Source organism: Echiichthys vipera (assembly GCF_963691815.1).
Source record: "Echiichthys vipera genome assembly, chromosome: 17".
In the NCBI taxonomy this organism is placed as follows: Eukaryota; Metazoa; Chordata; class Actinopteri; order Perciformes; family Trachinidae; genus Echiichthys; species Echiichthys vipera.
This window is the reverse complement of record NC_139842.1, coordinates 5,385,851-5,457,939: the sequence shown is the minus strand read 5'-3', so window position 1 is coordinate 5,457,939 and position 72,089 is coordinate 5,385,851. Positions and strand designations below refer to the sequence as shown.

At 43.3% G+C, this 72,089-nt stretch overlaps 2 protein-coding genes across 2 annotated transcripts; both read right to left on the bottom strand.

The window, feature by feature from the left end:
• Positions 1 to 19,589: 19,589 nt before the first annotated feature.
• Positions 19,590 to 22,444, bottom strand: hoxb2a (homeobox B2a; the record flags this gene model as incomplete). Its single annotated transcript, XM_083931465.1, has 2 exons — positions 19,590 to 20,422; positions 21,961 to 22,444. The coding sequence occupies 2 exons, from the start codon at positions 22,442 to 22,444 to the stop codon at positions 19,590 to 19,592; spliced, it is 1,317 nt and encodes a 438-aa protein (XP_083787591.1).
• An 8,660-nt stretch (positions 22,445 to 31,104) lies between these two features.
• On the bottom strand, positions 31,105 to 37,318 carry hoxb3a (homeobox B3a; the record flags this gene model as incomplete). The annotated part of the gene is made up of 2 exons (XM_083930529.1): positions 31,105 to 31,976; positions 36,730 to 37,318. 2 exons carry the CDS (start codon positions 37,316 to 37,318, stop codon positions 31,105 to 31,107), a joined length of 1,461 nt encoding a protein of 486 aa, XP_083786655.1.
• Between the last annotated feature and the right edge of the window lie 34,771 nt (positions 37,319 to 72,089).

Here is a 72,089-nt window from a genome sequence, read left to right as displayed (position 1 = left end):
GTGTGTGTGTGTGTGTGTGTGTGTGTGTGTGTGTGTGTGTGTGTGTGTGTGTGTGTGTGTGTGTGTGTGTGAGTGTGGAACAATGGCTGGCAATCGTGCGCACATGATTAAGTTTGTGTGTGTGTGTGTGTGTGTTTGTTTAATTGTATTCTTTGGATGTATTTGTTCATCCTTTATCCTTAAATTGCTTCAGCGTGAGGACATTTCAAATCTTCTCTCTTAGATTTCTTATCTTTCCGGAATTCCGTACCAGTGGCAGCAACAGTTGCTGAATTGACGTTGGCATTTTTTATTGGATTTTCACCTTATCGATATCTTAAGCTTCTATTTTTGCACACTGCCTACTTTGTATTGCAACTGCTGCGCAGCAATTTCCCCCCGTTTAAATACAATGTAATCTTATCTAATATCTTCATGTCCATACACCAAATATTTGCTCATGAAGTGTCTGTTCCACAGTTTGCACACCTTCTCATTACTGATTATCCTCCCATTATAACTGCCTCCAATGAACCCCTCATCCATTTCTCCCCTCCGGAGCCTCTGTGAAGGACTTGACAGCAGACGCACCGCCGTCCCACCGCCAGTACGAAATCAGGACGAGCAGCGTGGGTGTGCGACAAGGAGGGAGGTTAATGATCAGTGAGGAGCTGAAAGGAGAGAGGGAGAGCGAGTGGGCAGGAAGTCTGCAGGAACAGACCAGGACAAGAAGAAGATTAAATGACGCCCACGCGGCTGTCTGCTGGGTGGTAAGGAGACTTCAGGAGGGAGAGAGAGAGAGAAAGTTAGAGAGGCCGAGTGGTCAGAGCTCCTATGTGTGTACGTTTTTTTTAAATTAATGTAGGGATTCAGTAACATGTGGTCTGCATCTGCTATTTTTAGGGTACCAAATATTTCAAGCACAACTGTTACACCCTCACCCCGAATGTTTTGGTTCTCCAAAAGACCAAGGCTACATTCACATCGTCTCAGGCGCTTCTGCAATTTGCTGCAGGGTTGCGCAGCCTGCCACTAAGGGCGTACTCGCACTTGGCCCAGATGATCTGAGCCGTGCTTTAGCGTGATTGTCCCCCCCTCCCTCCTCCCCTGCAGATCAGGCCCGGCGTGCACTCTCATTACTTGAAATGATCCGGGCCACAGCACATTTGCTTCTTGCTGATACGTCATCACCCCTTGGAGATTTAGTTTTGTCTGAATTTTTGAATATTTCCATCTGATTAAATCTGCAGTAAACATTTCACCTCCACATCAGATCAACGCAAACCCTTCGGCGGCATCTTTTTAAATGTCCCTCGCGGGGAAAAGTCGTATATAAATAGTCTCAGGACTGCCATCAATGCTCATGCTCGTGCTCGTACATGTGTAATCGTGCTTTACTAAGGCCCACCTCTCTCAACCGGGCTGCGGCCGGGAAGTGTTGTACTCAGGGCGCACTCACACTGGTCAAACTAACTAGACTTTAGCCGTGAATCGCGCCCGAGCACGGTATGAATGGTAAGTGTGAGTAGGCCCCTAGATGGTCCATTTGTGTTATGCCCTGCTGTGTATTTAATCCCCGAATGTAGCACAAGACTCTTTCACAATTGTTGTTTTCTAACAGGGCATTTTTAGGATCTCGACATTTCTGTTCACACCTGAAGGCAGCTTCACTTCATGAACATAGACAAAAAGAAACAGAGTGACTGAGCTTTGTGCTGGAGCTTGTTGGAGGAGACAACCACCTGTTAAACAATCTCTGTTAAGTGGTTGTGTCTTTTTTTCTACCCTCATAGTTTTTTGAGAACTTTCTTCTCACACCACCCTTAAACAGACTGACAAGTCTGATCTCCTGTTACATGATTGGCCACAGCATTGGCGTGGGGTTGCATGTCTCCAAAAGTTTTTTTGGCACCCCCCTGTGGCCCCCACCACCACAGCCTTAACCCTCTACCCCCATTCAAATGAATGAGTACACTTGCTTTTTCCCTTACTTGCTACATTCACCAGCTGCATGCAGCCTAACAATACACATAACAACAAACACATGAATGGTCATTCAGTGTTAACCTACTTTTTTATCATTGCTTTAAATAATTTCAATCTTCACTCTCTGGGGATAAATGTCAAGGGAAAAATGTACAAAAATATTCACCACAGTTAGAGGGTCGAGAAGGATGAGGCAAGCTTAATATTACGGGGACTTAGTCTCACTTTGCCAGTCATATTGCACAGCTGGCTGCGAAAGTAATCCTTTTGCATTTCTTTAAATCAATGACAATCGTCCTGGGTGGAGCGATGCAGTGATGGTGCCTTTGTAAAATAGATAGCGGAGATAACGGAAGGGGGGGGGGGGTGCCAGCTGGAATAGACGACCAATGGTAGGCTTTTTCCCAACAGTCTAAACTAGGGGTACTGGCTAAACATGGTACTTTCAAGATTAAGTGAAGCAACGCTGTTGTATGGGCTCTCTTTTAGGACTGCAAGTCATTTTATTTTGGATAAGTTAAGTAGTAAATTGACAGACACGGGGAGAACACGCAAACTCCACACAGAAGGGCCCCAGTCGGGATTCAAACCAGGAACCCTCTCGCTGTAAGGCGACAGTGCTGACCACCACACCACAGACTATTATAATTAAGACTATTTTACCATATGAAACTAATCCCATCCGAACAGGGCTTTAGTGTGATTCCTCAGTGCTGCCTGCAGTGACACATCAGTGTTGTTATATACGGGGGCTTTAACATCAGGGATCCATGCCTGGACCTGAGCACTTGACCCCAAAGTCCAATTTGTTTGATTAGTGTGTGAACACTATGTACTGTATCTAGGGACTGAAACTGACAAATGTTACCAACTGGCCACTGTGTCAGAATTAATCAGTTCAGAGCTACAGGTATTCTAGTGAAGTCTTTCTGTACTTTTCTGGACTCTGCTTCTTGACAGACTGAGCTTCATACCTCCAGTGGGGTCATGACCTCCCGGCTGGCTCTGCCTGGTTTCTGTCTCCTGTGTCGGTCAGGAGAGGAATTTAAGAATCAGCTACACCTCTAACTATCTGTGAGTGTTTCTGACTTCTGGTTCGCATATTTGGGACATCGGTTTAAGATATCACAGTCTCCAACAGGGTTAATCAAGCAGTGTGATGGGAAAGCAGAGAAAGACTAGTGAACAGAACCTGTAACCGTTAAAAACACATCGAGAAATGCAGCAATCTTATTGGACGAATACGATTCACGTCCTTCTGTTGTCTCTGCATGTCTGTCTCCTCTAACAGTCCTATCAGACAGGTCAAATGACTCCAGAACCAGGAAGTTATGCTCCAGTATTCCTGGAAAAGAGTGGGGATGTGCGTGTGTGTGTGTGCGTGTGTGATATGAGGGGCTTTTTGAAAATCATGAAAGATGATACAGGAGAGAGTGAAAGGGAGGCATGACTGAGTGGAATAAAGAGAGGAGTTGTGCATTCAGACTGCTGACATTGTTGCATTAGCTGTGAAACCTGAGCCACTGATGCAGACACATAACAGCATTTATTAACCGTCATTAATAACATTTACACACTCACACACGTACACACACATCTCAGCAGAGACTCTACTTTAGAAAAAAAAACTTTCAGCTTCCATTGAATAAATCTCATAATAAAATCATACTTCATGCAGCCATTATGGTCGGCCATAGTGCTGCAGACTTTTGAACAGTTTGAAGGTGTTATGTGATCACAAATAGGTGGACGAGTATCTACTAGTTGGTTCTCTTTAGTTCCTTTCACACACTGGACATTGACAGTATATCACAACTTTACCCCGCCAACTTCCTAGAACAAAGTCTGGGTAATGTCCGATTCAGCCCATGTGTGAATAGAGCAGCTCGTTGTCGGGAGAATTCACAGTGAACGAGTGGGCGTGTTGATGACGTTTCTGTCACGCGACTGGTGCAAAATTGGAAGAAATCAAATATGCGAGGGTGAAGAAGAAGATGAAGGGTGAAGAAGAAGGGTGACTTGCACAAAGGCACAAACAGAAATGTCTAACTGGAGAGACGACAAGATTCACAAAATTGCTACACAAAGTCAAGTAATGGCAAGAGACTAGCTACGTGACCACAGTGTGATCTGGGTCACGTCCTGCCTCTTGTGTAAGTAAGTAAGTGAGAATGTGTCCGGACAGTCTCCTGTTGTGTGCTACATGTGTGAAAGAGAAACTTCAGATGATGTACTAACCTGATTCTCCGGTCTTTGTCCAGAGGTCAGAGAGCAGCTTTTGTTTTGAGTTTCATTTCATAAAGCTTCACTGAAGTCACATGGTTACTCATTCCCTTGCAAGTACTGTGTGAAAGCTGTTTTTGGGAAGGCGTCCTGTCATTTTTAACCTCCAAACTGACCTGATGACCACAGCGTCTGCACTGTATGGATAGATGGAGAATGGTCCGTGGATGTACAGGAAAGCTACACCTAATTACCATTTGAGATTTATTTTTGTAGCTTTTCCGTTGGTTCCATCAGTTATGACAAAGCTCCCAAAGTCGTTAATAGTTACCAAAACAGTTGCTCAAAAAACATCAGAGGTACCAACACACGGCTCTGGCTCAACATTTGGCCCAACATTTGTCGGAGCACAACATCATCCGGCACGACGCTGCATTGCAAGTGCACATTCCTGGTACATTTCTCTGTGAGATGTATTTGAAGAGCTCTTTTCCAAAACGAGATAAAAGCCAAATTTAAAAAAAAATGAGTTTGAGCCACTTTGCTGTATACAGAACCTTTTCACTGCTTCATCAATGTTTCTGCCAAATCTCTATATTTCCTTGTTTTAAATGGTCCGCAAGATGCAGTTCCTTTCCAAACCGCGATTAGCACCAAACCTATTTTTAGCCTAAATGCGATACGTCCTCTCGACCAATCAGAATTCAGTGAGCGTTCTGTGCGATCCGACATGGCGGCGCTCTGAAGCAGGAGAGTTTTTTGTTTTGTCCGTCCGTTCAACATGTTCAGACTGAGCCATAAAAAACATTTTGACAAGATACACTGAATATTAACCAAATGTGTGGGTCTGGGTAAAAAATGTAATTTTCCTGAAAACTATTAAAATGGATTTATAGCGTTTTGGAAAAGAGCTCCTCATTTCTACTGTAAGTTGTAAAGTCCTGTCCCTGCATATCTGTGTAGTGTTTTGACATCTGATGAAATGCAGTAATCTGTTAGTCCAACTGGACTTCCTGCAGATTACATTGTCTCACCGGTACCTGAAGCAACATGCCTCCACCAATTGTTTTATCAGGGCAGCTTTTGGTCTGTACTCCCAGTCTGCCAGCTGCTTGAGGAAGCGCTGCATTCATTCCTCAACATCCATATCATACTACCCACAAGCCCCTTTGTTTTGAGTTTTTTCTTCTTTTTCTTGTGGACAATGTCATTGCCTCTTGGTCAGTTCACATGCCTAGTAAGTGTGTCCCACGCCTGGAAAATGCTTTACTTATCCTCACTCCCTTTCAGAGCACTATTGAGACCTATGTGTATGCCACAGTTCATTATAATGTGCAATAGCAGTCCAGTTGTGGGCCGTAAACAACCTATGAACTGGGTTTAGAACTGACTGGAATCACACAACTGCAGATGCAGAATACTTCGCTCTCAAAATGACCATTTGTATATACATGTCTTATGTGTTTAAACCGTGAGAATAGAATAGAATATAATAGAATAGAATGATCACGTGTAACAGTCACGTTTAAAATATCCACCCTGCAACCACTCGGCAATGTAAACGGTCGTCTGTCATTGGCAAACATTCTAGTCTGCCGATTAGATATATGCACATGTTGTTATTTCCAATAAAGCCTTGTGATTGATTTTATTTCATTGGATTCCTGACATATTTTAACCATGAAAGCACTTTGTGTTTTGAAAAGTGCTGTAAGTTCATTATTATGAGGAGAGAAAGAAGAGAAATGAGAGCTTGAGGAGATTTTCCTGCAGGCTAGCTGCTATCAGCTGTCTGATAAGACGCTGTCAGCTCGGTCGCTCTTATCTACACAACACATTTACACCCAGGCTACGGCAGAGAAGAAGGGCCACGAAGGACAACAACTGCCTCCAGCCAACAGCCCTTTCATGTTTTTGCATGGACTGGAATGTCATAATGTGAAATGAGACATTCTGTGAGACCTGGAGATACTGTATATTGAGTGTTTCTCTAAGGCAGATCCAGACTGTGTAAAATTAAAGTTGGCTTAAAGTTTGGCATAGTTTTCTTAATATTAACTAATAATATTCCCATGAAAATACTCAAACCCACTTATCTGTCAACATGTATTTGTGTCTGTATCTCAGTCTGATATAGTTTCTTCCTCTTTGCCATAGAGTTCCATTGTTGTTAAAAACATATCATGTTGTTGAATTAAGCACTGAAACTACCATATTCTGGGTAAATGAATTGAGTCATAATATCAGTTAAATGAATGTAATTCTGACTTTGTGTTTCTAATGCAATGTTTTTCCCCATTAATGTCATCACATGTACTTTTTTTTGGAGCTGACCTCCAGTGGTGAGTATGAGGAACTGCAGCTCAGGGCGCACTAGCTTTAAGTCTACAGTCATGATAACGCTGCTTAACCGAAAACCAATGGGTATTGTGAGGGGACTGCTGTCAAATTTGGGGCTATTGGACAAGCAAGTATGTTAACATGGGCTCTTTGAACTTGATTTTTTTTTTGGACATGTTAAAGACTTAATTATGAATTGATTAACAGAGATAATAATCAGAAAATTTAAAGTGTAATTCCGGTGTCGTAGCACCCCATGGTCTTTTTTTAATAAGCAATCGAGACAATTATTTTCATTGTTCAACTATTAACGGAGAAATCGTGGAGGGACGCTACCAGCCAGACATGGCTAACACTGACTAGCTCAGGACAGTGAAACACTAAGCCCCAAGCTAATCAGTGTTGGCCACAAAGAGTCTTGATTGCGCATTTAATGTATATTCATGCCGAAAAAGACCATGGGGTGACTAAAAATAAAAATAATTACAGTCCTTGGTGTAGTTTGATCAATCCAATATTTGGAGCACTATGTGGCAGAACATGTTCTCACCAATGGGTTTGTATGATATCTCACAAATACACATGCACAGCAATTCATATGATATCTTACTGAATATAGTGTTCTGTGCAAAGCTGTGAAACAGCAACACGGACATGACCGTGGCGGTTAAGTTTAGGGAACAAGATTTTAGCACTATCATACTAAGTCACCTAATTTCCTTCTTCGCTCCAGACATAATCCGTACTGTTGCGTGTGGCCATGAAAGATCTCCTCCATGTGCCTTAACCTGTTTTCCCTTTTCTCAGCAGGCTGGCAATCAGGCTGACACAGCTGCAGCCGATCAACTCCCTGATTGCCAACCTGCTATATAAAGCCAGCAAGACCATTCCCTCAGGAGACACAGACCCACCAGCACCTTTGGTCCCACATTATGATTTTTTAAAAGCTTTGGTTTAGTAGTTGTTTTATTTTTGAACTGGAGATGGCCGGCGGCCTTCTTTCTTTGTTTGGTTTTTAGTTTATAATTTGGTTTTGTTAGGTAGGGAGGGGAGCCAGCTCCGACGTCCCTATAAGGGGAGGCCTGGCCCCCCCTCCGTTTTTGCTTAGTTTGGCCAGCATCTCCAGGTCCCATTTTGGGTTTGCTGATTTCTTTTTTGGTAAGATCTTTATTTGTATTTTGCTAGTTGTCCTTCAGGAATGTTTGTTTCCTGTTGGGAGAAGTTGTTTGATTAAAAGTTCTTTCTTCTTTGGTGTCCTTCTTTTATGTTTCGGTCTCCAGTTTGAGCCACTAGTCAATTTCTTCAATTGTTTGGAGGCCGTAACAGTACAGTAAAACATACATTGATTACTTACAAATAACAGTGCATTACTTTTGTAGGTATATGTATGAACACTAAATGAGGACAGCCTGAACAGCAATACTGAACACTTCACTTGCAGCTCAAAGCTCATTTATTCACCACTTTGGAGAACAGTGAGCCCACACTGTGTTCAAATTTAGTCCCTTCATCAATAAGTACTCCCATTTTGTCAGCAAACATGTCAGCAGGCGCTGCAACAACAGAAGCCAAATACTTTCTCTGTTAGTCGTAGCAGTCAAGGCTTCCGTGTGGTTTGAAGATGTTAGATGCGTTTCATCAGCCTTTAACTGTTTGGAAGCAATTTGTGTTTATTAACATCAGGATCTTTTGATGACTCCAGCGAGTTTTAGCTCTTAAAAACTTTGAATACTCTATGTTCTCACAATGGTCCAACATATGTTAGAAAAGCCTTTTATTTACAACCATGTAACACCAACATCACATGACGGTTAGTACTATGAAACCTACCTGTGGGCAGTGACTATGCTAGTGTGACAATGTTAAGGTAAAAAGTAATATCCTCACAAGCTTTTCTACTTTCTCTTATATCTTATTAAGCATTGTGAGTAAATGATGTCATATTTGCAAAGCAATATGGCCCTGACCAACCCGGTATCACGCCAAAGCATGAAATAGATACGTCACGTTTTGCCTGACCAAAGCGTGAAGAGTACATGCTTTCTAACGGAGTCAGCTGCGAAAAACTGCCAACCCAGAAGTGCAGCAACTCACAAAAAAGCAATGACTTTAGCCAATACAAGGTGACAGTTAGGGTTAGGCATGAAAAACACTTGGTCAGAATCAGAAAAAAGGCTGTGGATTAGTTTACTACGGATGAGAATTGAACCTGCCTCCTTAAGCGTAGGAAGCAAAGTGTACTCTTCACGCTTCGGTCGGGCAAAATGTGACACTAATGCTTTGCAAGGTGGACAAACATATCTATTTCACGCTTTGGCGTAATACCGGGCTGCCCTGACACACCAGGCTGAGGGTCGGCCATCAGTCAATTTTGGGTGGACGGTGAATGTCTGTCACCCTAGTTATTGTGGTGTGTACCGCACCGTTGCCACTAGTTGACCCTTGTCAGTGCTCGTCGGCAGCTATTTGGTTAGTCAGCATGTTCAATTGGCGGCAGCTCTGTTCAGCTTAAGTGAATCAGTGCACGAGAAGAGAAACAGAAGGGAGGAAAATGAACAAATTGTTAAAGTCAAGAGGCTGTGAGGTTGAAAACGAACTTGTATCAGGTAACAAAAAAAAGTGTTTAGCCATTGAGCCCTTTAGCAGAAACTGTGCAAAATTGTTTGTGTTATTGTTCACTTGCACGTGGTAAATATAAGTTGATCTTTCAACATCAGGTTGTGTTGTTAGTGTGCTAACTGGCTAACCAGCATCTTAAATCCAGTTTCCCCTTTTGGATGACAAATACAGACTGCTGCTTCCTGCTGGTATGGAGAGTATTTTCCTCTCACACAGGTGCAGAACATACATGCTAGTTGGCCATTGGCTGTAGTTTTCAAGTACAGGGTAGCTTCAGTGTAGACCGCCTTACCTATTACCTATCCACATCCAACATGCTGAAGACAGATTGTCAATCAGTGTTTGCTTCTTCCGCATGAGTTGACATCATCCAGCCCAGTATCCCCAGGAATTACATTCATATTGGACAATTCAGCATCTCATGATTTACAGTGCAAATCACAACATAGTGTGACCTTTATGTAGTGAGGCAGACAGTAAGGGTGTGGTGGATGTAGCATGTCTGATTTTTATGCACAAGACTGGAATTTGACAGACCTTCAGTTAATGTTTGCCTTTTTAATGACTGTACAACCCTTTTCCAAGTGTTTAGGGGTCACCTGCATACCCTTATTTCAGTTTATTTATTAACAATGAGGAGATTCAACCTGAAGCCATACGAGCCACCGTGTAACTCATTGATTGGACAGTTTTTGGTGTTGTCAGTAGTTCGTTTTTGGTTGCTGGTTAGCAGTCTGAGGTGACCACTCAGCACTCTATTTACTGGCTGTTAATTGGTGGAGTTGGATTGACTGACAATTGTCTGTGCTGGTCCCTTGGTAAATACCACTAAATCCTGTGGAATGGCTCTTTATTGACCTATAAGAGATACCGCAGCGCCAACACACACATACACTGAGTGATTTGTGTTTGGCGTGTATCCTCCAAGGTTCCTACCTTACAACTCAATATGTGTGTGTGTGTGTGTGTGTGTGTGTGTGTGTGTGTGTGTGTGTGTGTGTGTGTGTGTGTGTGTGTGTGTGTGTGTGTGTGTGTGTGTGTGTGTGTGTGTGTGTGTGTGTGTGTGTGTGTGTGTGTGTGTGTGTGTGTGTGTGTGTGTGTGTGTGTGTGTGGGGGGGGGGGGGGGGGTGATGGGGCCCTCAGAGGCAGAGGCATTGATCATCTGCTTCTGACTCACTTAAAGAACGGATGGTAACTTAACTTGGTGGATGCAAATGATCACATTCACACACATAGAAACAGATGTATGAAAATAATTGCCTGTCCGTGGTTGTGCATTTGACAGACACACACAGCATGTACAAGTGGTTGACTGTTATTTCAGCCATGACCCTGCCCTGATCTACAAAATCCTCTCTTTAAACCTGATCCCTCTCACACCAGGCAGCCATTTTGGCTCATAGTAAACGACAGGGGGAGGGTAAAGGCGCCTCGACAAATTGTTCATGACCCAAAACAACTGAAAGAAGTTATTCTTGTAAATGATGAAGCAAATTGATTTACCTTACTGAATGGAGTTTTTTGGGGAGGTTTACAGTATATCTGGTAGATTGTACTTTTCACAACATTAAAAACAAACCTTAACTAGGAGGTCAAAGGTCAGGTATTCCTGTGATCTTTGAATAATTATAGATGAGGGTGGACTGGTCACAAGGCAAAAAGAAACAGATATAGTAAAATTTTATAATTGTATGCTATAGTAATGCTTTTATCCAAGGCTGTGAATGAGACTCTTACCGTCCACTTCAGAATACAATCCATAGGCTTCAAGAGGTCAAAGGTCAGGGCCTTGGAAACATTCAATGTGATGTCAGATGTCTTGTGGCTACTCCAAGGACGTATTACCATGACGGTTTAATATAAAATCATACTCCTTTAACAACACCCGTTGTTGGAAAAAATACATTTTGTTTTCAAACTTTCAGACTGGTACTGGACCGCTGATGAAAGTATCAGGCAGACCTCATCATTGAAGGCGTCTCTCATATAACTGAAACATGTTCTACTTCCATTAAAGCAGAGTGTAAACCAGGCATCTGTGTAGCTTGTCAATCACACTGCCAGGGTGATTGAATTGGTCAGAATGATTTTCTCTGGCAGGCAGAATTTTTAATTTCTCTTTTAATGTGACATTCAGTGGCCTATTTCACACATGCACTTCAAAGCTGCAATTATCCAGACATTATACCCGGAGTGGTGACATATGAGAATTCAAATGTCTGAATCAGTTGGATCGGACATTAAACCCGGTCCGGTTCCAGAACAAAATGACTCATCTGAAATTAGTGGAGGATGCGCTAGTATTTGTATTTGTAGGCCTATGAATTATTTTCCTCGCAAAATCCCTATGTTGCAGTGAGCATCACGTGCTGCAACCAGAGCCAGTCCTGACCTCCACAAGGCACGTGTGAGCCATGACAACCGGTGCTCCCGCGACAAGCATCCCTCCCTTGAATCAGTCTGCTCCATTTGGAGGTCTAACAATAAATAGACCTACAGAACAGAAGGAGACATTTATTGAATAGACATTTCTAGTGAATCTGAAGATAAGTGAATATTTACATTAACATAAAACGTAGAAAGTAATCAAATGTAAAACTGAGCCCTGTTGCCTGGCTCACAATATTATCAGTGTTGACTCCATATAAACATTAGCCTACAGGATGTTGCTGCAGCTTTATGTCTCACAATAGTCCAATAACCTTTACAGCTCTGAGCTCCCTCACGTTTCCTTTTTATACATTTCCAAATATAAAATACTATCCATACTAGGCTGTGCTGAAGACTTGATGGTTATTATTCAATAAAAGCTGTGCATTCATATTTCCCAGTATGCCCAACCCAGTCACATTTTAAATTGACCATTGATTAAATATTAATCAGTAGTCAGTGTCAATCCATTGCTTTCCATCCTGCATAAGTCCAGAGTTGTAACTCAATCTTTACTGAGAAACTAGATAATCAGTTTGTTTTAGAACCATGTGCATCACATCACACCATGTCTTGTCTGGAGTAGACGGTCCCCACAGAGGCTTCTGCTGGAAAGCACTGTTTCATTTGTTGTCCACTCGTGAAGTGGTAATCTTTTTTGAGCTGCCGTTTATAAACACCGTTATCTTTTAGTGTAATAATAATAACAGTACTTTACTGTAACTAACTTACTTCAGTCAGAAAGGCTGCTACACTTCACTGTACTTTACTGTCACTTAGTTCTGTAGGAAGTGCTGCTACATTGTTAACACTGTTATCACTTATCGCTCCTTATCACTTATTTAGTTTGTACTTATTTTATTTCAACTTGCTGCTAAACTGCTCAGTGCGTATTGTTGTATATTGTATAAACCTACGCTTAACCACAATGTCTGTTGCACTCTGTCACACTTTGTTATTGTTTGATTTATTTTATGTTAGCTTTATTTTGATTTGATTTATGTTTTTATGCTTATTGTTACTCTGATCCTTTCCCACCTTTGTATTGAAACTGTTGCACAATAATTTCCCTCGGGATAAATAAAGATTCTTGAATCTTGAATCTTGAATCTTGAATCTTGAAACTAAATCTACAAACGTTATAAATAGTTGTATTTCACTCTCACTTTTGTTAGAAAGTCACAGAACACAACGCTGAGAGTTGCAACGCACGTCCACTAAAAGTCCCCCTTCCCCTCAAAAATCTGTTTTTCATCTGTTTCCTCCTGTTGGATGTTTGAGCTTCACTGTGCAGAATGATGTATGTGCAGAGTTTAACACGAGAAGACTGGTTTCACATTCATCTGCTGGAAGTTGAAAGCTTCTCTGTGCTCATTGAAAATCCAATTTGAATGGGCGGGCCTCTGAGCACGATTTGTGACATCACAAATAGTTCGGAAGTCAATTCTGGTCCAATTTGCAACTTATACAAGTGTGATGTAGAAACTTAAAGTGAAGTAAGAGTCATATTGTGTCCAGAAGAAAAAACTTTAGAAATGAACAAAATGTGTATATTCATAGATTATGGAATTGTTAAAGAGGCGGAAGGAGTACGTGCCTTTTTAAAGCATTTTAATTTGGAAATTATTATTTTTTGCTAAACAGACATCAGACACAAATGATTCTTCCAAGCAGACTATTTGAATATGTCTCAATACATGTCCTGATGAGATCTTTAATGTAACTGTGATTCATTTGCTGAAATCAAACAAAGCAAGTTTTGCTGATTGTTGTTCCTGAAATTCACTCTCATTGTGTTTTGTTTTTCTCTTTTTTCATGATAGTTCCCGCTTCATCCTCTAATGAAGGTTGTAAACATCGACAAAGGTGGAGAGTGGAGCCCATGCCACTGGTGAATGTGTTGGGCTGTTCAGCTCTGGCTACAATAACCGATTAATGCTGCACAGAAAACATGAATAGTTGCGTAAAGAATAAATTCAGACACCTTGAGAGACAAGTTCAAGGGTTTCTAACTCCATTAGATAACACGCAACACATTTTAAGCATACTGACGCATTTTTACTCCCTGAAGGCAAGTCACAAGGGACTGTGTTTGATGAGACAGAACTGTGTTACACTTAACAAGAAACACTGAGAAGGGTTTATAAGTTCTTACTATAATGGCTTTATTTGTATTTGAAGACCCCCTCCAGACATGTTTTAGGACGTATGGATATACCCAGCTCTGAGAAAGAAGCAGTCTGATTTACAATTCACTTAGTTTAATTACCTCATTAAACATCCTTAAAAATACATTGTACTCCTTCTCCCTCATTTGAAAATCCAGAATCTATGAATATGTAGATATCGCTTATGTTTAAAGTTTAATTGTTGGACACAGGTCCATTCTCAGTCAGTGCGTTTACATAGTCATTCCCAGGTTAAGGGAATAATCAGATTAAGTTCCCCTAGCATACATGAGTGAGGTTGAATGGGAAGACGATTGGAGAAACTTGACCTCCAGTACAGCAGGTGGCGCTCCGCCAACATACAGCTGCTCAACAATACGGTTTTCTTCAAGTTCACCTTTGTCAAAATCCCAAGCCGACAACTTTTGGACAGAATTATGACAGAAACGGGTTTTCTTGGTAGTAATGTTACATGCCGTGGCAAAGTCCTCCCTCGGTTTAATGGTAACGCTCTATTAGTGTTGTTTTATTCACCTTGTTTTTGGTGCCGTTGCTTCCTGGTTTATTCTATTTCCGCGTTCCGGGTTTTCTTTATAAAGAAATACAAAGAATTCATCAAATTTGCAGTTGCACATGTTTAGAAGTATTTAGTAATTAATTTTAGAGTCAAAAATATTTTTCTTATCATGGTGCATAACTAATCAACCTCTTATGCAGGGTGTCTTATTAGACAGTGGAGCCGTAGTTTGCAGTCTTTTGGAAACTATCTTGAACGTACAGTACTGGGCTGAGGCAAAACAGACCTCCCATGAAGTCACAGATCTTCCTTTTCGATATAATCCCATCACTTTGACTTGCAGGTTGCAACGTGTGCCTGCAGCAAACGTCTGTGTGTAAAGTTTCCTCTTGACGGGCGGGATGATAAAAATCCACTGCTCACATATTTCACCAGGTGCTGTTAAGTGGGTGATCTATCACGTCTGAGTTATGCAATATCGTACACACACACACACACACACACACACACACACACACACACACATACACACACACACACACACAGAAGAGGTAGAAATCATAACTGTGATGGTGACGGTGATGCAAAAGATAAAGGAGCAGTCCACGTATTACAGCATGGCAGCAGCCTGACAGGTGGTGACAGCCAGGAGAGAGGGAGATTACTGGAACACACACACACACACACACACACACACACACACACACACACACACACACACACACACACACACACACACACACACACATATACAAGCACTCAGAAGGTGAGATATGTCTCCCAGCATAGAGATGTACTCTGCTGTAATCTCTTTGTCTACAAGATACACTTAGATGGATGGTTACAGGAGAGAGTGTGTTGCAGTGTATGCCCTGCGTCCCACTCTTGAGTCTGGTGAACCGAGTGTCATATTTAAAAACACCTTTTAAAAAAAAAAAAATGAGCCTAATACATAGTCGATATGTTTGTTTTAAACAATATTTTCGGGTTTGAACATAGTTATACAGGATAGTTTGCATTTCCTTTAAGTCTTTCTTAATACAATACTCACCTGCCATATATAGCTAAATAAGAAGACCTACTGTTTTTTGGGATCATGCATCCTCTCCTTACTGACGGGATTACACTGTAACGTAATACGATATCTGCTTTCTTAATTTGTATCACTATGGACTGGGTGTCTATGGCGACGTTCACAGGAAAAATCGCAAGTGTACAGTTAGCGACATCACCGTTTTCCATCACCCCCCAGCAGCGGTTGGTCTACCAGAGAGGGAACACAGAGCTAAGATTCCTCAAACTCACCTGTGTCTGTACTGTTTGAATCTTTGGGAAGGGAGACCCAAAAGCACACCCGCAATTACCGCTTAGTGTCACAGCTGCCGCCAAAGACATCATCGAGATCGTAACTTAAAGCAGTCTGAATTTACCAAAGAAAGTGGGTATTTTCATGCTAGGATATGTTTAATCTGTTGGGGTTATTTTTTGTCCTGGCAACAATGGAGCTAGCTACCAACACAGTTTATTCTCCTCAACGTGTTGGTAGGATATCGTACGAAAAATAATGCACAAAAATGTGCATGAAATAGGAAATATGATCTTCTATTTGATGCTGGAAGCAACAACCGGAAGTGGATCGCGATGGTTATGTTTCATTACGTTTAGGAAACAAAAGATAACGATCAGGGTTAGGCATCAAACTGATATGGTTAGGATTAGAAAAAAAGGTTGTGGCTAGGTTTAGTACTACCAGGGAAAGAACACTGGTCCCCCGGCTGAAAGTCTTGTGTTTTGGGACCCATCCACCAACCTGACGTTACGTTCCCCCCTATGCGGAGATCAGCAGTCTTATTGATTTTAATACTTGGAATACGCACAAGTCGCAGTGCATTCATTTCTAGCTATGAAATTGAAACACACACAAAACAAATACGTGGAGTACACACCAATTTTCGTCTTTTACTTTCGGTACGATATTATACGAACATGAATGAGAACAGCCTCACCAGCAGGTATCCCTTAGCTGTGGCTCTGCGAAGGAAAACGATTCGGGGGAAAAAAACAATAAATGCTATACTGAAAAGTTGGTAATTTTGGAAGACACCCATTTGATTTTAGTGTTGAATGCTAAAGCAGTCCCATCGCTAAAGGGAAAGCAGCATGAACGTTTCAGCTTTAACTGTAAACCCATCCGCGGTAATGTTCCTCATTTCTTATTTGCTATTTTGGGAATTTCTTGATACGTTTTATTTATTATTGTTAAATCAATTTTGCAGTTTGTTATGGTGTCAGGACAAATGTTATAGTTAGCATTTAAATACCTGATGAATAAAATGGTGGAAACAGGAAGAGTCAACACCAGGTCAGGGTTGTTTATGGATTAAGAGTTGATAGTCAAATTTTCTATAAAGCACTTTACAGTTGCTTCGTATTAGTAGTGGTACTTATTCTCTGTTGCGTATTTTTGACATTTACAGAATTATTTCAATATGTGAAATCCCATGTGCTGCTCAGATGGGATTAGGCAGATTAGCTGGAGGTCTACACACTTTAGACGTGTGCTCACATGGACCTCACAGGAGTTTTCTATGTTCTATTATAACCACACAGAGGGAGCGATGTTGTTCTGCAGACTGTTAGGATGCGTTGATCAAACATTAGCATGAAGGCTAATCAGTCAAATATGTGTCTCTGAATTACTAAGTTATGTGATGTTTGATTGGGACCCGGATAAAAGGGAGCCATCCACTTAAAGAGAAAATCACAGAGCACCAATGGGAGTTCAGCTTCTTCAGTCTTTCTCTTATGGTTCTGTTGTTTTCAGCTAAAGTTCTTAATTTAGTTTGAACACAGCGTTTTATTTTTTACGACATTTGAAGGCACCACGGCAGTATAAAGAGCAAAAAGAAGTGATGTTTTATCCAAACTGAATATTTTGTCCTAATTTCTTTCTCAATTGAGTTTATTTAGCAGGGCACATTACACTATGTGTTACTTGGGTGTTTCTGGATCATCGGAGAAAGTATTTTTTTTCAGATTTCTATTAGAAGAGTCAGTTAATTGTCCATATTGACAACAAAACTGCAATATAACAACACCAATGCATATAGTTAAGTGGTTGTATTGCCAACATCAACCTATCCCTATTTTCTCTGGTTCAGTAGGTCTGCAGATTGCAATTCAAATGAAAATACAATTTGATATTGTCTAATATGTTTACATCCTAAATACAATTTCATATTGATACTAAATTAATAATTGGGTTATTATTAAAATTATAATAATTATTATTATTTTTATACAAAATAAAACAATCAGATATAAACCTGTCTTCAATCTGTAGAAGAATAAAACAAGGCATGCTTCCTTCTTTTTGACTCTAACTATTACACACACACACACACACACACACACACACACACACACACACACACACACACACACACACACACACACACACGCACTGCCTGTCACACTGAGCCAGTCATCCTGTAATGGCTGCCACTGCTCATTGTTCACATCCTGCTTTGTCTTCAGCGCCATTTTGACTCTGTGGGAGGAGGAGGAGCAGCTAGTTAGCATCACACACACACACACACACACACACACACACACACACACACACACACACACACACACACACACACACACACACACTAATGGCAGGGAGTTAGCCACTCAAGGCTAACTCAAGGCTTGCTCCATGTTTACCCTACCAGCTGAACAGTGGGAGAGAGAATGCAATGCCAAGCTCCAGTTAGCTCCCATGCTCATAAGCTGCAGAGGAGCCGTGGTCAGCTCTGGGTCTCAGTCAAAGGCTGCAGTGTAGTTTCTCTGCTGCTCTCACATGGTGAAAGGGCCATGCTATGCTAACCATTAGCTCCTACTCAGGGGGCTACCCATGCTAAGCTAAAGTGTGATGGAGGAAAACAATGACCCTGCTGTGGCCTCAGACTGTTTCTCCCTCTTTTTTTATCTGCTCTGGAAAATATCTCATTCTTCAGGGTTATCACTGTGTAAACACATGAGCTGAACCACACTAGGCCATACCAGGCTATATCAGTATAGGATAGCAGTATGCATGGTGTAGGCCACAGTGTGGGAAATGTTTTACTGAGCCATGCATCTAAATGTGAAATCTGCACTCAGACCAAATTCTGGGTCTAAATATAAATATAATATATATATATAATAATATAAAATATTTCATTATGAGGACAAATCCTACCTTAAGAATTAGAAAACATCATCAACAACAAAAACGTGAGAGTTATAAACGTATGCTTAATTGCACTGCACTAAATGCATTATGGAAATTATATAAAGGCTATTATGAAACAGATTTAAAATAAATTATTAAAACAAATAAACATCGCCCACTATAAGCTACAACCGATAAAAAACAAATATACTCGACTGCGGTCTATACTAATATGCTGTTGAATGCTCATTTTTATTATTTTTTTAGTTAGAGTATTAAAATCGCAGTGAATTATTAGTGTTAACTTCATAAAAATAGATCCACTGCATGCCCCTTATGTCTTCACAGAATTATCACACAGGTAGTCAGCACTCCTTGAATCAGAACAAAACAACATGGGCCACATCGTAAATGTTTGTGTGTTTTTATTATTATTGTTATTCCACTATGAAAATATATGTACAATAAATAATTTGGATTTTCACTATTAAAGAATCTCAATAAATAAACTAGGGTCTAAAACTCGGGTCGTCAGCAGGGCTTCTCTCGTCTCGTCTCGTCTCGTGCAGAGAGAGAGCGAGCGCGAATTCATTCTTCCGTTGAGATTTCTTTTCTAAAAGCAGTCCAGCTATCTGCACCTAGACTCCGTGAGCAGTTCCTGAGAAGTTATTAAGGATCCACGAAGCTGCACCAGAATGCACTCGAGGAAACAAATCCACGCATACCGATAAGGGTTAATCATTGAAACGGAAACGATCAAAAGCAAGAAAGGCAATAAATACCTGAACAGGGGGGAGGGAATAATATCCACAACGTTTCGATCGTGAAACAAAAATAAAACAATGTCCCTTCGATGTTAAAAAGTAAAAAAATCAAATTAACTGCATCTCTCTTAAACTAGGCAACATTATAGCCGAAAAATAAAACCAACAAAATATTTAAAAAACATCATTTTCATTCAGAATTGTTTCAGGAATGTTGCCGAGAAGCTTGTATGCTTTTTTAAAACAGCCTCGCCAAGTGCTGCGTCCTCCGCTCGATTGTTCACCCATCACAGGCCTGTCCGTCCACTCGCTTTTATTTATTTTTGTTATTATTATTTCATATTTAAACGTTGCAGCTGGCCTCAGAAGTTGAGGTGCTGCAGGTCTATGGTGCACAGCGTGCTTGTGAACAGGTCGAAGTCCTCTTCGGAGAAATCCACCGGACTATCCAGGGAGCTCTGAAGGCTGGGTGACAGGCAGGCGTCCCCGGCAAAGAAGGTCAAGTCGGGGAGCGCTGATGAGGAGGAGGTTGAGGTGATGGAGGAGTCCCGCAGCTCCGAGAATGACGGCTCGGAGGCTGCGGCTGCTGCTGCTGCGGGCCCGGCCTTGCTGAGCTGCATCAGGCCCGGGTTATCGGCGGAGTTCGTCGTGGTGAACGTCGGCGGGGAGTGGTGTGGCGCAGCAGCGTCAGAGGAGCCAGATGTCCCTGGCAGTGGGCGTTCGGGACGGCTCAATCGGCCTCCCTCCTCCGCCGTGGGTTGTGCATTGTCCCCGCTGTCATTAGTGTAGGCGGTGGGTGCACCGGCCGAAGATGGATTGCAGCTCCCCGGCTCGCCGTCCGATGTGGCCTCCCCGGTGCCAGATGCTTCCAGCGGCTGGCTTGAGTACGGGGATGAAGCGTCTGCCCCTTCGAGCGGCTCAAACCCGCCCGGGTCGCTGGATTCATGGCCTCCACCACCACCGCCGTCCCGGTGGTGCGTCTGGCGCTTGTGTTTCATCCGCCGGTTCTGGAACCAAACTTTGACCTGTCGCTCCGTCAGATCCAAGAGGGCGGCGATCTCCACCCTCCTAGGCCGGCATAGGTACTTGTTGAAGTGGAACTCCTTCTCCAGCTCCAGCAGTTGTGTGTTGGTGTAGGCTGTCCGCAGCCGGCGGGACCCGGCTCCTCCACCATCCAGACTCGCCTGGCTCGGGTCTGCAGGGAGACATAGACAAATAAAGGAATTATGTAGAGGATTTATTGTGTAAAGACTTTCGAAGCTATTCTCATCTTTTTTATTTCAATGTTATATTTCGTTTAAACTTCAAATTGTAATCTATTTCATGAGAGCCCTGTAAAACCTCTACAAGTTTATTGCGTGCAGGATTCCCAGCCAAGAAATAAGCTGCTTCAGCATCGAGCAGAAATCCCTACGGCTCTTCTGTCTGTAATAAAACAGTAATAAAACACAAAAAGTCTCATAAAAAAATACTCCTTCCAATTACAGTAGCAGCCAAAGCCATAACTGTTAAAGCGGAGCAATTTGTTGCTGGTAAAAATAATAATAATAAAGCAAAGCAAAGGCAGATAAAGTTAGATGATCACAATGCCAAAGAAGGTTTCTCTCTTCTGGGAAGTGCAGCGAGCCTGCTGTGAGAGGCTGCAGCCTGTGACCAGAGAAATGCAAAAGGAGAAGAAAATAAATAAATCATATGGGTGAGGAGGAAATGTGCAGGGAGATGTGGGGATGTCGATGTGAAACCAATGTGGTGGTAGCTGTCAGAAAAATAACTAAAACCATGGATGGCCTCATGAATGAAATCAGAAAAAGCAGGAAATTGGGCGAGAAAAGGAACGCGAGAAAACAAAAATTCCCATTATAAGATGAATGTGGCGGGGATTTGTGTGACTGGAGAAGCGAGGGAAAAAATGTACACATGCAGTGATTGTTATGGAGGCCAGTGCAAAAGACAGAAATGACCTAAACCCAAGAAAATCTGATTGTGTGCAGACTGTACCCTGTGTGGTTGTAGCTTATACCCCTCCCCCAACCCCCACTCCAACATGTTTTGCCTCGCCGTTATATTTCCTACCTCCATCCAATATGGCTACCATCTCACTTGTGTTATGAATATATAATGCCAAGGCGATGCTGCTGCTGCTACTGAAATCACACCACCCAATGAACAGAATGATACAGGCTGCAGCAGCACTCATCTGCAATATTGATAAAGGGAAAACACCCCCCCTCTGTGCGTCTTTACGCACGAAAAATAATTATATATGGACAGAATGCATTTTGGAAATGTGGGCTATAGGATGGTGCAGGACTAACAGGAAGCTGGTGGGAAGGGTTTAAACTAAGCATAAAGATGATTTCTACACACTGATCCTAACAATGACACATAATGTGTGTGTAAAACGTTGATGGGTGCATGTTGAGAGAGTGCACTGCAGCATAATGCAGTGGTCTAGATATGGCTTCCCTGTTGACACAGCATCACAGCACTGCACAACAACACACACACACACACACACACACACACACACACACACACACACACACACACACACACACACACACACACAGGAAGAAAAAGAAAATGTCATCTAACGAAAACCATGCTGTGTGTAATGAATGTTATTTCCGAAGTGAAGTGAAGATGCACACAGAAAATTAAAGCACAGGCTGCACACTCCCCACACTCCCACCGCACACACACATACTGGCTCTCTCTTCCCAGCATACCGACCTGTGGGTGACTCGATGCCCGCCGAAGCGTACCCGGAGGCGGTCGGCGATGGGGAGGACGAGGCAGGGGGGATGATGGATCCGCCACCGCTGGAGCAGCTCCCAGGCTTTGCGCATTTCTTTGATGACTTCTTCTCCTTCATCCAGGGGAACTCGTGGGCCAGCGGACCGGCCGGGGTAGCCGTGGCCAGGGCAGGGGCCTGGCCGGTCGGGCAGGGCTGCTGGGCAGCTCGGTGGTGCGTCTGGAGGCCATTAGTGACGGAGGTCCTCCGGTTCTGCTGGCTCCTAGCAGCCGGTCTCGGCTGGCTGGCTGTGCAGGGGCTGAGGCTGGGGATGGTGTGCTCGAAGGGAGGCGGAATTACTGTCGACTCCTTGATTGATGAAGTTTGAAATGACTCCAGGACGGCGGGGAAGGACGTCAGGCACTCTGCTAGGGACGGCTGGCTGTTTATAAAACCGATCTCCCTCTCGAATTCAAAATTCATAGCTCCCTCAAACCGGCTTCAACCACAAACGCGAGACCCCCGAAACAATCCCTTCCCCAAAATAATAAAAAAAAAAACACAAAACACATGCACACACGCGCACGCTCGCACACGCACACAACCCAATATGGCTTCCTAAAAAAATAAAACGAAAAGAAAAAACGCACGAGCATGTAGGCTCCCGACCGCAGTGGCGTAAATGCGGTGGCTATATAATAATTGTGTATATTGGTGATATTACTAGCGTATGGGGACCTGGGTAGGCTAAACTGAAGAACTATGGGGCGAAATTGCAGCCAATTCCTGGTCATGTGACCCAAAACAGCCAATCAGGGGTCCGGGCCTGGCGGCGGCGATGGCTGTGGGAAGCAGCATTATTATTTTTCCACCAAATGCTGTGGCATAGAGGGGCTACATCACAGGATAGCTGCCATTGTTTTCTCTTAACGGGGGGTCTGGGGAGGAAAAAAAACCGACAAGGCGACCGTTCGCCATGTGCGCCGTGTGGGCGATGGGTCGGTGTATCCCGGCCCTGGCGTTACGCACAAACAATAGAGCATCTCTCGGACATTTTTTCGGTCCTCTGGGTGATGTAATGACGGTTAACATTAGGCGAACGGAGCTGGCCAGCACCGTTTACAATATGGCTCATTCAACTGTTTACAGCACTCAGCTCATTAATCTTATGAAGTGTGACAGAGGATGAAAATCACCAATTTAGACACAGAAAACTTGGAGCGGGGTTTAGATGGTGCAGCAGCTCAGGAGTACAGGGTGATGGAGATTTTAGCGGTAGTGGAACGGAAGCAGGTTAACTTCCAAACGAATAGAGAGACAGAAATTTAGATTTAACTGGAGAGAGGCAGGGAGAGAGGCAGCCTGTTGGCGTGTAAGTGTACTTTTTTTGTTGTTGTTTTAATAGAATTCTTCATGTGTTTGGGATTATGTTTTGTTGTAGCTTTGCCAGTGTGTGTGTGTGTGTGTGTGTGTGTGTGTGTGTGTGTGTGTGTGTGTTGTGTGAGAGAGAGAGGGAGAGAGAGAGAGAAATAGAAACCTAAATATTGTCTAAATATAATCCCTCTCCTCTCCAGGCTCCAAATGTCTTTAATGCTAGCTATGGTTCTCTCTCTCTCTCTCTCTCTCTCTCTCTCTCTCTCTCTCTCTCTCTCTCTCTCTCTCTCCCTCTCTCTCTCCCTCTCTCCAGTGTGATGTATGTGTGTTAAAAATGTTCGGTGTATTTACGCAGAGAGAGAGGGAGAGAGTTCACAGCGAGGTCGCTCCGTGCAACTGGAACAAGGAGGGGAAGAGAGCGCATGCCTCCTGTTCCCCCCAATAGTAAAAATAATAACACAGCAGCAATAATATGAAAGTTAATAGTAAGTGAGCGTGTGCTGAGTGGTCCTCAGACTTAACATGTAGATTTTCTTCTTTTTTTAAAATAAAGATCAGGAACTCGGGAATTTCTCAGAGGATATTTTGGGGAGGGCCTGAGGAGTGGGGGAAAAAAGTGCGGTGATCAATCTTTCACTCCCTGCAAAGAGCCTGACAGCAGCCCCTCTCTCTCCCTAAATAACAAGAAACCCTCCAGTGTGACACTCTCTATCTCTGCCACTTTAGACCGCCGTGTTTTGGGCTTTTACGCGCACCAGATACGCTCATATATAACCGTCCCGCAGAAATAGTGTATGTTTTGAGTTAAAAAAAACAAAACCACTCAGATACCAGAGACAACTTTTCTTAAGCTATTTAGCTCGCACTCCTTTTCCCCTCTCCTTCTCTCTTTCCCATGCCATTTGGCTTCGCCCCCTGACTCTGAAATGTGTGTGGGAGTGAGGGCCATTGAGGCAGCAGAAAGCGCAGGCAGTGAGTAGGCCGAGGCTGCATGAACACACACCAAACACAGCAGACACACGAGCTGCTGCACTGGCTGCACTCGTTTAGTGTGTTTTCTTATTCTCGTTTTACGTCGAGATTTTTGAATTATTTTTGTAAAATTTCGACTTATTGGAAGTTTATTTACAAGATGAACAGAAGCCTTTTTTTCTCAGACAGCACATGGAAAACGTGGACTGAAGATTTGATTTGATTTGATCTTTTGTTTGATGGTTACTGAGGGTAAACTAGTAATTATATATATTTTTAAATATGTGTATGAATTCCACTAGGCTGCATTTGAATTGTATCTCATTTAAAACATAATTACTAAGTTATTGATATATGAGATTTTCATTGGTCCAAGACCTGCTTCCGGTAAACAAAAAAAGAAAAGAAAAAGCTTTCGACGCAACAGTTCATGAATTGTAGTCCACTTTTCTATTTCTAAAGAGGTTTAAAATTACCAATAATGTTCTATTAGCATGCTATTTTTATTATTAGTATTAGTAATATTATTATTATTATTACCATTGTCATTATTTACAATCATTATTATTAATAATAATATTACTATTATTATTATTATTATTATGATTATTATTATTATTATTATTATTATTATTATTGTCACTAGTAGTATTAGTTTTAGCTGCTGGATGACAAAACAAATCTGTTCACATGTGACAGACAACTTTTTACCCAATATAGCCTACTTAATAAAAACCGTAACCTTATTAGGATATAGTTCTAATGTCTGGCTCCAGATCAGTCTTTGCACCTGGTTGTGAGCGTATTCTTTAATAATAGTTGTACTGTGTTCAGCAGTGACTGCATGTGTTGCTGAAGCCGAGCCGAGCTCTCCGTCTGTTTTTATGAGGCAATAAATTAGATCCAATCTCTGCTTATTGGTGTTTTTATTGTCTGTTAGTCCAACGGAGATGTAAAGGGAAGTACGGCCATTATTTATGGGAGCCTGATTTATGTCCTAAGTTTTATGCTGCTCTCAGGCCTCTCAGGATAAGCGCGTGCTAGAGAGAGAGAGAGAGAGGGAGAGAGAGAGAGAGAGAGAGAGAGAGAGAGAGAGAGAGAGAGAGAGAGGAGGGGGTGAGAGATCATGTGACCAGGCCAAGGCGCAGGCCCCAGGGCTTTTTTAGCCATAAACAGGACACGCAGGATCAGTATGTGTGTGAGATAACACGAGAAAAAAAGAAAGATGAAAGAAGGAATACGTTGAAATGTCTGAGCTATGATCTGTTTTCAGTACTTGACTTATCTGTTGAAAAAGCTCCAACTGTTTTACCCCTTCTCGTTGAAATAAGTCAGTAGTTCAAAGAAAAAAAGGTCAGCCATGAAAGAAATCCCCAATATCTGTACATAACTCCAACCATCTGCTGAACTGTCTGATAGGCTTACTTAATAACACGTTTTCAGGGCCCACTCTCTAGAGCTTTCCAGAGCTTTCAATCACACCTCGCAGTCTCTTTAAAGGGCTGGTTTGGATATTTTGAAATGCGGTTGTATGAGGTACTTTTCGATAGTCAAAGTATTACTGTGCAAATAAGTGGCGATCGGCACGCCCCCAGTTTGGAAACGCAGACGGGAGTACTGACACAGAAGCAAAGCTATGTACTGCTGTGGATGGGGCAGTGGGTTTTAGATGCCTAAAACAATCTATCAGTTTAATTAATCAGCGAAAGTGTACACTTTATTTTCACTACTTTACCTTGCTGTCAAGCAGCCCTGTTTAAGTTCACGCAGTGGGGCAGTGAAGCTGTTCTATGCTCTCATCAAAGCCACCAGACTCCACTGACAAAAACAGTAATGTTACCTCACAGAGCACGGGAGTCCCAGGTCGACTGCTGCCTCGTGTGACTTTGGTGTTTTAAAGAGAAGACTAACAAACAAATATGGATGTGGATTTATAAACGTATATGGATAAGTACCTCATACAACAACAACAAAACAATCTGAACTATCTGTTTAATGTCAGACCACTTATGATGCAGCACCAGAACTACTGCATTTAACTGTAACTCTTCTTCTAAACCGATTGTTCTCATGTAAAACATCTGCATTTAGAGGTCAGACTTCTTGCTCAAGGACACTTTATGGGTTGGGTTGTTTCAACCTAAGTTGCTTTACCACCATTTTACCTCTCCAACTAACTGGTAACATCTACTTAAAAACAAATTGTATTATTTTAAATCTTGGTCAGCATTATTTTATTTTCAGGAGGCGTATCTTATTTTTGTAGAGAACTCGGGTCTTAGATGTTTTCTCCAGCAGCAGTGAGAGTTGAATATAATCCGTCAGATGCAATACTGTAAATATTCTGAGTGAGTTTGAGCTTATACTGTCACTTAACTCAGAAAATGAGCAATAGTTTGGAGTCATGCGACAAAAGAGAGTTAAAGTCGGTTTCCTTCTAAGAGAGAGGACTCTAAAAATGTCAAGCAGCGACAGGTATCAGGTTATAGTGCAGTAAATGGTTCTTGGACCAACTGTTGCTGGGATGCAGCCCAGTATCTGACACTGGCATTGGTTTATCTTTGCTGGTAATCAGTAGTAAACGAATTCCAGCCACCAGAAAAATATTTGCGGAATAGCTGAATATTTGTCTACTCCAGCACCAAGTAGCCTTCTTCTTTCTGTCGAGTCTGTCAGGCATATACGAGACATGAAGTAGATTAGAAGTTTTCCTAAAGGTGAAAGATTTTTTACTTCTGACATCTAACACGTCGCTCCAGGCTTCACATGTAATTATTGGGACTGTTCTCTGACAGTGATGCCATGCTTTAGCCTGAGGTATTGACCCGATACTCGATACTGGCATCAGTGTCAGGTCATCCCTGAACCAGAGACATGCTGTTGGAAAGAATTCACACCTACACCTGATCCTCAACTACAACATCAAATATACACGACCCACTGTACACATTGCATAACATCGATGAGCAAAATGATTTGTGCAATATTTAAACAGTATTGTGTGTGTTAAAATGATTTGGGTAAAACACTTGTGGTATCTTTAAAGTTTTTTCAGCATGTACACAAAGCAGTCATGTTTTATCCCTTTCTATCATTGTTTACACCAATATTTCACTATTATTCTGAGTATGACGAATATTCCAGATTTGATACAGGTCATGCAAACAGCATATCCCATTTGAATATTCAGATTTAGGCCTTTTTCTGAATGTATTTTCCAATTTAGAGGAGTTTTGGATGTGCCGATATTAGTCAGAAGCATTCTTCGGACGTGTACAACACACAGAATTTGGGCCCCGATTGGAGTTTTTAACGCAGCTTGGGACAGTTTACGGTCTGCTTACGGTCAGCTCTGTGCGTTGAACACCAACATAAAAGAGGACTTTTAAACATCATGAAATTCTTGACTATCAACAGGTTTTTGGATACGTGCAAACATTGCAATGTCGACCTTTTCAAGAAGATGGTTGAAGGAAAGAATGAGGGAGGCTGCGTTCACACGGTCAAATAAGTCCACCACCAATTTAGCATGGCTGCAGCTTAGAAGGAATATTGTCTTTTTTCCGAGTAAGGGGAACAACTGGAGTATTTTTTGCGTCTATATTTAGTAATTTAGGTCAGCTGACTTTAAAGGGTTTAGAAGGTTTCATTTTTTTTCATCCTTCAAACTTGATAAACAACAGAAACAGGCACCACCACAGAACTTGACGTACTTTAAAACCTCACTGAGTTCTATCCTGGTGCGCAAGTATATGCATATTTTCATAATTAGTGTTTTTTTGCCACAGCTTGCAGCCAAGAGAAGCCCAGCAGTGCACAGGCTTTTTTGTTTGTTGCCATGACAATAAATACAATCGTTGATGGCAGGTTTTCACAAAGCGCGGTTGTCCTTTCAGATCATTTTTTAATAGTTATTTACCAAAACACCTAGGAATCATAAACAAACTGACGATATCTCTGAATAACATAACATTTTATTAAAGAATTGTTCGACAGACAACTCTCCCAACATTGAAAGAAAAAGGAGCTACAAAGGACAAAAAAAGAAGTTGTTTTTCTCCAAAAAGACTCGTTCTTTTTTCCAGCTAATAGTTTGTCTAAATTTTCCGACTATGCACGGATGGGTCACCAATCCCCATCCCTGCCTTTTTCCCTGTACAAGCCAAGACATGTATGTACAAGGGTCATTATAGGAACATAAAAACTACTTATTTTATTCTAAAATACAAGAACTAAAAAAATGTAACTTCAGTACAATGGACAAGAAGAAACACAACGTTTTTTTTTTTCTTTCATAACAGGTAAATACTAAAAAAGTACAGTATTTTTTCTCGATATAAATACATGAAGGATAAATAATAATAATACAAAACAGAAAGTCTTCTTAAACTGGCTATAACAAATAAATATTTATATATGAATGTTCACTTGAACACACATTGGCGAAAGACGCTTTGATTGGAGGGCCTACCGTCTTCAAAATAAGATCTCATTATTATTTTTTACCTTTAACCATCAAAATGTAAACTCTAAGTGCAACAATGATGCCCAGAGGTGAGAACCGTTTGTGTTAATCTGCACTTTTAAAAAAACATATAAAGGTTTATTTCCAGAACAGCAGAGAGTGTCGTGTGGGGGGGGGGGGGGGTCCCAAAACTCCCCTCTGGGGGTTCAAACAAATAAACCCAGTTGTTTTAAAAGTGTGTGATACACATCAGCTCGCATTTCTGGGACATGCATTTTTGTTCAAATATATACCCTGTATCCACGTTAAAAGTCAAGATATGTGAGAACAAAATAAAACAATATAAGATGTGGACTTTTTCGCATTGGTGTCCGTAAGTGAACCCTTCCAAAGTGATAGAGAGAGAGAGAGAGAGAGAGAGAGAGAGAGAGAGAGAGAGATTGAGGAGGGCAATAACTTACCCGAACATAAATAAATAGTGTTCTCCACTCTTATTATTTACCCTGTGTCGATGATGTGCTAAAGTAAGAACATTAAAAATGTCTCTTCCGTGTCCGCTCATGTGTTTGTTTAAAGATGTCAACAGCTGGCGTAACCTGGCTGTGTGTGTGTGTGTGTGTGTGTGTGTGTGTGTGTGTGTGTATGTCAAAGAAAGGAAGCTAGCTTAGCATTGCTGTGTGTATGGAGTAATGTAGCTTAGCTAAGATGTGTGTCTATGGGAGCTAGTTTAGCCTTTGAGCTCGTAGCTTCTTAAACCCTGTTAGATTGATGGGAGGGGTGGTGAGTGCATGTGTGGTGATAGATGGATATGTGTGTGTGTGTGTGTGTGTGTGTGTGTGTGTGTGTGTGTGTGTGTGTGTTTGTGTGTGTGTGTGTGTTGGGAGGGGGTGGTCTGTGGCGGATTGTGAGAAATTTCGCCTCCTTCAGAAGCCATGTGCTGCTGCCACAGACAGGAGACAGAGGGTGGGTTAGTAGTGATTCAGTCTGGAACGACAGAGATGGGTACGCAGGAGGCAAAAAGAGACAGTGAAGGGAAGACCATCCAGTGGTTTTTATGTGGAACGGAGGCAGACGAGTGCTGCCAGCTCCAGTCGTATATTTCTGTTCTCTCTCTCTCTCTCTCTCTCTCGCTCTCCGGCTGATGGAGAGGCAGAGCCCTCCACATAGCTCAGCTCGGCTGACAACAACATGTGTTGCCTAGAGGGGGAGAGAGCTCAGCGTCATAAATCTAACCACCTCGTTAACTGCCCATTAAAATCTCAACTATTTCATTTACCAGGCGGGAGAGCTTTTTGTATATGTGTGTGTGGGGGATATTTTATTATCAAAGTACAATTTTAAACCACGTACTAGCTCTAACAACATGCTAGCTGGGCAGCCGTTTGCTCCACCCACACAAAAAGGGGTTTTGCTGAGTAACTCAAAATAACCAATTAAAGAGAGAAATTGTTCTTTCAAAATAGATTTTTTTTTGTTGTTTCTGGGGAATATTTTCTGCTTTGTTTAAATACAGTAGTCCATATTGCAGTTTCCTTATTGACCGCACAGTAGATTATCAGTCTAATGAATACCGCCTAAACAATGGTGCTCACTGTAGATCCTGTTATGCCATACAGCTGCCGATATGTCCCTGCACTAGTGCCACAAGATCAGCTTCCTGACGTTTATTGTCCCCAGGGGGACATGGGAGACAATTGACTGTATACCTCTTCTCCCACGCCTACAATATGCTTCACGGCCCTGGGACACTCACAGTAATAAATTGCAACATACTGGTAATGTACTGTAAAACATTACGCAGTTTTGAATGTGCAAGTTAAATTAGCCATTTATTTTATAATGGGAAGTTAAAAATCTGACGATATACTGTTAAAAGGTTTAAAAATGTATTTCCTGTGTGACAATGTCAGGTTTTAGCAGCAGAGAGTAAGTAAGTTTGGTCCCAGCTTCAAACTCCTTGGAAATGTTTTGATTTACGCTGATGAGACCTGCCTTTTATTGACTCTGTTTGTCTCCTTCGCTGGTACTTGATAATAGGCACAACCTTTGTCTTTTTATTAAATTAGATGAACTGCACTTTAAAGGTAACTTTGAAAGCTCTAGCCCTAATCAGAAGGCAGCGGAAACACACCAAACACTGATTACTCCACTTTTCCTCTGAGCACAAGACAAACCACTGGATGGCTCCTGTCTGTCTCCGTTTGTCCCTCCTGCTGTCCCATTGCAGCAGTAGAGTCCCCACGTGTTAGTTCGTCTGTTAGTGAGTCACGTCATGTTACATGTTCTGTGTCGTCTTCACTATTTCCTACGTTGTCATTTTGTTCCAAACCTGCTACAGGTGAGTGAGCTTGGGTGCTTCCTGGATTCTGCCCTGAGTCGAGGTGTGGTGCGCCGACAGCTCGGTGTACGTCGGGTGTGTTTGCGGGTCACAAGGACCCGGGGGGACCCCTCCACCCACGTGGTGCTGGTTGGAGGCTGACATGGGCCCCGCGCCATTGTAGTCCATGGTTTGGTGGTGGGGTTGCGTGGGGCCGAGGTGGTTTAGCCCGTACATTGAGGGCCCCGAGCCAGGCATGGGTTCCACATAGCTGCCACCCCCCACGTAGACTGGACTGGCCTGCATGCTGGTGGGAGTTCCATAGCCAGCATTGTTGGCCTGCACTAGGCCGTGGTGAGGATGGGGGTCGCCGTAGTCCTGGTCTGGGGCGCCATACTTCTGCTGGGGGGGGCAGCCCTTCATGGGGAGATTGGAGTAGGCAGTGGACATGGAGTAAGACACTCCCTGGTGGGGCTTGCCAAAGGATGGCGGAGATGGGACATCGTAGCCTGTCCCTCCTCCCCCACCTCCCCCTCCCATGGGGTGCATTGAGTTGAGGAAGCTGGCAGAGGACTGCATGGTCAAGGGTGGGGAGCCTGTTGGGGAGGGCCCTCCAGAACTGGAGCTCAGGCCTTTGGACTTCTGGTCCTTCTTGTATTTCATGCGTCGGTTCTGGAACCAGATCTTGATCTGGCGTTCGGAGAGGTTGAGCAGGTTTGCCATCTCCACGCGCCGCGGCCGACACAGGTACCTGTTGAAGTGAAACTCCTTCTCCAGCTCAACCAGCTGGGCGCTGGTGTATGCCGTACGAGCCCGCTTAGACGACGCCGACGACCCGCCGGTAGGACTCTTCTCCCCGCTGCTGCCACTCTCAGCTCCACCTGATGCTGAGGAGAGAAGAGAAAAGGTTACACAGAGAAAGGGCGAGTGAGAAAAAAAGATGGGAAATTTTATGAATATAGAGAATAACTATCCAAAAAAAAAAAAACCCCCACAAAATACAAAGGGAGGATATAATAAGAAACAGGTAACTAGGTATGAAATGAAAATTCAGAGTGCCAGAGAGGGAGAGAGATTAAAACACTCCGGCTTCATGCTGGAGGAAATTGAAAGCATTCAGGTTCTTAATAAAGCAGAGGGGGGTCCGGGCATGCTGGCTGAATTATCCCTTGATATTAGTTGTCAACACTTCATAACAGTGGCAGTTATTAAGAGATGGAGGGCCCAGTGCTGGCCGGGGGCAGCTAAATTGCATCTTGGCTGGAAAGACAAACCCCCCACAGCAACAGCAGCTGCAGCACGAGGACTGCGAGAAGGAACTGAGGCCGACCTGGAGAGAAGTCAAGCTTCTCACTACATTTATATGATTGTTACACTAACTCCTAATATTCAGAGACTTGCTCACACAATTCATCTGTTACCACTGTTGAGGGGTTTACAGGACTCTTGGGCTACTGGTTTGCATTGTTAGTCACTCTAAGGGAGTGCAAGTGTTAAGATGGTTCAATGTTTATGCCACTCTCAGCAGCTGCTGTCACCACTCTATAAGACATGGTTAGGTTAATAAAACTCAAGATCAAAGTTGGTTATCTGACACAAAAGGGCTCAAGTATTTTAGCAACAGTTAACTAGCATGCAGCTGATGATTAACAGACATCCTTTCCATCAGTTTTGCAATAAAGTGCCTTAAAAATTTGTTTAAAAAAAGGGATCTTTGCACGAGGCTTTACATAATTTGTGTGCAAACCATTAAAGCTGGTAAACCTCAAACTAATGATCAGACAAAAACAGCTGGGATGTTCAGAAGATAAGAGGACTAGCTATTGTACACTAACAATAAGAATAATAATGATGATTTCGGCTAATAAATTGCAAAATAAGTTTTAAAATTCACAATTTAGGCCTGCATGGGAACTGGAATAGACTCTTCTTCTGGAACGTGGCAACATCAATGAAATTAGGTCCAACGGGTGGATAAATACGCGTCCTTGTGTGGTCACACAGGTTGTAAACAAGCTGACAGTTTAACCAGATATACACTCAGTTGCCAGTTTATTAGATACACCTAATACAGTGTCACGCAACAGTCCTTCATGGAGGTTATACTGTTTTAGAGAGGTGTTGATTCAACTTCAAGGCTATTTTGGAGACTGCAGTTTGGTGCATCGTTCTGAAGGGTGTTTCTAATATTATCTCCAACCCATGTACATCAGTGAGGGTAGAGTAAATAATAGAAACCCCTATCTGTCCTGCATAATGCAACACAGTTCAACAGCAGCACTGACGACATCCTCCAAAACAACTCTTTAAGACAAGCTTTAAAACAGTATAATCTCCATGTCAATTATTTGGATGATTGAGTAATTTATGTTAAAGTGGGGTTTTTTTCACGCTGTAATGGCAGAACATGCTGTTTTCAGCCTCTCACATATGGATCTTTTCTACTTTTTATTACGTTTATTTAAAAGTGAATATCTTTGAATTTTAGACAATACAAGTCATTTAAAGACATCACCTTGGACTTTTGTTTGACATTTTACAGACCAAACCATTAATAGATGAATCTACAAATTAATCAGCAGATTAATCAATAATGAAAATAACGGTTCCTTTCAGCCCTATGCGTACCTAATAAACTGGCAACTGAGTGCATATTTGCTGTTCAAACCCAACATAAGTCATGTTGGTAATAATCCTTCACTTGTGTGAGCGCACGCAACAAGATGGTCAAAGTTGAAGTAGGAAGTCGGTCTCTTAACTGGGCTGGGTGTTTGGTAATAATTTTCCTGGAAGTTTGTTTACAACCTGTCTGGTGTTTCTTGCTGCGTTACCAAATCTTGCAGATGGTGTATTTACTATAATGACAGAGTCAATGGCCAGTGCTACAAAAATCTATATATTTTTTTTGTAATCTCTCCAGAGTGGTCATGCATTGTGTGTAAAGACTTAAGATGTTTTTTGTTGTTGTTGTATTTTACCATGGGCCATGAGCATAAGGGTCAAAATCCACTACATCATTTGAACCCAGCGACTCCGCAGGTTCCATTTGTCAGAACGACTTACGACGAGGGTGGGTTAGCTGCTGAAGCAAATGGCCGCTAAAGGCTTAAGCGTGCAGCGACAGATGCTAGCTCTGGGCTGGTGTTGTTTTCCATCTTGTTGTCTATTCGGCACTAAACAGTATAGCGCTGAACTCCAGTGCCTCTTCCATCTCTATGCCTCTGTTATGAATGTGTTGGTATGTTCCTATGTGCGCGCACCGTATGTGTTCATACTAATGAGCTGATGCGGGGGAGTTCAAAGTGAGCACTGAGTTCCTATCTCTCCATTATTCTTTCTCTCTCTCTCAACAATATAAACAGATGACTCTACTGTTTATTTCTATGGACGGAGAGGTAACCATCACATCGTCTGTCTGGCAGAGCAGTGACATTCTCAAAATGATGGTTTCAAATTCTCATCAATAAACAGTCTAATCTCTTCTCAGCTCTCTGCCCAGTCAATGGAAAGCTTTTTGAATAGGAATACGAGACTCATATTCATTACGGCAGAACATATTTTTTCTCATTGATAACTACCAATTGTAATAACCCATCTGCCCGCCTCGATGACTGTTTTCTTTGCCCGTTATCAGACACGCGTATGATATTCAAATTTATCATCCTCTTGTATTTATTTTCCCATTCGCTAATATCATCCATTTCGAATGTCTGCATGTCATTCTCTCTCTCTGAAGATCTATTCATCTGTTATCTACATGACATTTAAATTCGCCCTGTTAATATATTCCTTCTTGCTGTGGCTTTCCAAGCAGGTGCCAAGAGGAGAGGAGGAGGAGGAGAGAGAGATGAGGCCAGAGTGGGAGGAAGGAGAGCCATCGGAAGGCAAGTAATAACCACAGGTTGGAGAGCAAGAAAGAGAAGGAGGAGGTGCTCGGTGAAGATGAGAAGGTAAATGAATAGAAGAAGGTGTATAGGCTATTGGCTGCAGGTTTGTGCCAGCTGGTTAGCCAGACTGTCCTATAACTGACTGTACTGTTACTGTGATCAATCCCGACTGCTCAGTTGCCACTGATCGTTCATTTATCGAGTCAAACTACTTAGAGCCTTTTACTTGAGATTTATAGGAATACTGACTCTCTCTCTCTCTCTCTCTCTCTCTCTCTCTCTCTCTCTCTCCTCCCTCTCTCTCTCTTCTTTGCCTTTCTTTTCTGGTACTGAACTGATCCTGTTATTATATTCTTACAATATTCCAGATATTCCTTTTCTCAAATGTTGACTTTTCTCTCTTTTGCTTTGTCCGTTTCAGGTTGTTTTAAAAGGAGTTATGTGCTGGAACCATTTCTTGTATCAATCTGCCCGGTGCGATCTCTCCGGCGATAGCTCTGGTTGACAAATATGGTCGGAGATCCCAGTTTTAGTATAGATCTCAGTACAGGCATGATGGAACCACACCTGGAAACCTCGCTGTGATGAAAAGGAAGTCACACACAGCTGTATTAACACTGTGTGCAGCTCACTTCAGACAGAACCAGGCTACATGTATCCTTCTTCATGCTAAGCTAAGCTAATCACCTCCTGATTTCAGTGCTCCACATATTTATGTAGCCTAACTCTCAAACAGAAAGTGCAAAATATGTTTAGATATCAATTTGTTGTATCCAAAAATTCATATTTATGACAGCGTATTAGGGCTGTTGGCGGAAAGTAAATTTACAAGAAAATACACTTGAATATTCGCTGAGATTAAAGTGGCAAATCTATGGGGGAAAAAACTCTGTATTTCCAAGGTTAAAGTGGTAAATTTACAAGAAAAAAATGTGAATAATCTCAGGTATTTTTTGTAAATTTACCACTTTAATCTCTGAGATTTTTTCTCAGAATATTACCCGTCTCCACCTGGCTCCATAGTTTATTCTAAAACACACCATCATACATTTTTTATACTTAATAACTTCCCTATTCCTAAAAACATTTTACTTGTTGCTTTTACTCAAGCACCCCTCAGGTTTTGCAGGATTTCTGTCAGGAGTATCTGTCATGGCTCTGACCTTTGACCCCGTTTACTATTCACTGTTTGCCAAATTTTGGGATTTGACAGTTACTCTACTGATGGGCTTTTACTCATTCAAGATGCCGAGCAGAATCGGTGTGGATTTCAGGGTTCGTACGGATTCCCCTCTAACATGCTTTCTCAGGGAGATGTCTAACCAGCCACTTTAGTTCATTTAACAGCAACATCAAAATGACCTTGGACCAGAGCACTCTGACTCACCAGCTACAGATAACCAGCTTGACTAGTTGCCTGTCTGAACCAGTTCCTGTGGAAACCTGTTTTGCCATAATAGTCTGAGAAACCTTTTAAATCCTCTGGGGATCTGGGGCTTGAAAGAGGATGTTGATAAGAGAGGTGAGGAAAGAGGGACGTGGTAATGGGAAGGAGAAGGCAGGATAATAGGAAAAGGGACACTAATGAGGAAGAAACGTGAAGGAAGAGAGAAATAGGAGGACAGACGGAAAGAGAGGGAGAGAAAGAGAGAGGGATGAGTATTCTGCTAAGCCATGTTGTTTCTGTGGTGCCATGGGAAGAAATCAAAGCGCAGACAGACAGAGAGACAGAGACAGGTGTAGACTAACACACCGTTGCCAGAGTTGTTGCTGGGTGAACAGTTTTTCTGCTTGGTCGCCTGTCGACACTCTTTCATCCAGGGAAAGATCTGCTTGGCCATGGTCGGGTTGGGGGGCAGCGAGGAGGAGGAGGACGATGTGGAGGATGATGTGGAGGAGGCAGAATTAGATGACTTAGTGGGGCCTGATTTAGAGACTGAGGAGGCCCCAGCACTGCCCCCCGGCTGCTGAGCTCCAGTATTGCCATTGCTGGGGTTGGGGGGCAGTGGAGGGGACACCTGGGAGCTGGGGTGGTGCTCAGGCGGCAGACTGGGCCGCATGCAGCTGCCATTCAGCTCCTTGGTCTTGGCTAGCTGCTGCTGCTGGTGGCCACTGTTACTGCCCAGTGACTGCAAAGAGCAGGCTGAGCGCTGGTACGAATCCACATCCAGATGGGTCGCTGACTGGAAGGCCGGCTGGTGGTGGGACACTGGGACTGGTGCATCGTAGCCCCCGAAGCCATTGGCGGCTGCTGCTGCCGCCGCTGCCGCCCCTTGCACCTGGTAGGACGAGTAGCCACCGAAAAGCGCAGAGGAGTTGTCGTAATATGTTGTCTTCTGCATTTCTGAGAGAAGTGGCGGCGTCTTCTTGTGCTCCGGTCCTTGTTGAGAGCCACTGCCGGAAGACCATTTGGTACCGGGGGTCACGTGACGGTGTCTCTCCAACGGTCTCCTGCAATCTGACCTAAAAGGTTAGGAGAGGCAGAATGAAGAAATAAGAGAGATAAATCCATCTTCCTCCCATGAAAGGCGCCATGACATGAATAGAAACCACTGCTTTTCTTTCCTCACCCCCCTTACCCTCCCCCTCCTTTCTGAGCCCAGTGCACAGCCTGCAGATGCTCTGGTGGAGGCACACACACACACCCACACCCACTCACACACACACACACACACACACACACACACACACAAACACACACACATGCACACCCACGCGCACACACACACACACACATGAACACACACATGCATGTATTAATGTTGAATTTCTATAGAAATGCTTCCTTAATTCACATAGTAGTAATTAAAAGTTACTATTATTATCACTGTTAATTTTAATATTATTATTATTATTAATAATATTAATATTAAGCAGTTGCATAATAGCCCATCTACTCCTATAATTTATTGTTGTGGAATTAATAGTTAATATGGTTATGCACTAATTATTCTAATTATTCAGCACTTAATCTAAGAATGATGAATATGCTTCACCCTTGAATTTTGCAATAAACACAATCTCTTGTCATTATTGTTTCAAACATTATATGTCCTGCTTTTACCTATTCGATTCATTTGAGAACGACGCTATCATAATAAAGCACTACCCCACCACGCGTGCTGTTATTCAAGCTGAACGTGACATTTTGTTGTGTAATGGCGGCAGTGTATATATTGTCCTTTGTGACTGATGTAGGTAGCCTATTTCTGTCAACCTCTGCCTTCCGCTTATGATTTACTGTATTCCGTGTGCTCGGCTGTTACCTCACTCACAGGAGTCTATATCTCCGGAAGCGATCATTGCTGCTGAATAACAGGCTACTCTTGCATCACAGGATTTTTTTTTTTTAAAGGTCAGATGAAACGTGGAATTAGTGCACAGTGTTGTGTTCAAATGTTTGGATTTTATACACGGAGTAAGAAGGAAACGCATATTAATTGTACTTAAAAAAAAATGCTGAAAAGGGGTGATTTCAGGAGTATTTCTCAAAACATTGCTGTTGTTTTTTTTTACCAGGGGAAGTCGGGATAAGATTTAAGGGTAGTGATTTATCGGCGCTTTTAATTCGTGATGAACCGTTTAAAAAATAAAAATAAGTAAATAAACAAAACACTTTGGTTTATAAGAAAATGATGCCAAGGAAAGAAACATAGTGTGGGGAAGAAGGAAAAAAAAGAAAGCCCGGAAAAAGCTTCACGAGTCAATGATTCATTAGGGTCGAGTGCTCTATCACGGCCCCAAAGAGAGGAAGAAAGAAAGAGAGAAAGAAAGAAAAAACAGCCCCTATAGGCTCCCTATCTCGCGCTCGCCGCTGGGGTGGGCCTGTGGCCACGAGAGGCCGGCTTGTCAGGCGCGAGAGAGCACCTGGCATTCATTTCTCCTCTGGAGATAAAATGTTTAACGGGGAGAGAAGAAGCGGCTCTGCTGGCTCTGCTGGCTCTGCCATCTCACACCCACTGAGGACGTGCGTGTTAGCGCCACGGCTAACTAATGTCGGCCTACCGATGGTTCATTCCCTGGGTTAACACCGGCCCACGGAGATATGGTCAAGTCTATTTCATATGCTATCAAATGAAAAGCTACTTCAGTGTTTCAATCTGGAGAAAAGGGGGAATAATAACATACACAAATAATTAAATAAGTAAAGCGAGTGCGCAATTTAATATTCATTCGTTAGATTCCAGCTACAAAAAACTACCAAATTTAAATGATGTTGTGTGGCTATAGTTGTGCAATTGTTTTTTTGTTTTTTTATCAGCAGCCGCACACGTGGGCCTGGATGATACATTTAAAACATAAATAACTGTAAAAAAAAAAGAACAAAACAGAGAGAAAGAAAGCCGTAACGGGGATACACAACCAATAAATAAACCCTGTTTCAGATGCAAATGTTTTCATAGTGGGGTGAAAATACACAGGCCGTGTAACAGCCTAAAAATCCGTTGTTTTAAATAAATTACTATTGTTCTTGTTTTGTGATTCGACAGTCCAGCCCTACTCCAGCTCTCAGCACGTCACACATGTCAGCCATTTATCTTTCTAGTAGACAAGCTGGAATCCTAATTATTTACTCTGAGGAATAGTCCCAAGGAGAGGGAGAGAGAGAGAGAGAGAGAGGGGGGGAGAGAGAGGGAGAGAGGCCGTGGCAGTGAGTGTAGGAGGAATATGTTATTAAATCATATCGCTGTATCGCCATTAAGTGGGACACGTAATGTCTCTGCCCCCTTGCTTGTAGGGCTACAGCTTAATACAATCACCAACTTTACTAGACGCCTCCCTGAATAATCCACTTATACTGACAGAGAAACAGCCACCCAAACAAAAACAACAGAGAGGGAGAGAGGGAGGGGGGGGGGGGGTGATGGAGAGAGAGAGAGGGGGGGGGGGGGGAGAGAGAGAGAGAGAGAGAGAGAGAGAGAGAGGTCGACCAATGGTGTCCAGTGTCTGTTTTATCCTGGAATATAAAATTACAAATGGCGCCGGCCATGAGAAGAGCTATGCATAGAGGGGGGCAGAGAGAGAATGCATTAACTTGGATAATCCACATATTCCTTATCCCATTAACACACACACACACACACACACACACACACACACACACACACACACACACACACACACACACTGAGGGAGAGGGGCCAATGATATGGAGCGCAGCCCATAAACAATAAAAGATTGGCCAGATCATGTCTGTTGTTGCTGCTCGTGGCCTCAGTTTATGGGCTGAAATCAACAAACAGTGAGTGAATAAAATTACAGCATCCAAAGTGTGAAATAACAATGTCACATATTAGCAGAATAATAAAGAGGAGGCCCCCGTGGGAGAATAAAATAGGTAACCCGCCAGGGAGACCATCCATAACAGAGAAATGGCCGGCCGTTGCTTTGTAAATAAATAGCTATAAGTGAAGAAGAGGTATGGACAGAAGAGGAGAAGGAATGAAAAGGTGAAGGAGAGAAAGAAAGAGGACAGAGAAGGAAGGCCGAGGGGAGAAGGGGGGGCTGCTTGCGGAGGGTACGGCAGCTTAAAGCATTGTGAACTCTTCTTGAACCGGGATTGAAGTCATATGGGCCATAAATCACTGGGCCAGCCTCAAACTGCACAGCGAACAAACACTCGGTATTTCTGGTTTGTTGTCTGAGCTCGTGCAGCACCGGCTGGCCGGCCTGCCTGCCTGCCGGTGATGCTCCTTACCTTCTTTAGCACCGGCGGTCCCGGTCCAGTCCCGCACGGACCCAGCAGCCACACCGCATCACAGATTAGTCCTCACGCACGTTCACTTTGTAGGCTAATCAATAACAATAATAACAAATTAAATAAATAACGGGTCCAATCGCTTTCTCTTCCGTTTCTTTCCCCCCTCTCCTCCTCTTCTTCTTCTTCTTCTTCTTCTTCTTTCCGCCGCTCCTCCGGTGCTGTCTCGAGACTAGCACGGCTGCTCGCGACCACCACCACCACCACCCCCGACACCACCACAACACCTCCTGGAGCCAACAGCAGCAGCGGCGGCGGCAGCGGCGGACCGGGCTGCGCGTTGGCGGCGAACCGAACACCGTGTGTCATGGACGTCCGGCGGACTCGACACGTCAACGTGGGGCTTCAGAATTGAACGCCCGGGCTTCACAGGCTAATAGGCTACAGGCAGGCAGGCTAGCGCGCGAGCTGAACGAGCTTACCGGGGAGCCTGCCTGCTGCCTGCTCGCGCTCCCCCCCCCCACCCCCACCCGCCCTCCACCCTCCTCCGCCCCAGCACCAGCTCTGCCTGCACCGCTGCTGGCTGATAACAATGGCCTCAAATTTCTTTCTTTTTTAGCCTCTGTCGCTCACAGACACTCAGAGAGCCTCCGAGGAACAGCTACGACACAAAATGTCACCCCATCGTACCCCCTTCTTTATTCTGAACCCCCCTTCTCTCTCTCTCTCCGTATCCCCGGGTCTTCTGCCTCTCTCCCTCCGCGCCTTCCTACTCTGTCTTGGGTCCGTGCTCCCGCCTCGCTTCGGTCTCTGGGAGGCTGTTGGGTTTATTCCACACGGTTAGCAGCAGCAGCAGCAGCACATAGCAGCCTATAGCAGGCCTAGTAACAGTGGCACCCGGGTAGGTATTCTCATTATGTTGTTGATGACAACAGTGCAGCGGGTGTACAGAGGAAATAACGGGGCTCGACTTGCGGACGCGCAGATCCCCCATCAAACATCTCAGCGTCACTCACAAATTATTAGGTTGAAGTGAAACACGCAGGCACTCGTGTTAGTCCTAACCAGGCAGAGATAGAGGATACTTTTTTAGTTAAAAGTAATATTTCAAATTGGAATTTCTACAGGCCTATGTTGACATATTGGTGAACTTTGGCGTAACTTTTAGAGCCATGTTGTTTACAATTGACCCCCTTAACAGTGAGGGGCTCCTGTTTGGATGGGAGAGACCATTTGCCCTTTTATTTCTAAATATAGGCTATAAGCTACTAGGCCAAAAACCTCTCCAGGGGTAGCCTGAGTATCATATTATTTAGGGTTGGAACAGGATAGACAAGTTTATTTATAGCAATAATTCTATTTCACAATCAGGGGTTAACAATCCCTGTTTACTGAGGTTGATGAGTGTCAAGTTGGAACCAATTAAATGTACTAAAATGAAATGACTTTGCAGTCCAGAGGGGTCAGCTAGTTGCAATCTGACACATGACCAAAGCAAACTATATACTATATTAAACTACCTTAGTTAAGTATGGCAACAAGTACAGAAGTTGTATTAGTAGAAGAGGTGCCAAGATGAATCGATGAGTTGTCAACTTTTAAATTAATCGCTCTTGATAATCGATTCATCGGTTAATAGTATTTTTTTTCTGATTTAAGCTTCTTAAATATGAATCCTTCGTAGTTTATTTCCTCCTCTATGACATAAGTTGTTGATAAAAGAAGAAATTTGCTGATGTCATTTTTGGCACTATTTCTTTTACTATGTTATTAAATAAATAACCATTAATCGAGAACTAATCGACACATTCATCTACAATGGAAATAATCATCAATTGCAGCCCTAATCATGGACTCCATCTGAGAACAGTATGAGGAACTTGTTGCGGTTGTTTGCCAAACTAAAGAGGCTGAAGCAAACTGTTTACGCAGCTTTTATCTCCCACTGCCTTCACTATATATCTCTGTCAGATGGCAACGTCGAGGCGTATACATCAAACTCCTATTGACTGATGTCATATTTATATTTCTCATATCTTTATCTCTCTTTACGCCACCTTCACTGGACTATTTGAAAGTGTATTGAAGCCACAACATATTCAGCTAAGTGAGTGCAGACATGTAGATTATATGTTTGCTGCTCTTTCAGGAGGTATCACTCATCATTCACCAGTTTGTGGCAATTTGGTGAATTAGTTTGATACTATTTGATGACATTTTTACAGGCAACGTGAGTCTTTCTTGTTTCCCTCTCTCCTATAATTTTCCAGGGAAAATGTATTGTTATTTTCACAGAGGCCCCCCCTGCACCTCATTCCATATCTCCCCTTAGAAACCAGATATTAAGTCTGTATTGTTAACATTTCAACACCTTGTCTCCTCCCGCTGCTACATATGCACAGGAAAAAGTAAATAAGACAGAAAATGAGGCCATAGTGGAGAGGAGGGGGCAAAAGAAAACCCACATGCATGGTGTAAACTGAAGGGAAACTTTAAATTCTCCACTTCGGGGCCTTTTGAAAAGGAAGAACAGGAGAGAGTTGGTCTTTCTGGAGGAAGAGAGGAGCGAAGTGCAACAATGTTTGGAGAAAAAGAGGTGAAGTGGGGGGCTGGGGGGGGGGGGGAGTGACAAGAAAACCCAGAAGGATAGAGACACAGAGAGGTGAGACCAAAATGGAAATGAAAATATGAAGGTGTCTTACTGTTCACACACACACACACACACACACACACACACACACACACACACACACACACACACACACACACACACACACACACACACACACACACACACACACACACACACATGTGTGTATGTCTCAGTGTCTCATGAGCCCTCTCTCTCTCTCTTCCACTTCCCTCTATTTTTATTATTCAGGACGCTACCCCTGTCGTTTATGGCTACGTAAGATTTATGAGTTTTCTCGCACCCAGCAGCATGTGCGCGCGCGTGCCTGTGTGTGTGTGTGTGTGTGTGTGTGTGTGTGCGTGTGTGTGTGTGTAAACAGCCCAACTTTAAAACAGATAGCATTCGCTGTGGGCTGCTGAAATGAGAGGATGAGCTCCGTGTAGGTGGAAGGTGGGAGCCTGAAATGTGTCCGTGTGCAACTTTTCCTTCAAAGCCGTCTTTTGTTGGAGGACTGAAGGAGCTTCTAACTGCTGCTAAAGAACCTCATTACTCATTAACCAAATCACTAATCAGCTATTTTTATTGTTTTTCTTTTTTCTCCCCCCACTGAGCAACAGTGTGGGAAGATATGTGGAGAACTAAGCAGAGCGGATTATGTGTGTGTTGACTTGTAAAAGCACGCCGGTGCTTGTAAAAGGGATGGCACTTCTTCTTGATTTTCCACGGATGGCAGACGCGCATCGGCGGCTCCGTGTTTCGGATTGAGTCACGGATATTGGGTTTCACAACTGAAACTCTCTGCCTTGCAGAGCCCATGGAAATCCTCTTTCCATTTCTTTTTTCCCCCTTTTTTTCCTCCCCTCGGGACTTCAGACTTGAAGGCCACGGAGGATGACACAAAGGAATTTCCTCCGACTCCGGGGTTTAAAAATCATATTTGACACCGTTTTACCACGTTGCTGTAAATGCAAACATAAACGATCGTCTGATAATTATGTGTAATGTTTGTTCCTTTATGAGGTCTGGATGGTATGAAAATGAATTTAAGCATTTCCACCACTGTGACTTATTTCATGTTACTGTCAGTTTCATTACTATGCAATTATTGCTCTTGTTATTATGTTTGCTGTTTTAATAACTGCCTTAATAACGATGAGCTGACCCTGTGTGTCTCCTGCTGTGGCTGTAACCCGCGGTCATCACACTGCCCTTCACACCTCCGGATTACATTACATTAGCACGTGTCATTACATGATATTACACCACTCGCACACACACACATACACACATGCATAGCATTTCTGATACACCCAAGTGCACATATTCAGTCGGTTTTTAAAGACAACAAATTATATAAAGTAAATTGTGTATTAAGGTAACAAAATGAACAGCACGTTCTTCCTCCTCATTTCTCATAATCTGTATGCATTAACATTATATTTGCACTTTCTCCGTATTTGTAAAAATAAAACAATAGTAAACATAAATCAGTGTTATTTTGATTATTATTATATTACTATTATTAGTATTGTTGTTGTTGTTTAAAAATTAAAAATAATAATAATAACAACAACGTGGCACAAGGCAGGGATTAGCCTCCAGAGACTGCGTGCATCATGGTGCACATTCTTAAAAATGCACTGACCTTTGCAGTGTTTACAACAGATTTAATAGTCTGAATTTAAATAATCCAGCATATAGATACCTAAATAAATAGTAATCTATGAGTAATACTTTGTGGGACTATATTCAGGGCTTAAAACCAAATCCTCACATTCTCCACAGATGCATTTCAAACCCATTTCTGACACCATCACAATAATAATAATAATAATAATAATAATAATAATAATAATAATAATAATAATAATAATAATAATAATAATAATAATAATAATAATAATAATAATAAAACAGCAGGACTCACCGAAAGATTGCCTCTTATTTGCGGGTGTTTTGATGGAAGGAAACGGAACGGCTTCCAGAAAGCTCCTAAGAACTGCAGGGTAAAGGGGGGGTGAGGAGGGGGGGGGGGGGGAGAGATAGAGATATGCAATCAAAAGGTCTTGCTAAAATCCGATACAGAGCACAGACCTCTTGTAGTCTAATCGAGCGGATGGGACAGGTAGCCGACCGCTGACCTTAACTCATTCCAGGAGAAAATCCCGGAATTAAAGCAATAAGAGCAGAGCGAGGCGTGGGGGCTAGGGCGGGGGGTGATTCTGACAAGTTATCGATTCCGCTCATCATATTACACATCCTTTTATATTCACCGTGTTTGGAAAAAACAGTGGAAATATAAGGAGAGAAATGGCGCTCGACCCCATCATCAGAAATGCGCATAAAAGTCGGAAGGAAGAGACAGAAATAATGGAGAGTGTTTTAAAAGGAGCATGATTTGAAACGATACTGTGGAGTCGGCTCATGGAGTAATAATGGGAATAGTTCAACAACGAGCGTCCGATGGTGTCATGGTAAAAAAAGAAATAAAATTAAGTAATCAAAATAATAAATAAGCTGCTTACTTACACATCAATTATCTTATAGAAATAACCAAATAGCTGCAGCCTGTTGTGAGAACGTTAAAGCATAAATCGGTGCGTTCAAATTTTCAACCACAAAAAAAACAAACACATTCAATGACGAAAATAGAAAATAATGCATGTGATGCGTCGAAATCCTTATAAATTAATTATAAGGAATGTATTATAAGAAATAAAAATCCTTAACACATATAAAGACTTTTGCATTAGCAAGTATCCACAACCATAAATCCACAACAATCCCGGTGAGGAGGACTTCTAAACGCGTCCAAAATGTTGCCAAACACCAAACGGCCCGAAGAGGAAGAAAAATGAGAAGCGAGCGAAAAGGAGAAGCGGCCCCATAAGGCGAACAGCTGTTTCCCAGCGGCTCTGCCTCCACGGAGCCCGTACATAACTTCAGGTTCGTTCAGAGAGAGAAACACACATCCCGGGAAAACATTTAATGTTTTTTCCCCCCCCGGTTCTCCTCATGTGCACCAGAGCAGGAGCACGCGTCCCGGCCGGACACACACTGAGCTGTATATCCATCCATCCATCCATCTGCTGCATGCGGTGGTAGACAATGTTTAAAGGTGGGTTGTATAAGTGTATAATAGCATCCACGACCGCAGGATGAAAAGTGCTGTCCGTGTTGTTGCATAGCGGCTGATATATTTTATTAAAGTGCTGGAATAAAAGCTCTTGCTCGCGCTGCCTCTGTCTCTGCTCCTGACAGCTTCTCCCAAACACATAAATCAAAGGAAAGGATCGCCCCGACCTCCCCGTACCAGCCTACACCACCATCACCACCTCCGCCACCACTACTCCTACTACTATAAAGTTATTTATTGTTTCCGTCCATGCACTCACGCACAGTTCTGGCCGCCGTCCATCCCCATCGCAGCTCCAGCCGGGCTTTCCTCCCTGTGTCCCCCCTCAGCCCTGCGGGTGAGTCGGAAATTTGAAGCCACGGAGCAGGAGTGGACAAGTCTAAAGTTGCCCAGAAAGTGAAGCAAGGGCCGACTAGCTTAGCCAGCTAGCCTATAGGCCGAGACAAAGGGAGGAGGCCGCCTCCAGAGCCCCAGAACAGCTGATGAGCCAAATTCCGAGTAGAAGAGGAGGCTGAGGTAAAGAGAGAGGGGGGCTTTCAGAGGAGATCAGCGCTCCTGGATCAGGAGCCTCACTCTAAATAAAAACAATGTGTTTTGTTTTTTTGAGGCTAGATGAAGTGAAAGTTTTAAAATGAAGGATGGAGCAACGACTGAAACAGCGGCAACATAGGTGGAAGCAACAAAGGGTCTGTCTGTCGGTGCATAATTGAACAGAATGCATATTAAGTGAGGGAACAGCAGGTTCAGACTCCTGGGACATGGACGGATGCATGGGTGGGACAAAAAACAACTTCCCAAAGTGCATTAACTCAAATACAGAAAGTTTGTGCAACTGGAACTCGCTGCTGTACTTCTGTGCAGCTTTTGACATGTTATATTTTTAATAATTCGTAGGGGGATATAAAAATGTCGGTGCATTTGTGTTGCTGCAGCTTCATTTTCAGGTCTCATGTGAGCTGAACGAACGTTATCACCTCTCTCTGCTCTTATCTCTGCGTGGTCTGGTGGTGCTGTCACCGGCCTGCCTCAGCCACACACACACACACACACACACACACACACACACACACACACACACACACACACACACACACACACACACACACACACACACACACACACACACACACACACACACACACACACACACACACACAATAAATAAATAAACAGCTGTGGTGTTTCCAGGCTGGCTTGATCTTAAAGTTTTATGCTGAGCTTCTCTCTGTCCTTCTTTGACCTTAGATCCACCTGAACAGAAACACAGAGGATGACTACAGCACATCTAACCCTCACACCCTGCAGGATATTAGTAGCAGTGACTTCACACAAGTTGTGAAAAGTGTGAATTTCCAAACCTAAAGTGTAAAACTTCAGTGTCATGTCAGACTACAAAGTGCATAGGTTTACATGTGCTGTACAATGTGTAAATGCTTGCATATGTGAACCAACACACGTGAGACCGAAACAGAAAGTCCAGCTTCTGGGAAAAGAAACGTCCTCTGAACTGAATGCAATTCAGAGATCATCAGAGAAGAATGTCAGTGGCCAGACACCGTCCGACGTTGCAGTGAATGATGTCAAATCTGGAAATTGGATCCACATGGGGGGAAGTGTCCCACAATGGGTTGTCTGAGGCCAGAGCACTATAAAGTTATTATTATTTTCCAAATGCTACAGCTACTGCAACTAGCTTCTGAGAAAGTGGTGCAAGAAGTGCTCTAACATTATACTTAAATGGGTAAATACTCTGCTACATATAAAGTAATCCAAAGTACTTAAAGTAAAAGTACTAAAATATCAGTATCAAAGTACTCATTATGCAGAATGGCCCATTTCAGAATAATATAAAGTTTATTATATTAGTTGATTATGGCTAGTTTAATCTATAATAATATATTTGAGGTTATTAGTTGATCTTATTTTTGTATTAATAATCAGAACTAACTTTGTCAGCAAAAAAAGTGCCTCATTGACTTCCCACGTGTAGTGGAGTGAAAGCAAAGTAGAATAAAATGGAAATACTGAAGTAAGTAATTGTTCTTTAGTGCCGTACATTGAAATGTAATAACATTGTACCACTGTTCAGAGGTGTAAGGCTGAAAAACCCTGGAAATAATTAACATCCACAGAGTTGCCCTGCGGTTTATGTCTGAGTTTAGGCCATTTCTCCTGTTTTGAATCATTAAGCAAACAACTTCTATAACAATTGTTGGATGCAAATATATTTTGGATGAACATCTCACACGCAGTGTAATTAACGTAGGCTTTTGTGTCGCCGTTCCTGTTGTCAGCTAGCTGCAGCGACAAAAAGAATCCTAATGGTTGAGACTGGAAGTTAAAACGTCTCTTCTAAATCCTGCGTCTGTTAAAAGGTTAAAGGTTTAAGGATTAAAGCATAAAATAGTACATGAAAAAGGAATTGTGCAGCACTTTGCCAGTGGGTTACTCATTAAAGATCTGAGCTATTGCTCCTCCAGGTCAAAGGTCACTTTTGGAGAGCTGTTGCCAATATATCACTGTTTGAGTGCTTCGGTGGGGGCTCGCAGCTCTCTTAATAGTTTTCAGGGGTTTTTTTTCTCTCTCTGCTTCATTTTACAATAAGTACTTTGGCTGAAAAACACTTGAGGAACAGCAAACACTGAAACATTACTTTCACACTGAAAGGTCAACACGCTGACTTACACAAAAACCAACTTGTGTTCAAAGAGCACATGAGCTGTCTCTGCTTCACCACTGCTTAATTCAGTGACTGTCTTGAAATGTTGACCTGGTTCGGGCCACCATGAGCACTCATTGCCATCACCATTTGCTTCCCCCCGTCAATATCCTAACGAACATTTTTCATCAGGTCCATTTGACGCTTTCCTTGAAGTGTAATGAGGTCGAACGGCCATGCAGCATCATCACCGATGACACCGACACGGCCACACCAAATGGGCAAGCGACGACAAACCTACACTGCAACACATTTCATCTCCTCCCCCTCCTGCTCTGCATGGGCGAATGAAACACATGTTTCAACACCGTTTTTCAGAGAGCAGATATGCACTACTGAGAGACACTGAGAGGGAGAGACACCATACGTGTTCCTCTGCTTCCTGTTTGTTGAATGAAGGTGTGGATCCCAGAGAGGTAAAAGGATATCAGTTTGTTGCCGGCGCACATTAAGCCGTACTTAGTTATTGGTTACACTTGTACAAGTTGGAATCAATCCATTGCAACAGAACAACAGCTTAACGCAAATCAAACAGTGTAGTAACTTTGTTTTGAAATGTATCATCCACGACACAATCACAGCTTTTCATCTGGCATCGTGCAATGAACCAACATGCACGCATGAGCGGCACATGGTACGCTATTCATTTCACAAGCAGTCTAAATTACATAACCTCCCGGGGTGTGTAGGGCCATGTTTTCTAAAGACTGACATTTCTCAGTTACTTTGCACGGGTTGTACACCAGGGTGTGAACAGAAGCATGTCGGAGGAAATGGCATCAATACGCATCCTCTTATTTTCACATTCTTTTCATTCAGCTTGTGAAATCTGAACAAATCTTCTACTTATTAACTCTGTTGCTCCTGGCTGTGGACACATAACTGAGGCATTACGCTCACCCAGTGCACAAAAGACCTTTTTGAATCCTTTTTTTAGGCCACAGGCTTCTGCCGCAGAGGAAATGCAAATTCCGTCCCCAGTTCAGAAAAGTTAGCAGGGATCATGCAAAAATTGACCAACAATAGAAGCTGAACTTGACTTCAAGTGATTGAAGTCCGGGTAGACTCTTGAGAAGCTGAAGATGGCATTTGGCAATCTTCCTCTTTGAAATGAAATGTGTGTGCATAAAAAATGCTGCAACTTTTTGTAGGTCAAGCCTAAAGTTAGCATCGCCCTGGTCCCACAACAAGTAGCTAGCGATCTTTCCATTGGATTTTGGATTCATGCAGAACCTGTACTTTTATGGCAAATCAAAGTTTATGATACTTACACGTTTGTTCATATAATCTTCACATGGGAACAACATTTTAATGATATTTTTTTAAGTGTAAATGCAGTAAGCCTGTGAATGTTCTCATTTGTGCAGGTCATCGTTATCCCCAAAGCAATTTCAGTCAAAAAGCAACTGGACTTGGTTATCCAAGAGGCTGGGATGAGAGGTGAAACATCTTCCGAGATCAGCTGCTTTTTGACTGAAATTGCTTTGGGGATAAGTGTAAATGGATTTGGCAGTAGTAAAAACTAACATTACACCATGATTGCATGACTTCAACGTCACTTCAGTTTCGTACTGTTGACGTTTAACGTCTCCGACAACCTCTCTAGTCTCATGCAGCGCCTTGTTAGCAACCTTTTTAAAGACACAAAGGGTTTCAGAAATCTCCAGTGGGGCCTTTACTGATGTATGTTATGTCATCGAGCAAAACATGAAAATCTCTTAGGCCTGTGTGAGCTGCGGACCTTTGTAATTTATTATTATTTAACCAACATCACATTCAAAATTGACATGAACATGAGGAACCCAAAGTGCAAAAATCTTACTAATGTCTGGGTTGAAGGACTAGTTCCTGCAGCACTCAATATGTGTTGTTTATTAGCAAATATCTTACCTTATTCAAACAGAAATCTCAATTTATTTTTGTGAATGTTATTTCTACATGCACACACTTTGTTGTGGGGTCAGTCAAGCCATTTTACATGAAGTGAACCCAACAGTATCACATAACTTTGAACAAAAGCACTTACCAACAGAAATGTTGCAGTGCATTATGTTTTCTTGTCCACCACTATAACTTATCGTATCCATTGAGCCAGCATTTTAGCCCAGTGTCTACCCTCCTCTCTTGCTGCAGGCAGGGCCACCCATTTCCCTGTAGAGCTTGCCCCTGTGTCACTACTGCCCTGAACCAGAAACGCATGCCATCAGCACCTTCCTTTGACAGAGAGTTAATCTTTATCAGAGATGCTAATCTTTAACCTCAAACTCAAAGGGAGTCCTGCCAGGAGAGAGGGAGGGAGAGAGAGAGAGAGAGAGAGAGAGAGAGAGAGAAAGAGAAAGAGAGAGAGAGAGAGGGAGAGAGGGAGAGAATTGGGGGGGGGTTAGAGGGAGGTGGAGTGTGGGGGTCAAATTGCCCTTCCTGCTCCTGAGCCATGAAAAGTGCCAAGCTCACCAAGTCTGTCAGGCATTGGAAGAACAGGGATGGATGTGACTACTTGTGACTGTGTGTGTGTGTGTGTGTGTGTGTGTGTGTGTGTGTGTGTGTGTGTGTGTGTGTGTGTGTGTGTGTGTGTGTGTGTGTGTGTGTGTGTGTGTGTGTGTGTGTAGGCACATTTCATTTCTGACTAAGCTCGAGTGTCAAAATAAAGCTGTATAAAATTTCAGCATGTTTTATTTTTTTGAGACCTACATTCTGAAATGTTTATAACTGTGACTTAAGATTGCTTTGTAGGCTTTGAGTGTGCGATGACATGAACTGATATGTTGATTTTACAGGAAGTGTGTGTGGAAAGCCCCCAGAAAGGCCTTCGGGGGACTTCAAGAGGATGTTTCAACCTCTCGGATTGAATTAAGAACAGTGTGCTGTATACACTGCAGCCCTGTGCACATTTCCACTACTTTTCCACTAGAATCGTTTCATATTTTTCGATATCATTTCTATCACAGCGCTTTATGTTATGATCCTGTTATGTTCATTTCGCAAGTTGTTAATCAAATTAGAAAATGCTCAGTACTTCCTGTCTGTATGCAGTATTTAATTCAAACAGGAGTATACAAGAATAAGTTTTACCTTGTGAACATGTCCTATAGTCTGTGTTCAGCCCACCGTATCGGTCGATATCGGCCTATCGCAGACATGTTGGTATCTGTTGGTGTCGGCATATATGTTGTCCCATATGTGCCACTGTGAAAACTTTTTTATACAGAACATTAAGTGCAGTTGACTGATACTGAGCATACGGTACAGTACTGATGTTTATTTATCCTCATTTATCTATTTTCTTTTTATCCTAAAGTCGATTTTCTCAGTGTTATTTCTACAATCGATGGGCAATGTAATGCACTGCATCTACAATGTATGTTACCGGAAAATATTCTTTAACAAAATTGTAGATAGTAGAGCATCAAAACCAACTTAGAAAAGGTCTATTTTCATTTCAGCTCATAAATTTGCAGACAATATCGGACATCTGAATTTTTCCCTATACAATCTCAAATGGGTCAGGCTCTACGGTGACTGTTTTTAGCACTGTGTGCAGGCTGTTGCTTTTTAGAAACATATAATCGTTTATGTGCTAAAGGTCTCTTATTTGCAGAAGTACTGTGGATTTTCTGTTTTGTTTTTTTTGTATTAGTACTGTATCGAAGTTTAAAATCCTGGTATTGTGAAAACCTTTGCAGGATGGTTGGTTTGAGTGTCCTCGAGAGAGCCACTTTGTCCAAGTCCAGTCCAACTGACTGAGCTGAGCTGAACCGAGCATCTCTTCTCGTGTTTTTTTTGGATGTTGAACTGACATAAATCCTGCCTGTTGGTTAAAAAAAATGGTGTTTCAGTGCAGCAGCTACAGTTAGTGATACGTGTCTGTAGTAATTTGTGGTTTGGCCTTGCCTTAAAAATGGATTTTTCCAAGTTGTTATTGTATAGCTTTGAGGCCTCATTATGCTGAGTGTCGAACAACCTGTACCAGTACAGGAGGCCTGTATCCATTTCCTAACAACATGCTCCTCTTATGACACACGGATCAGAAAGAGAAGCCAGTGATTGTAATATAATCAGGCCACTTGGCCCAGCAGCAGATAGGCCTGCCATTAAACCTGTTACAGCAGGAGAGAGCGTCTGTATGGATCTCAGCCAGACCTGTCAGCCTTTATACAGTGCCACAGTGTTAGGCGCGCTTGCCCCCTCTATTTTACTCTGATCCGTGTTTTGCCCATAGTTTGTCAGTGATGTATGAAAAAATCAATTAAATCACAGCTGTGTTGGAGTTGCTGTGGGTTTTTTATGACTTTAAAGACTCTATGCCCGGAAGTGAGCGAAAACCACCAAGGTCAAGCTTCCAGAGGAGCTGCCCAGCTATTTCTTGATAGGACGAACGAATAGAGCAGTTGCAACCTCCCTAAAGTGCAGGAATATCTCCGTGTGACTCCTACTGACTGGGTATGGTCTTAGTGTAGCGCATATATGATTGGAGAACAGTTTGTCCTTCTCACATTGTTACATTTGGAATTATTTAGATGCCCTGAAGACATAAACTTGTAGGATTTCACAGGAAAAAAACAACTGAAAAACATATTTTAGAGAAAAATCCGTAAAGGTTTCATACAGAGTTACGGCCTCGGTATTTCTAAAATCTGCCCTGCCCTGCAAACCCTCACATCTCACAGGCTTCAAATGGTTTTGCAGGACCACTCATTGAGGGTGAGGCTTAACATTATTTGATTTTACCTTTCATGGTTATTAGTTCAGCCTAATGCGAAAGGCCATGGTAATTGCACTTTTGTTTCGGTCGATGCTGTTGTGCCTGTGGTCATACAATGTTACTCACTGCAAAAAACACACTGGTCAAAGAAGATGACCTGGTTCTGCTCAAGGTTTCCAATTTAAGGCGTTTCTGAAAACTAAAGGGTATGCGTCTAATCCTGCTCTATATGATTTGAGTCATTTTTAAACCTGACATCCTGCAAAACAAAGGAATCAAGAGAATTGAGGCCTGGTGACTCACTGGTAAAACACATTTTCTCTGCAAATATTGGTAGTATTGTTATGAACATGCATGTTCATGGATACTTCCATTCAGCCTATGCCTGATTTGATTACTTTGCTTAAGTTGGTTTCATATCCCTCTCACATTAGTCACAATAAGGGGGGGGGGGGGGGGGGGGGGGGTTAAGGAATACACTTCAAGTTCTAATCATTCAACTTAACCACTGAATTTGATGTGGTTGGAGGAAGAATATGTTTTTTTAGGACCATTTGTGGATTTGTTTTGTGTTTGGGGGGGGGGGGGTAAAGGAGAGAGGGGAAGAAAGAGGGAGAGAGAGGGGGTGGTAGCTTCTTGAGTGAGCAATCTTTTCACACTATCATAAATCACAGCGTGGCTAGCATGCATCTTCTTTCTTTACACCTAGCCGTCAGGTCCCCTATTCACTGCGACTCATTCTCACTGTGTCACGCGCACGTGCACTTACCACACACACATCTCTCTGTTAAAAATGCGTAAACTTCTTTTTCAACTAAGAGAGAGAGAGAAAGAGAGAGAGAGAGAGGGAGGGAGAGAGAGAGAGAGCATGGCGAGGCTGTTACCTATTCTGAGGCATCGCAAACACACACACCTACACACACATACACACACACACACACACACACACACACACTCACACACACACACACACACACACACACACACACACACACACACACACACACACACACACACACACACACACACACAGACAGAGAAAAGAAGCGTTTTTTTTGGCTAGCAATAGCTTGCACGCGGGCACACCCCGCGGATGCCTCTGCAGTTGGAGAGAGAGAGACCACGGTCACACAACAGATAATTAATGACATGTCGAGCGGCGGAGCGCCTGGGATGGGGATGCCTCGGAACACACACCGGGACACTGAGCGAGAAGCATCCGGCAGACCTTACCTGCTCCCTCTCGGCGCGTCTCTCCTCCTGGATCTCCTCCTGGTGTTTTTTTCCCCCCGGGATGCACTGTGTTATGGACACGGACGGACAGACACCGGATGGAGTAAAGAAAACTCTTCTTGGAAAACCTTGGACGTAGGCTACTTTTCATGCAGTGCGTAATTACGCGCAGTCCGGAAGCTTTTGTTCTAACGTGTATTCCAGTCCAAACGGCACTAAAACCACATTTATATCACTTAATCTCGAGGTTTAAAGCGCTCTGTTGCGTGCTGTTATGATCCTGCTGTATCCATTAGAGCGCCTCTGTAACACGTTTGCATGCCGGGTTTGGGAAAAGCCATAAATCTCGAGTCGCTCCGCCATAAATCTCCAACAATCAAAGCCTACCTACAGCACACAAGCTGTCGGGGAGTGCTCGGTCTGGGGCTCGCCGTGCTACTTTACCCTAAAACACACCGCGTGCGCGCGCTCACCCCCCTCCTCCGCCTGTGCTGCAAAATTCCCCGTATAGCAGGCCGGTGCGTGCCTGGCCAGCACCACGGTCAGGGCTCGCGCGTTTTTCTTCCCCCCCCTCAAGCCTTATCTTCTGCACTGTCCACCGGCGCGAGAGCGAACGTTAGGGGTTCCGGAGCGAGCCCCGCTGGGCACACATATGCTGCGCGAGAGCCGGTTTCTCTGCCAGAGCTTTTTAAGATCGAGCGTGACGCCGTATTCCCCGGGCTCCCCTCCTCTTTCTCTACCTCTCTGAACCTATTTCTTTCCTCTTCTTTATTCCTTTTCTCGCTCAGTTCACCAGATGAGAGTTTTTTGCCCTTCAGTCTCTTCTTCTTCACGCCCCCCCTCCTTCCTCCCAGGCCGCTGATATCTTTTGGTTCAAGCCACTAAAACACAAACACACTGTTGACGTTGCTGTTGTTGTTGTTGTTCTGTGGCTTGTTGCCACTAGCCCTGCCTGGCCAAACTATTTAAGAGCTGTCTCCAACAGTCAGACGTCCCACTCGTGCGCATTTTAATTGCTTCACTGATTATCTGCGGGACACTGAAGATAATCAAAGATTTGGTTCTCACTCGCTCTTTTTCCACATATCCACCGATATCTCTCCCTGCTCGGACCTCTGGCTTGTTTGTTCGCTACAGGCTATAGGCAGGTTTGACACCGTGAAGTGCTCCCGAACCAGGCTATGGACTGACAGCTAGACAGGCCGCAAGAACCTGGGGAGCCAGGGAGGGTACGGGGGGGAGGGGGTGGGGGTTCTGTTTCTCTGGTCCCTGTCCAATGGGGGAGTCTGGTTGAGGTGCGCCAGGAGGTTAGCAGCGCTTCGGCTTGACCCGCCTGTCCATCCTGCCTTCGGAAGGCCAGATGTTGGTTATTACATGGCGTCAAACTGAGAGCGATCAGAGGAGAGGAAGAGGGAGGAAGAGCAGACATTCCGCTGTGATTTGACCCGCGCGTCCATACAGGGAACTGTTTCCTCCGTGCTTGGCATGTTTTCACAATGAGTAGTAGCGCAGAAGAAGCATAGGCCTGTCCGATTTGGTCCAATTACAGTCAAAGCCACGACATGTTTCATTTAGACCGTAGAACCTTGGCCAACACATTCATCCAAACGAGAGGAAATTAAACCAAAGATGTTTCACTCTCAATTTCATATTTATGTATGAATGAACTCGACCTAACCACTCCTGTAACCAAAACTATGTGTTGTGAACTCTTCCCACAACTCCATTCAACGTCATAACTTAATTTATGTCTTCTAAGGAAGCAAAAAACAACACGATGCCCTGTTTTTGGATATAATATGACACGAGGTGTGGACTCATTAAAAGAACCAAATGTATCCCGTGAGCCTCTCCCTGAGATGGACACTTTGGACTCGTCACTGGGTTGTAATTCTTTCCTTGTGGAGATTGTTTTGAGCGCCGCTGTCGCCATTATTCACAGGTAAATAATCTCATCTCAAACACACGCGCGTGGCTTTGCGCTCTCTCTCTCTCTCTTTCTCTCTCCCTCCTCTCTGTGTGCATTTGTGTTATCTGCCCACGCGTATAGACATGCCCTCACTGCCACACACACACACACACACACACACACACACAATGAGAGAGTGAGGGAGACAAAGTGAGGAAGAGGATTCAGAAAGAGAGAGAAGTCCAATTACGCGAAAGCGAAGCCGTTATTTTTAGTTTGTACCGGCAAAGATGAACGAAAGAGACGGAGAGAGGGGGGGGAAAAACGCTCGTGCCCGGTCACAGTGGAAACATTTCCGGATCAGCAGCTCGGTCTCTCGTGCATTGCTAGTTGAACGGGGGGGGAAAGCGCAGCTCGCGGGCCCTGGATACGGTTTCAGTCGCTCATTTTTCACGCGCTTTGAGTCACTGCCCTCGCGCAGCCGATTATAAATTAGCACGAGGCTTCTTATTGATTTATTTCCGAACGGGTAATCATCTCCGCGCGAGGAAGAGCCCCGGAAGTACCTGGCGCTTTGGAGCATGGAGACTGGATATCTGCAGCCTTTAAGAGATAAGACTATTTAGGCTCTAGCCTAGGTTAGACAATATGCATTATTATTATTTATATTATTATTATTATTACACTTTTTTATAAACTCGTGTTGTTGAATTTGCATTATAATAAATCTTATCTAATAAATCCACCTTGTTAGGGGTGATTTAAACACGTTTGTTAACGTTATTTCCGCCACACTTAAATCTTTCGCTCGTTAACGTCCTGCCGCAGATTTATGAGGCCGCGCGCGCGCCTCTGATTTATGTTTCACAGTTTTCCAAGAACCTCTGCCCCATTCACATTTTTAAAACCCAACCGCTTCCATAGCCCCCATCATGCTTTTTAAACGCGTTTGACTTCGAAGCAGCTAAGAATCAAACCTAAGAATGTGAAACCTTAACGTTGAATTAGCTCGGCGGCTCTTAGGGCAGATCGGAGGCATATGCACCAGATTTATGGATATGGAATAAATATCAGCCGTCGCTAAAATCTCGAGTGCCTTCGGTGGATTAATCTTTTACTCTTCAAAGGCCTTTTCACTTTTCTTTTTTTTCTACTTCACAGAGCAGCTTACATAGCATTTTAAAGGTGGACTACGCGATTTTTTCGGTCTATATATATTAATATATATATATATATTTATTTATTTCTCACACTCTGCCATAACGTTTAGCGTGGGTCAGCACGGGTTTGGAGGCATTTACTCTTTAAATGAAGCCACGCGGAACAACTGCACGCTGTTTTTGCTCACCGTGTCTTTGTGTTATCTTATTTTGAGTTGGAAAAAAAGAGCGTTGGGTGATGCTCAAATTTAAGTGTATTTATTTAAAATGGTCGTGAGGTCTGAGCTAAAACCACGGGTTACAATATCGTTGAAATTCGCTCAGAGACGTTTCCTCCGTTTAACGTCAATGACAGTCGCTCGGCGCGTTTAGTCATTTTTTTTTTTGTCTGCGTGGGAAAAAGAACAGAGAAGAAGACAATATGGCTGCCAGTCCGAGTGTGTGAGTGGGAAGATGCGCCTTGTGTGGAGTCTTGTCCGCTTGCCTTTCACGCGTGTCCGTCAGACGCGTGGGTCTGCACCGACCTTGTCTTTGACCATCAGCAATAAAAATGATGCCTCGGACACGGTGGATAAAAACAAACGCAGATTGGGATATTTTTGTGTGTTTCAGCCACTGCTCAATGCTGCTCAATGCTTTTTTTCCCCTCTGAGAGGTTAATTCATCAGCAAGCACTAGATATATTTGATATAAAAACGCTCTCTCACACACACACACATTTGTGTAAGACGTTAGCTACAATTCAAAGTAGTTAATTCCATGACAAGGGGAAAAACAATAACAGGGTGATGCACCATTATTCTTTAAATATGCAGCCCTTCACAAAAGACGCGATTCCGCTCCAGCTTCGACACAATGCTACAACCCAAAAAATGTAGGAATTAAAAGAGAAAAAAGCTATAAAAAACAAATATATATATATATATATATATATATATATATATATATGCTCAACATTTCCAGCTCCCCCCTTTATTCTCCTGGTGCTACAATGTGCAGCCATTGTCCTGCAGCAGGTTTCGGTGTAAACATTAATGGCAGCCTTAAATGTCCGGGGCGTCACAATAAGCAGCGTAGTAACACATTAACGCCTCTGTTTGTGTTCTCCACTGTGAGGTAACAAACATCTGGATTATGAGTAACCCTAGACAGCAGCAGCGTATATTAAAGCAGACTTTAGCGACGAGAGACGCGAATGCAGCGAGGCCTCCCCCGCCTGTAGCCTGGACAGCAGCAGCAGCAGCAGCAGCGGCAGCAGCAGCGGTGTAATGGATGTCAGACAGGGAGTGATATCATTTCTCAACACCGTTTCAGATATTTGAACTATTTCAGCTGGGTTTGATCTGCATCTATCTTACCAGACAAAAACACACTTAAACAGTGGACACATGCCTGGGATAAGATAAGATAAACCCACCCCTTGTGCTGTCGCGTTGCCTTCACGGCCTGTGTGTGTGTGTGTGTGTGTGTGTGTGTGTGTGTGTGTGTGTGTGTGTGTGTTTTAATGTTAGGAAACTGGTGCTTCGGCTAATTTTTTAACATCCAGTGTTCGCTCTTAACTCCCCCCTCAGTGCAGGACCATGCTCACAACCTGTCTCCCGTGTGCTGCCGCCGCGAGCGCCCTGGATGGTGTTTGGAAATGCCCCCCCCCCCCCCCCCCCCCTCTCTCTCTCTTCTTTCTCTCCCTGTTCTTTCTCTCAATCCACAGAAATGAGGCGAGATATTGTTTTTGACACGGCGGCGGACAGCAGGAATACACATTTTGAAAAACGCTGCCTCTCGCTGCTACTGCCATCATTATGTGATGGGAAGCCGCGGAGCCGCTCTAATTTGGTTACACTAAGGTTTACACTGGTAGAGAGGGCCGGGAGAGACACGGAGGGAGGGGAGAGGATACGGAAGGATACAGCCTTTGAAATGTAATTGTAAAGTGATTTCCATCCATCCATCCATCCGTCCATCCATCCATCCATCCATCCACCCGTCCATCTATTCCCGCCCATGTATTACCACATTTGTTAATAACTCTGTAATAAACAGTCATTATTACGATTATTTTGATTATTACTACAATGTCAATAAAAACAAAATCTTGCAAGCTAATGCTGTACGTATGTAATGTAATAAAATGACGTATTATGAATCATTATAGACTGCCCCCTGTACTTACTGCATATATTAGCAGCTGGCTCCACACCAAAACAACACCACACAAGCGCCACCTACTACAGTGAGTTATGAGGTTAGCCGACGGCATTACGTTACTCCATCCCACCCCTCTCCTCAACCCCTTCCCCTCAACCTCCCCACTTGCAACTCTCAATGGGAAGGGCTAAATGTGGTACCACAACCAATTCACAGGGTCTCATTGAGTCATTGCGTTCGGTTTTTCCATATAGCCAGGGGACGAATGTGAACAAGACATGCAGCAGAATTTGATATGAAATATATGAATATAAACATGGAGCAAGAACATGAGAAGAAGAAGAAGAAGAAAAAAATCCTCCAGCCCTGCATCTTATTTTCCTCGCCACATTTAAAGAGAAGAAGAAGAAGAAGGGTCTGATTCGTGAAGGGTTTGAGCAAAGGCAGAGACACTGAGCGCTGACATGAATAATGGCGCCCAGCTCCATTCCAGCACACATCCAAAGAAAACACACTGGAATAAAAAAAAAAAAAATGCATGGAGAGAGGATGAGAGAAGTTTCAGAAAATGAACTCATAGTTAAGTGTACAGTCTGGACACTAGAAAGACAACGCCGCTCTCCTCTAAAGACTATCACCAGCAGCACATACATCAGGTCCTGGACTATCTTCTCTATACTAGAACAACAAACGTGTAGTTTTGATGATACTAATAAAGTCGACTTCCATTCCAAAGCCAGGTTGATTCTCCCTGGATAGCTTCTGTCAGTGCGTAGTAGTATCTTTTTATTTTTATTTTAATGATTGAATTTCACTTTGAAGCATGGCCTATAATAATGGAGCTGGAAGCCATGAACTCGAACCGGCGTCATTTAGATATTCAGCTTGGCTCCTGGCTGAGCTGCTGGGATACACACACACACACACACACACACACACACACACACACACACACACACACACACACACACACACACACACACACACACACACACACACACACACACACACACACACACACACACACACACTTCCTGGCTATTAAGATATTTTCCCTGACCGGCGGGTCCTTTTTATGAGATTTCATGGCGGCCGAGGCGTGCCCGGTGTGCCAGATTTAAACAAATCTCCCGTTAATTGGTCGCCGCAGTATATCACGACCCGGAGCTACAGCCAGCCACTGCCATTCTGAGCAGGAGGGGGAAAAAAGGAAACCACCCGTAGTAATAATCAAGTGTAAAAAAAAATCCATGTGTGCGTGTGTGCGTGTGTGTGTGTGTGCGTGTGTGTGTGTGTGTGTGTGTGTGTGTGCGTGCGTGTGCGTGTGCGTGTGTGTGTGTGTGTGTGTGAAGGCAATGGTAAGCATGTAGAGGAGAAGAGAACCGAAAGAGGAGCCCGTGGCGACCGTGGCGAGATCTCTTCCTCCTCCTCCTCCTCCTCCTCTCCCTCTCTCCTTCCTCGTTCCGGTGTATCGTCGGTCCGTCGACCGTCATTTTTCCCCGCCGTCTTCCCACAGCGGAGGAGAGCATGATTTATCGCGGGCAGCACCATAAACAACAGCACTCCCTCACAAACACACAATGGCAGCCCCGGCCGCGCGCTGACACCCTGCCTCACTATAAATCAAGAGAAGTAGCTGTGCTGGGAGTGAAAAAAAAGGAAGAGGGAGAGAGAGAGAGAGGGAGGGAGAGAGAGAGGGATGGACAGAGAGTCAGGCGGATAGAGAGAGATGTAGAGGCAGACATGAGGTGATGGGAGAAAGATGGAGAAGAATATCCAAGTGCTTCTTAAAATATAAACAGCCATCGGCCAACATTGCATTGCTCCCTCCCTCTCTCTCCATCTCACTCTCTCGCGCGCTCTCTCTCTCTCTCTCTCGCCGGTTTGCAGGCTGCCTTGCTGCACGGCTTCAACCTATAAACAATGGCTGATGATGATGGGTGGGGGTGATGTGTAAACAACACGACAGCGACATGCACGATGAGAAAACACGGCGAAAGATGGGTATTTTTGGGGGCATATTTACCACGGTGTTAAAATAGCCTATGATTCACAGTGAGGGATGCGGGCGGGCGAAGGCGGCGCAGCAGATGAGGAGGAAGAAGAAGAAGTAGTAGTGTGGTTTCCCCCCATGCAGTCCCCTTCCTTCCGCAATACTCACGGTGTCCACAGCGACCCGCAAGACGCACACCCGTCCAAATTTGTTTTATTGCAGCCTCCTTCTCTCTTTTCTCTTCCTCTCTCTCTCTCTCTGTTGGCGTTTCTCGGTGTCTCCTCTTCTCCCTCTCTCTCTCTCTCCCTCCCTCTCCCTCTCTCTCTCTCTCTCCCCCTCTATAGGGGGGGCTTGTATTTTTTTTTTTGAAGGGACAGTTGAATATTCGACGTCAGACACACACACACACACACACACACACTGGATCTGCACCACGTCTCACCGTTATATTCCTGACGAATACATATCTATTCTGCAACCTCCGCATTAATTATTTAATGAAGCACGTGACGCGTTGGTCGTGGGGTGGGGCTGGGGGGGGGGGGGGGGGGGGGGGTCCTCCATTCGTGGGACCCATCCGGACCAGTGCATGATGTAGGATGCGGTGTGATGCATGACTTAAAAAAACGGGATAAAAACACTTCTATCCACCTTTCAGCCTTTTCACTTGGAGGCGACGAGTGGTGTGTGCCAGTGTGTGTGTGTGTTTGTGTGTTTATGTGTGTGTGTGTGTGTGTGTGTGTGTGTGCTATAAAGTGTAAGGTAAAGCAGGGGAAGGCCTGACAGACGCACAGAGAGGCCGATAAAAGATTATTGTCACCGACTATGTTCGTTTTTAAAAAAATGACTGCACGCCTCAGACTCTTCCTTCGTTATTCCTCACTGTCACCTCTCTCTCGGTCCGCCGTTAGTCGGCGGAAAAAGGGGGGGATCCCTTATTGTCCTGTCTTATATTTCAATGTTACAAGCAGTTGGAAATATTCCACGATGACAGAGCAAAGCGCTGGACATATTTTTATCTAACTATTATGCAGCACGGCAGAGAGGGTTCCTCCTGTCTGGTGTGTCATGTTAGCACATCCCGGAGAGCGCAACTAAATATTTAACAGCCACAAAGACTAAAGCCCACTGTGTTAGTGGAAACACATCAACATCATGTTTGTTTAATAATTACAAATTCCTGTTCCGCATCGAAATGTGGGAGTGGAGCGGCTGGGAATGTAGGAGAGACTCGGTAAAAACAGAGGAGGCCGGGCTTTCCCTTCACCTCTGTGCGATAATAACATGAATATGAATTACATATTTGATTCGGAATAAATTGCCCCAAATGCGCACATTATTTTATCCCATTACCATGTTTCCCTGGTGGCGCGCGCTGTATGGGATTCTTAATGTAGAAGATGAAACATTTATTTAAAAGAGAGAAGAGGAACGGACAGGTAGAGAAGAGTTGGTATAAAAAGAGAGGGGCACAAAGAGAGAAATATACTGAAGGAGAACGAGGGTGAGGGAGAGACAGACGAAAAGACAACGCGGAGACAAAGCCCCCGTCGCGAGGCCGTGCAGGGCAGCAACAATAGACCGTTGGATTCCTTTTGGCGCTCCGTCTCCCGGTTCCAGAGCTCGAGCCGCCTCTAGCACAACAATAGAGCTCGAGACTCTTGGAAAAAAAGAAAAAAAAGTGTGCAGGCTGGGATGCTAACAGGGCTAACCTCGCTGCTGAGGAGCTAACAAGAAACACTTCAAGGTCAAACAATGGGCCGCAGCAGCCCCCGAGACGCGCTGCGTCTCCCTTTTCTATTTCACACAACAACCTCCAGCACCTCCATCCTGCAGGTAGAGAGAGAGAGAGAGAGAGGGGGGCTGAACATACAAAAGCACTAGTGTCTCTATCAGGAGTTTGCATCACAGCTAAAGGCAGTGGTTTTATATTTTAATCGGCCCATTTCTAACAATTGGGACAAGTAAAATATGCGTAAAATCAAACGCACTTAGCCAATTAGAGCAGTTGATGGTGAAGTCGAAACAAAAACACAACTGGTCAGTTTCTAAAAACATAATCTACAACATTACAATGGTGTGAAAAAAATCTAGCAAGGATAAAACAAATGCAGTTGTAAAGCTCGGTGGTAATTTAATGATTATAGTGAAAAGGCACAGAGTCCTTTAAACTTGTATTCAGAGCACCGCGGCGCTTCCCTGAGACTTTTACCCACAACAAGATGGAAATCAAACATTTGCGGCGGTGATGATGGCGTCTGTAATGACGGCCATAAATTATAGCAATCACAGTGTGAAACAACAGCTAAGATAAGTAGCAGCAGAGACCTGGGCCGCTCTGACAACAGCAATACGAATCAGCTCTGTAAACTTGGCACAGCCGCATGCAAAGCTATTAAACCCGTTTCAATAGCCTAAACATCCGAATTATGATATGTGTGTGTGTGTGTGTGTGGGGGGGGGGGGGGGGGGGGGGGGGGTATACTTTACTCTATAGTGCTGTAACGCTGCAGCTTAACTATAACAGTCACTCATTTAGTGATGGTTACACGACCTCCACACACAACAACAGAAAACACAAAGGGATGTGTTTGTGAGGTGATGCACTTGGCTATTTTTTATATAATTTTTAAGCAAAACATAAGGCATTTTCTTAAAACTATCTGTAATAATTCAGATATTTAGAGAAAATGACACACAATTTAGAGAATACTGTATTATTAAATTGAATTAAACTCCTAAAAAACACTGGACTAGTTCTTTTGAACGCGTGTTAGTGAGACGCAGAATAATAGCTCCTAAAAAGCCAATAATTGAAATGATATTGGAGTTGTGAGAGGTGTAGGGGGTCTCTCGGTCAGTGATGGATTAAGACAGGTAGATTCTTCCTCCTCGTTAATGATTAACTGGCTTTGAATAAAGAGAGAAACTGAAAATGTCTCTTTGTTAACGCGCAGAATGGCCGTAAAGTCAAAGTGTCCGAGACGTTATTAAGTGGCATCAGATCAAAAGAAAGGAGATTATTTTAAGTAGTGTTTCTATTAGTGTTCCTATTTGTATTATTAAGCCTATACACTCCTATATAAAAATGACGGAGAGAGAGAGAGAGAGAGAGAGAGAGAGAGAGCGAGAGAGAGAGAGAGAAAGAGAGAGAGAGAGAGAGAGAGAGAGAGAGAGAGAGAGAGAGAAAGAGGGATTGATTTACCAAGTCCCGACATCTCGCCTTTACTGCGGCTCGTAAATCTGTCTTGAAACAGCAACACGCGCACAACCGTTTTTTTTTTTTTTAAATATACGTGAGGTCCCCCCCCCCTGTTATGGGATTGCACCGGAGACAATTCCCCGGCCGGTCTCACGAGCCGGTATAAGCCCTCTGCCTTATTATTATTATTATTATTATTGCTCTACTTTTTTCACAATTGTCAGTCGAAATCAATAACCAATAACATCTGAGTAATTAACATTTTTAAATCGCTTGTGAACGCTCTCACTCACTCCTGTTTGTGTGCGTGTGTGTGTGTGTGTGTGTGTGTGTGTGTGTGTGTGTGTGTGTGTGTGTGTGTGTGTGTGTGTGTGTGTGTGTGTGTGTGTGTGTGTGTGTGTGTGTGTGTGTGTGTTGTAGTATTTTTTTATAAAGGAAACAGGATCCATAATAGCAAGTGCAGTGTGTTTTCATAGGCGGCTGTGACAGACATGCCGTGATCAATGACTTTTGAACAATGTACGGTGTCTCCCCATTGTTCCTCTCACACAGTCCGCGAGGGAGCCCGCTGAGTTACAGTAACCAGTTACACTTTATATGTGTTTTACAGTTTTACAATTAGTATGTTGCTGGCGAATTTACCATATTAATACCTAACACAATTTAAGCACATGCTTTTGAGTGTTTGCTCGATAGCAATGGATACGCACCTCTGGATCACTTGTGATATAAACTGTAACTGACATGATCTTTAATGCTGGCTATAAAACACAAGTGGGTACAGAGATACATAAAGAATGATGTATATATAACAAGGGGGGCATAACTTACAAGGAGCAATATTGCATACTAACTGTGGTGAATTGTGCATTTCCCTTTCCCTCTTTACGTGAAGAGTTTGAATCTGTCGAAGGTTTTATATCAATCGAAATGATCACGGGGGGATAAAAAGCCGAGTGGGAGTAAAAGTCGTGTTTCTGAAATGTTTTTTTATTTCACCACTGGATAAATGTTAGAGGCTGAATCAGCGTTGTTATCTTCGTTCACATTCGCTGCCCACATATTACTATTATACATATGCAATATAGTATATTTGTCATTAGGATATTGATAAGTCAAATGTAATAGGCATTGTTTAATACTTTAGTATGAATACGGTTGTGGAGGCCCTAATGCTCCGCCATTAGTCATACGGGCCACGGAAGCCTATTTATCACTCCCATCTAACGGATATGAGCGCTGCTGTAACACACAATGGTAGAGTCATCACACTGTGGGCTGCTGTCCCCGTTCACTAAACGCAGCCTCACGGATACTAACGCTGCCAAAGTGCAGGATCACTTGACAATGACTGAACTAAATAAAAAGGCATCTTAATCAATAATAATGCATGTGCCCTTTCAGCGATGGGACCATTATACGACCAATCCGTTGGGTTGCCAGGTCGTGACCCGATTGCAGATTTGATGTAAATCAAAAACAATAATAAAATGTTGTGTTTGTTTCGAGAATCACGTAAAGCTGTTGTTGGCGCAGATGCAAAGAGCCCACTTACGTATGGGGTCTCCTTCCTTCCCACCTATCGCTAACACAAGTGTAAGCGATGTTGACAATTGAGACAAACTGGATTTACACCAAGGGATCCACAGCATCTTCCACAGATCCACAGACTTTTTTTCCATGTTTGGGTTACTGATTTCATCAAATTGTATTCTTGTGAGTAATTAATAGGGAGGCAAAACCAAAACATCACGAAGAGTAAAAGAAAAAAGAAAAACCTCAGCATTTTTTTGGTCCCATTTGGAAAGAAGGTTGTGTGAAGATGGACTGTGGAGGAGGAAATGTAACGTTTGAGGATCCACCATTATCTCTAAGTCATGTTTGAATAGGCTGAGTAAGACTCTTGCTCATGAAAGAATATTTCTTGATTTCAGATATTATCAAACATGAGGATGGAAGACAATTGTTATTCCAACACACATTGGAAATGGTCAGTTTGTATCCTCCCGAATATGCAAAACAACCCGAAACGAAGGTGACCCAAAGATTCAATGCAAACCGAACCATGGGCTTGTTGAACCGTTGCACCCATAGTAATTAGTTAGTCATTTATAACACCTATATTGACTAACGTTACACTCCACACCACAGCCACACTGGCACAGCATTATGTTACAACAGCCTGGCCTAGGAAAATAAATTGTGTATGTGCGTGATGCCACTTGGCAACATTTATTTGGCTCTCTCTTTCTTATTCTTAATACACATCTATTTTTAAATCTCTCTCTCTCTCTTTACTCTCTTACTCTCTCTCTATCTTATATATATATATACACACACACACACACTCAGAGAGCCAAAGCAGTAGTAAAAGCCTGGCAGCGATATATCTCTCGTGACGACCTCCTCCTGCAGCCCGGGCGCCTGCACCGTGACCTCCCTTCTCCTCGCGCTCTCCAGAATAATAAATTTCTCGGGCAACGCGGCTGCAACTGGCGCAAGAAGAGAGAAAAAACGCGCGGGCGATTTGTCTGGCAATTAGTAAACCACCGCGAGACTCCCTGGGTCAGAGAGAGACAGAGAGAGGGAGAGAGAGCGAGAGAGTGCGTGTGTGGTGTGCGTGCGTTTGTGTGCGTGTGTGTGTGTGTGTGTGTGTCTGTGTGTGTTGTGAACCCTGACAGCCTGTTGCTTCCTGCGTAAAGCTGCTGTTGAAACATCAACTCCATCAGCTGGTCCAGACCCTTCAAATATCTCAATGACAGCCGACTGTAAACTCCAGGTCAGAGGGAGCTCCGGCTCACATCTGCTGCCTGACTCCTGCTTGTTTCATGCTTTTACTTCACAGTTATTTAACTGCTAATCCCACTGAGATTACATCAACAAATCTCCTTTTAGATGGAGAGAAGCATCGGGACATTCTGACAAAGCTGCAGACGAAAAACAACAGGTATCAACACACAGAGCCAGACTTAAAATCACACAACGTAATGTCTACTTCCACTTAATAAGAGCTCAGCGGGCCTCTATGCAGCAGCAGAACAGCAGGACTTTTAATTTAGCAAGCATGTTTTTAATGAACCTGCATGAGCTCAGGGCATGGATGGGGTTTACTTCATTCAAAGTTTACAAACTAAACTACAGCATTTCTGCATAGATTACTGAGCAGATGAGCTTTGCATTGCAGCTGTTTGTTTGTTTGGATTGCTAACATGCATTGGTCAGAACTGAAGTCTCAGTGTCAAAACTCTTCACACGCAGAGAAAGAGAAGTCAATTTGGACCAAACAGTGAATCATCAGTGCATCCAATGGCCACGTTTACCCATAACCCAAGAACTCTTTTCTCATTCAGTTTGCATTTTTCTTCTTCACTCCACCACCTGCTCAACACATTTCAACTTTTTATTTTCAATAGGACATTTATATATGTTGAAAAAATAAAGATTAACGGGAGAAATTGATGCGTTTCTAGTGAATTCTTGTCACATTTACTTTAATATAGTCAATCACATTAGAAGGTGGCCTTTTTACTGCATTATGACATGAACTTCGCCTCATGTATGAAGTGTTTTAGTGGTGTGAGGGAATTTTGGAGCAGACTGTATGAAGAGTTTTTTAAAAAAGTGGATTCAGTACTGAAGGAAATGCAACATAGTTCTCACATGGATCTCTATACTTCTGTTTTGCTTTGGAACCTGCACCATCTTCTCCTCTTTAACCACAGAGCATTAGAGCCTTGCTGCACACCATAGTCGTCACACCCAATTGACAAGATAGGTTGTTTTTCATCTCCACCAAACACGTAGTATGTTCATCCACTACCCAGACCTTCAGATACTTCAGAGTGCCACATAGGGTCCAGCTTTATACTGAACAGGGTGTTTCAATGTGTCAGAGCAAATAACCAACATGTCACCATCATCACCATGAGAACAACACTATAAAAAACTGATCTGTTATCATGCTTGTGCTGGCTGTTTCTGTATTGTGTAAGTATAGAAAAATCAAAAGCAAGCGTAGGAAATACATAGAAGCATGAAACGTTAATCCAAACTAAACAATCTCCTATCTGTTTAGTTCTCACACTCAACCATCTTGCTATGGTTCATCCACTGTAGGGTGGAGCTGGTTATCCAACCTGCAGTTTATCCATTACTTTAAGAATAACGCCAATGGTTTTGTCATTGAATTGCTGAGTGCCGGAATTTGGCACCAACGCCCGGTGAATTTGTTAATCTTGTTCATTTATTGCCTCATCAAATATTGGCCATTTAAAACAAATGTATGCACGATTGTATGATTGTTTAATGAAGACTTTTCATATTAAGATAACTGTAAAACACTGATGCAATTAAACCATTTCTGGCTCATATTAAATGAATACAAATGCATACAAAAACATCACAACGATTATATTTTAGAGTGGGTACTGACACCGGTACTTTTAACAATCTCCAAGGTGCTGTGACCTCTGACCTTCATCTCTCCTGCTGTTGCTAAATGCTGCTTTCAAAGCACTCTGTGCATCTCTGTTACTGTAAGTGGATGTAGGAATGCCATATAGGAGTTATCAACATGTAATCCAAAGGGAACATCCAGCGGAGAGTGATGCAGAGCTGTGTTAGGGTGAGTGTCGTGTGACTAGCCCGTGAAGTATTTATGGAAAGTTTGAATATTAAATAATCTATCTGCTCTACATTTGGATCCCTGTGATAAAACTTGCACTTCAGCAACTTAAACACAACTGAGGGCTGCGAGAGGAGAGCTTTGTCAAGATGCAAAATGGCCAACTTTAGTATGTTACTACAACTGTAATATGCAGAGGATGGTCAGGTAAACAAAGAGTCACAGGTCTGACTCGGAGGAACCGCCACAAATCCCACTGAAGAGACCGCAAAGCAAAACAGAAGCACATCCTGCCTGCACCGGATTAGAGAAGCACTTAACGTCTGAAAATTAAATATAGATTCTATATAGATTTTTTGATCCAGTCTGGTATCTTTGGATGCGGACTGAAAAAGCTTCACTGCACAACAAGTAAGCGTGAACATGGTCCCATCAGTGTTTCATGCAAGGTGCGAGAGATTGCTTAGGCGATGCTATTAAATGTTGCATGTCCAATGAGGCCCTGGTGACACGTGGAAAAAAGAAAATGAAGGGCATACCTACACGATATAGGAAACATTTTATAACAACGAAGCCATGCTGGAACCAAAGTGACCAAAAACATTACCCCATGCCATTGTCCCTTTGATTAATCAGTACTACCCAACACACACACACACACACACACACACACACACACACACACACACACACACACACACACACACACACACACACACACACACACACACCACACACACACACACACACACACACACACACACACACACACACCTCCCAGTTGTAGGTCAGATTACCAGGCTGGAAAATGACCAGCAGCCACCAGCCAATAAATAATAAGGGCTGCAGCTGACTGAATCAGATTTACAGTAAAATATACAAGAAAATATACAGCATTATTTAATTCTTCTATGTACTGGCTGCTATGAGGCAGCTTGTCGAAATGAGCGCCATGTCCTGTTTTTACCAAGCGTGGTGTAAAATCCTCCTTGGAATACAAACAGGGCCTGGAACAAGCCTGGAAGTTAAAACTATCTCAGTAGCTTTTCAGCAAGGCAATCAGGAGGGGCAGACTCTGTTTACACAAGGGCCCGGTCTGTCCAAATACTATCCAGCAGGCTGCACATTCTCTCTGCCCCAGCATACGTAGCAGGCCTGGGACCCCTTCATACCGAATCATACAGTTAGAATGTCTCACAACACCTTTTATTAGAGTGCACAAGGCTTTAGATTGAGACAGAAGAGCACACTGGAGAAACTCTGCTCTCAAACTACAGATTAAACCAAAACTTGAGACAGCTGCTTTGCTGCAAAATTGAGTTTAACAACATTGTTGTATACTGGGTGCAAATAATGTGAATATTATTATGTTAAGCAGTGGAAATACATCCCATGGGGCTTATTTGTTTGTGAATTTCAGCCAGTCTCATCAACCCATTTCACTGAGAGTCAGCAGTGGCCTGTCTCTGACCCCTGTCCAGGTGGTTCGCTTACTTGTCTGTCTAGTCTGGGTTGTGGGAGAGGAGATACGGCCGCCGTGCCCCCTGGGGTACAGTGCCCTGAACTCGGCCTGTTATTACTAAGTGGTCCGGGGGGCTCTGCAGGTCTGGGAATGTCCGAGGGAGCGGAGGGACCAGCAGCCTTGCGAGGTCAAGGGGGGACCTGGAGCGGTGGGGGTAGGGGGTAACCACGGGTCAGCCTCTGGCTTCAGAGCCAGTGGACCTCATCGGTCAGAAAAAAACGTGTCCCCTGGCTGAACCCTCTGTGGCCGCAGCTTTACCATTCCGCTGGCCCTGCATGACCATCGATTTCTGTCCCCCTCCACCTCTCTCTCTGCCTTTCCTTCGATACCCGCCGCATATATTTCTCTCATTTGTTTCTTTTACTTCTCCACGCATCGCATCATGCCATGACCTGCGTCCCCCTGAGAGGCCAGAGACCTTCTACCAGAACCGCTGCCCTT